The 60,948-nt window shown below is 45.4% G+C and overlaps 1 protein-coding gene across 2 annotated transcripts; it reads left to right on the forward strand.

Moving 5' to 3' along the window:
- Positions 1 to 30,690: 30,690 nt before the first annotated feature.
- On the forward strand, positions 30,691 to 58,054 carry Rest (RE1 silencing transcription factor). Of its 2 annotated transcripts, none has more exons than XM_040747267.1 (4): positions 30,691 to 30,773; positions 32,824 to 33,724; positions 39,024 to 39,107; positions 52,294 to 58,054. In XM_040747267.1, exons 2-4 carry the CDS (start codon positions 32,833 to 32,835, stop codon positions 54,654 to 54,656), a joined length of 3,339 nt encoding a protein of 1,112 aa, XP_040603201.1. In that variant the 5' UTR covers positions 30,691 to 30,773; positions 32,824 to 32,832; the 3' UTR covers positions 54,657 to 58,054. The 2 variants fall into 2 exon arrangements, with proteins under 2 accessions (XP_040603201.1, XP_040603200.1); XM_040747266.1 differs by lacking the exon at positions 30,691 to 30,773 and adding an exon at positions 31,305 to 31,398.
- Positions 58,055 to 60,948: the final 2,894 nt, after the last annotated feature.

The raw sequence follows: 60,948 nt of genomic DNA on the forward strand, positions 1-60,948 counted from the left end.
TTATGGGTCAGGCCCTGCTTGGTCATCTGAATTCTCAACTGAGGGAATATCCAGGCTCACCTGTGTCTCTGCTGTAGGTAGGCCTCAGGGCCTAGGCAGGCCAGAGATACCAGGTCTTGTCAGGAAGGCCTCTCCACAGGGCTGCTCACAGGGTAGCTGCTTGCCCCTCAGTGAAGGCTAAGAGAGACAGCCCAGTGAGTAACACAGTCTCTCCCTGTTATGACATGGCCTGAGAGGGACCTTATTGGGTGGATCCAAACCAGGGCCGGTGAGGGACAGACACACCATGCAGACAGTGCTTAAGTGGGAAGTTTTATTGGTGAAAGAGAGGCAGAGACAGAGACAGTGAAAGACAGGAAAAGATGGGCCTGCCCGCCTCTTCAAAAAAAAAAAAAAAAACCACAGCAAGAGGGAGTGGGCGGAGTTTGTCTCTTAAAGGGGCCTTTTGCAGAGCCAGGTCTCCAAGGAGCAGGGACAAGGTGTGCCTGGATGCTAACAATCTTCTTTTGGATTCTCATCTGGAAGTGATACCTCTTACTTGCCATGTTTTACTGGTTAGAAGCTAGTCACTGTGTCCAGCTGATTCCCAAGGAAAGGGAAATATAGCGTGATAGGGGGTATTGGTCAAAAGGATGGAACATTGGAAGTAAATGATCTTAGAGGCTACAAAGACCAAACCCCAGGAGGAAGAGAGTGCAGATGCTGGATGGAGAAGGGCAGAAATAATTCAAATGGGAGATAGCAGCAACTTAAGGGACTGGTGGCAGGGCTTCAGGGTCAATGGTTCTTTTTTTTTATTATTTGTTTTATTATTTATGTATTTGTTTGCTTACTTGTCTTTTGAGACCAAGCCTCACTATGTAACTGTGGCCAGTGTGAAACTCAACTCTGTAGAACAGGTTGGCTTCAAACTCACAGAGCTCCACCTGCCTCTGCCTCTGGAGTGCTGATATTTTTTTTTAATATTTTATTTATTTATTGTGTATACAGCCTTCTGCCTGCAGGCCAGCAGAGGGTACCAGATCTCATTCAAGGTGGTTGTGAGCCACCATGTGGTTGCCGGGAATTGAACTCAGGACCTCTGGAAGAACAGTCAGTGCTCTTAACCGCTGAGCCATCTCTCCAGCCCTGGAGTGCTGATATTAAAGGTGTATGCTACCACACACTATCTTATAAAACTAAACAGTCCACGTGAGGCGGTTCATACTTTTTTTTTTTTTTTTTTTTTTTTTTGGTTTTTCGAGACAGGGTTTCTCTGTGGCTTTGGAGGCTCTCCTGGAACTCTCTCTGTAGTCCAGGCTGGTCTCGAACTCGCAGAGATCCGCCTGCCTCTGCCTCCCGAGTGCTGGGATTAAAGGCATGCGCCACCAACGCCCGGCAAGGCGGTTCATACTTTTAATCCCGATAGTAGGGAGGCAAAGGCAATAGGAGCTCTGTGAGCTTGAGGTCAACCTATGGACATAGTGAGCCCTAGCCCAGCCCTAGCCCAGCCAGGGCTACAAAGTGAGACCCTGTCTCAAAAATTGGGTCATGGGAGGGGGAGATTGGGAGGTTCAGGAGGGCTAAAGAGATGACTCAGCAGTTCAGAGCATTTACTGCTGTTCTTGCTGAGAGCTCTGCTCTGGTTTCCAGCAACCCACATGGCATCTCACAACTGCCTGAAACTCCATTGCAGAGAACTTGCTATCTTCTTCTGGCTTCTTCCGGCATGAGGCGTGCAAACGGTGCACAAACATGCATGCAAGCACTCACAGACACACATGAAAAAGAAGCTAAGAAACAAAAGACTGGACGGATAGCTCACTGGTTAAGAGCCCTGGCTGCCCTTCCAGAGGATCAGAGTTCAATTCCCAGCACCCACATAGCAGCTCTCTAGGATCTATAACCAGGAGTGCACAATGTGCCCAGACACAAATGCAGGCAAAACACATAAGAGTGAAAACAAAGCCTTACCCCTTGGGCAATGCTGGAATTTCAGTTGAATTCTTGCACTTGTGAGAACCGTCGCTCCTCCCACTCAGAGCCCATGTCTGGTTTAATACTTTACTCAGTGACGTGACTGACACGACGTGCCTTTTCACCCCTGCTTTAAACAGCAGAGAACAAGGCTGAGGGAGGTTACAACAGTCCAGCCGTTTTCCAGACCCGAACCTGGCAGAGGGTCTCGATGGCCCTCTCCTGCAGGTTCTCGACTGTCCTTGAGCTAATTTTCTCTGCCCAAATTACAAGGAAAACATTATTTTCCAGTCTTTAATGTAGTACTAAAATTTGTTCTGGAATCTATCCCTTCATCTTCCGGCTTCATAGCCGTCCCATGGAGATTTAGCTGAGGGAGCCCCACCCCCCAGCTCCACCCCACCCTATGGCCACCTTCCCAGTCACAGGGTTGAGCTGATTGCTCTCAGAAAGGTGATTTCCAGAAGGTTCAGGAAGCCTTGGGAAACTAGCACTGGGATATGAAGCTAACCTGCTCTCTGGCTGGAGTCCTTGGACAGACAGGGCTAGCGGCTGGCTGAGGTGGAAAGGAAGGATCACCCCCAGTGACTTCTTAGGAAAGAGAAAGGAAAGGAATTCCAGAGCTTCTGAGTGACAGTCTCCTGTCCACATGCCAAATCCATCTGCCAGATGGACCCCAGCCTTGTTCAAGCTTTGTCTTCAAAGAGCTAGCCTGGGCTGCATACACCTACTCAGGAAAAAAAGAAGGGCTGGGGGCTGGGCACAGTACCCACAGGATTTTAAGCCCAGGACCTTCACCTAATGTGGGCAGACAACTCCTGTCAGAGGAGGACAAATGAGGACAGAAAGGCAGGGAGGGGGTGAATTTGCTTTCTTGTTGTTGTTGGACCACCATTTTCTGACGGTGGACATCAGAATTCCAGTCTTTGGCCTGACGACCCCGACTGGTATCAGTTCCATCCCTTTCCCCGGGGTTCCAGGCCTTTGCCTGTGGGTCCAGCCACCTTCCCAGCTTCTGTTGGCAGATGGTACACAGTGGGATTTCTTAGCCTCTCCAATCACGTGAGTCAGTTCTCAGGATAACCCCATCCCTATGTCTCTCTCTATGCGTGTGCGGTTCGATCCACTTCTCTAAAGGGTGCTCACAGAAGTCTGGGAGTGTAGATCTGTGGTACAGCATGCAGAGTCCCTACCACCCCACTCCCTGTCCTGTACACACACACACACACACACACACACACACACACACACACACACACACACACGCACGCACGCACGTACGCACTGAGAAAAACAAAACAAGAAACTGTGTAACACCGTCACTATACTCTTGCCTCAGCTTGGGACTTCTCAGATAGAAATAGATAGAACCAACCTCAGAACTCCTTTTTTGTTTGTTTTGTTTTTGTTTTTTGAGACAGGGTTTCTCTGTGACTTTGCAGGCTACCCTGGAACTAGCTCTCGTAAACCAGGCTGGTCTCAAACTCATCTCTTGATGGTTTTCAAGTTTTCAAGGGGTTAAAAGATTGACAGCTTCTGATATACCGAGCGCCATTTTGTCTACCTAGTATTTCTCTCTTCTGTTACTGACCACATTCTGATTTTTTTTTGTGTGTGTGTCTCCTTAATATTTTCCTTTTCACACTGGGGACTGAACTGAGGGTCTCACACACTCAAGGTAAATATCTTACTTCTCACCTGCCCCCGCCCCAGGATCTCTTCTTACTTTTCATTTTGAGATCGGGTCTCACTCCGTTGCCCATGATGGCCTTGAATTCATTCAGTCTGTGATCTAAGATGGTCCTGAACTTGCGAGCTTCTCGCCCTGGCCTCCAGAGTAGCTGGGATTATAGGCCTACACTGCAGACTTTGTGCATCCTGGTACTTGTGGGCACCTCCGGTTTGAGAAACCTGTCCTTCCCCAGCTGCCACCTTCGTGGGGCTGGGGCTCTGGTTCCATTTAGGCAATTCAGAATTGCTTCCTAGAATGTTCCCATTCAAATCTCAAGACAGGGAGCTCTCTCCTGCAGCTGAAGAGAGATACAGAGATAGAGCCCCTGCCTACTGCATGTGGCCCCTATGTTGAATTCCAGAAAAAGAGTCCTTCTCTGGAGCCTACCGAAGGCCAGATGTCTCATGGACAGAGAGAAAGAAGCAGAAATGTAGAAAACGAGATTGCTGTAGCATTATGGTCTGCGTCTACAACAGCCTTGAGACTGACTTTCACTTTTCAATTAATGTGTATGTGTGTGAATCTTTGTGAGTTTTCATGTGCAGTGCATACATGCAGGTGCCTGTGGAAGCCAGAAGAAGGCATTGGATCCCCTTGGAACTGGACTGTAGTTAGTTGTGAACCTCTTGGTGTGGATGGTAGGAACCAAAACTGGGTCTTCTGCAAGGTTAGTAAATACTAATCCTGAGCTAACCTCTGAGCCACCTTCCCAGCCCCCACCCCCACCCCTGGCACGGCTGCCTTCCTGGTTCTCCTTCCAGGTGGGCCCCGCCTTCAGGTAGCCTAAAGCTTCCCGATACTTTTATCATGGTATTTTAATTCATCAACAATTGTACTGCTACTTATAGCTCATGGGGTTTTTTTGTTTTGTTTTTTGGTTTTTCAAGACGGGGTTTCTCTGTGACTTTGGAGGCTGTCCTGGAACTAGGTCTTGTAGACCAGGCTGGTCTCTAACTCACAGAGCTCCTCCTGCTTCTGCCTTCCGCGTACTGGAATTAAAGGCGTGTGCCCCGAAGCTCAGCTCATGGGTTTTTGTGTGTGTTTTATTTTTTATTTTTTGTTTTGTTTTGTTTTAAAATCTGTCTGGCTGCCTTTCCTCTCCTTAATTAAATCAAAGTCTGTCCTTCAAAACCTGTTCAGATGTCTCCCGCCCAGCAAAAACAAACTTCCCTATTCCCTGGCAGTTGCACGATTACACTGTGCGCAAACATGTATGGAGCTCACGCTAAAATTATGCTTCTGGCTCCTGCTGTGCTAACACTAAATCCAAAGACAGAGGAGTGCACAGCGCAGGCCTCCAGGCACTGCAGCAGAGTGGAGGAGGCTGATCTGCGAGCATGCAATTACCACAGGAGATCCTAAGTGTAAGACAGAGATGTGAAGGGACCCTCAGGGGGAGCAGGCCTCCAAGATGAATGACCCTGACCCTAAATGACCCCTTCCACACTGCATCAGAGTTCATCTGCACAGCCAATAGAGCATTGTGGTGCACACCTTTAATCTCAGCACTGGGAAGGCAGAGGTAGGCGGATCTCTGTTGAGTTCAAGGCCAGCCTGGGCTACAGATCGAGTGCCAAGACAGCCTCCAAAGCTACACAGAGAAACCCTGTCTCAAAATAAATAGTTCAAGGTCCCCTACTGATGGAGTTCAAGGCTACATGAGACCCTGTCTCAGACAACAACAAAAAGGAGGCCAGCCTGGACTCCAGGCCCAGACGTTTCAAACAAACAAAAGATTGAAACAATATGCAACAATACAGATGTTCAAAAAGGAAATTAAAAATGCCCCTGTGACTGGGTCTGCTCTGACAGCCATGAAATAGCTACTGGGAGGCTGAGGCAGAGAGATCGTTACTATATTCATGGCCTTCCTGATCATCTCAGAAAGACTCTGTACCAAAAGAAACAGAAAAAAGGGAGTTACTTGGGGTAGCTCAGTGGTGGACTGTGCTTACCTAGCATGTGGGTAGTCCTGGGTTCAATCTCAGGATTGCCACTCCAACACAAACACACACAGAGATATACACATATATAGATACACACAGAGACAGACATACATACACAGACACATAGACACACACATACACACACAGATACACATATAGACACACAAAGACATACACAAACACATACAAACACACACAGATAAACACATATACAGAAACACAGAGTTACCCACACATACAAACACACACACAGATAAACACATTTACAGAAACACAGAGTTACCCACATATACAGACACACACAGAGACAGAGAGACAGAGAGAGAAAGACAGACAGAGAGACAGAGAGACCTGCCTTGAGCCAGGTCAGCCAGGACCATTAGCAAGACTCTGTTTCAAACAACAACAAAACCAAACAAAGGTCCCTATGTTTTCATTTTGTCTCATGGCTTTCAATTTCCAAAGGCAGAGACACAGGGTGCAGATTTTGTCATAGGACCCCCAGAGTTCCTGAAGCCCCTGTGACCATCACAGTAAACATTTGTGGCTATCAAGGGGAAACTCTTCAAGTTTGAAGAGCTTGTTTTGGAGGTGAGGGGGTTTGGTCTTCTGAGACAGGCTCTTGTGCAGTCCAGGCTGGCCCTCAAACTCACTATGAAACCCAGGATGGCTTTGAACTCCTTTTTCTCCTGCTTCTCTCTGCCATATACTGGTATTACAGAAATGTGCCACCATGCTGTCTCTGAAGAACTGTAACCTATTTTTTTTATAAAGCCATATACACATATACAGATGTCTTTAATGATGAGCTACACACAGAGAATAATCCAGAATTATTATTACTGTTGGTGGTGGGTCTTTTTTCTTCTGATCTCTGCTTGTGACTCTGAGCTTCATTTGTTCCACACAAGAAACAAAGGAAGAATGATGATCTGTTCCTGTGGAGACAGATCTGTAACCACATTCTTAAGACACTAACTTCAGCCCCTCCCAGCCCAGAAACTCCATGTTTCAACCACATCTGCACTCAAAGAAGGCTTGTGAGCCCAGCACAGAGCTCGTGTTCTTAGGCAAACAGTGGGAGCTAGTGAATAGATGGGGAGCATATCCCGTCACTGTGAGATTCTAAATATTTTTGTCTGTCCATGCATCCAACACATTCTTCTCGGTGTTTACAGGTTTTCAAGGCTCTTTGAGTTTCAGGAGCTCTAGATGTGGCTCAGTGGTACAACCCATACGTAGCCAAAGCAGGGGCTTAGTTCTCATCCCCATTGTGCATCCACCAGAAACAATTATCTACATTTCAATTCAAGATCTCCATATTTATTTGTTTGAGACACCATTCCCTCTGTAGTCCAAGCTGGCCTGGAACTTACTATACAGTCCACACTGACCTGGAACTCATAGTAATCCTGCTTTAAACTATTCATTACTGGATTTTTGTTTGTTTGTTTTGTTTTGTGTTTCAAGGCAGGGTTTCTCTGTGGCTTTGGAGGCTGTCCTGGAACTAGCTCTTGTAGACCAAGCTGGTCTAGAACTCACAGAGATGCCTGCCTCTGCCTCCCGAGTGCTGGGATTAAAGGCGTGCGCCACCAACGCCCGGCTCATTACTGTAATTATAAGTACGAGCCAACACACTCAGCTTTAGATGATGATTATGATGATGATGATTTTTGACAGAGATTCACTGTGTAACTCAGGCTGGTTTTAAACTAATCCTCCTGGCTCAGCCTCTGGAATGCTGGGATCACTATAGGCAGGACACTATGCCCACCTTTGAAGTATGAAGTATGACATTTTTGTGAGTTTCATCCTGCCTAGACTACTTACTGTGTAGGAACCTATTTCAAAAAAAGAAGGAGGAGGAGGAGGAGGAGGAGGAGGAAGCAAAAGCAGCAGCAGCTGGACTCTCAATTCTCTGAGACCATTTAAACATCAGGTCTACCAGATTTTGTGACCAGCTAGTGGGGAATTTGTTCTACCTGCTGTTAGTATTCCGGCACCTGTATTATCTGTCCTGGGGGGTTCTGACAGGATGTGTCCTCAGCTGCAACCACTAAGAACACCACCTGTGCACATTCACCACCATCCCTTTTGAAAAGGCCCTGCCCACCTCCCATCTTTCTCTTTTTCTCCCTCCCTCCCTCCCCTCCTCTCTCTCCCCCTCTCTTTCTCTGCCTCTCTTCTCTTCTGCTGTTTCTGTCCCCAGAGGCCAGTCTTCCCTCTCCCCTTCCCCCTTTTGTCATCCACTTTCCCCCAATAAAAACCCCTCCACCCAAACTCTGCTACATGGCATCTTTCTCTGGAGCACTGCTTTTTTAAATTACAGCACCCACCTGGAGTCAATACTGACAAATATAATTGCCTCGGTGATAATTAACTCATGAGCCCTGTCCCTGCTCACCCTCATGGCCAGATTGCTTGACGAAATGCCTTCCACACATAGGGAATAGGGAGTGTGCAATTATTTACTACAAGCAAGCAGGAAGAAACGTATGAAGTTACTATGGAATGAACAGATGTGATCACTTGGGAAATGCAATCAGACGGTGTTTGAAGTGCTGGAGTGAAGTGTGTTTGCAAACAGGAAACACTCGAGCCCAGGAAGCAGAGACTGGTGACTTCTTTAGCTGCAAACTTCGTGTTAATAGAAAGCTGTGGGGTTTCATTCTCAAATTTTTAATCTAAAGAATTCATCTCCCAAGTGACATTCTGAGTGGCTGCCTCTATTCACTCCCTGAAAGCTGGGCTTTTTGGTAATTGCCTTTGATGTCAGCTCTGCAGTGTTTCTCGGTGGCCTAACCCCTGTCGCTGTCAATTACCCGGGGAGGCTGCCCACACAATGGAGACTATTGCCTCAGTAACAGCAGTCCAGGCTGAAATTCCTCTGAGCCAGAGGGGGCAGGCCCTCCTGAACACCACACCATGAGCTAAGGGGACTTCCTCAGGTTGGCTCACACAGAAACACAAGGGTTCTGTGTGCCCACTGTCATGTGGTTTAAGGTAATATTTACATCTCAGATCCTGGTCAGGTCCCCAAGAGACCCTGGCTGCAGGCAGATGACCCTAAAACAAAGCTCCAGCAGGGGAATTCAGAGGACAGAGTGGGGAGAGGAAGAAGCTGACTGAATGATGATGCTGACTTCCCAGATGTCTCCTATAAAGCATTTTTACTTCCACACTCAAGCTTTGCTAAAGGATTAAGACATGTTAGGCAATGCCAGAGAGAAGAACCAGTACTTATTGAGGTGTTAAAAATAATACATGCAGCCGGGTGTTGGTGGCACACACCTTTAATCCCAGCACTCGGGAGGCAGAGGCAGGCAGATCACTGTGAGTTCGAGACCAGCCTGGTCTACCGAGCGAGTTCCAGGACAGCCTCCAAAGCCACAGGGAAACCCTGTCTCGAACCCCCCCCAAAAAAAAAAAAACCACATGCAGCCGGGCGTTGGTGGCACACACCTTTAATCCCAGCCCTCGGGAGGCAGAGACAGGTGGATCTCTGTGAGTTCGAGACCAGCCTGGTCTACAAAAGCTAGTTCCAGGACAGCCTCCAAAGCCACAGAAAAACCCTGCCTCAAAAAAAAAAAAAAAAAAAAAAAAAAACAACAACAAAAATAACACATGCCTTTAATCCCAGCACTTGGGAGGCAGAGACAGGCAGATCTCTGTGGGTTTGAGGCTAGCCTGGTCTATAGAGTAAGTTCCAGGACAGCCGAGGCTACACATTGAGACCCTGTCTTGAAAACACAAACACAGCAACAAAAGGCAGCGTTTCATTATGTAGTCCTCACTGCCTTGCAACTCACAGAAACTTCTATGACGCTTTCCCCTGAGTACTGAGTTTAAATAAAGTGTGTACCACAAAGCCCAGTCCAAATCATGAAATTCTTGAATGTGGACAAACAAGATGGCTCAGTGGGTGAAAGCTCTCATCTTGCAAACCTGACAAGCTGAATCCTGGATCTGATGCTGGAAGGAAAGAACCTCCACACATGCCCTGTGTTGTAGCATTTGTATACCTGCATTCACACTCCTCACACACACACCACAGGTACCCTCCTGAATAACTACTTAACTAATTAATTCTTGGAGCTGGAGAGATGACTCGGGTTAAGAGCACAGGCTGCTCCTCCAGAGGACCCAGGCTCTGTTCCCAGCACCCACATGGCACTTCACAACTGTCTATAACAGCAGTTCCAGGGATTGATCCCCACTTCTGGCTCCTCGGGTACCAGCTGTATAAGTGGTACACAAACATACATGTAGGCAAAATAGCCATGCACATTAAAACAACAGCAACAATCCCTACCCCAACCCCCAAAAACCACAGTAAGTAAATAAATAAATTCTTTTTTTTTTTTTTTCCGAGACAGGGTTTCTCTGTATTGTTTTGGAGGTTGTCCTGGAACTCACTCTGTAGACCAGGCTGGCCTCGAACTCACAGAGATCCGCCTGCCTCTGCCTCCCGAGTGCTGGGATTAAAGGCGTGGGCCACCAATGGCCGGCCAATAAATAAATTCTTGACTGTGAAAAAAACAAACAAACAAACACTGTCCTAGAGAATGCTAAGCTTTCTTTCTTTCTTTTTAAAAATAATATTTACTGGCTGAGCAGTGGTGACACACACCTTTAATCCCAGCCCTCAGGAAGGCAGAGGCAGGCCAATCTCTGAGTTCAAGGCCAGTCTGTCTACAGTTCAAGTTCCAAGACAGCCAGGGCAGCAGGGAGGTTGCACAGGGAAACCCTGTCTCAAAACAAAAAAAATTTACTTACATTTTATTATGTGTGTTGTTAAGTTTCAAGCCCAGGACAAATGACCTATGTACCATTAGCATATCAAAGTAGACCTGGCCTCCAGGTTCTCCCAACATCCCTTCAATTCCTATCCTTACAGGGTGTGGCTTGAATGCCCCACTCCCTACCACGAAATCTCCAGCCCAGGGCTGAGCTGCCCTTTCCCCAGGGGCTCTTCCATATATAACCCAGACATTTTGGTTTCCTGACTTTTTTTGTACCTTTGGCTTCCTGGCTGCTGCACCTGGTTCCCTCTCTCCCCCTCTTCCCTCCCCTTCCCCCTCCCCACATGGCCCAGATCAGTTTGGTCCTGTCCACTCTGGACTCTCCAGATGTCTCTACCTCTACCTACGTGGTCCAGATCAGTTTGGTCCTGTCCACTCTGGACTCTCCAGATGTCTCTACCTCTACCTACGCTCTCCCTTTTATCTATAATAAACTTCCTCCTCCCCTACACCTAGGAGCAGCATGTCCTTTCCTTTCCTTTTTAATTCTTTTTTTTTTTTTTTTTTGGTTTTTTGAGACAAAGTTTCTCTGTGGCTTTGGAGGTTGTCCTGGAACTCACTCCGTAGACCAGGCTGGCCTCGAACTCATAGAGATCTGCCTGCCTCTGCCTCCAGAGTCCTGGGATATTAAAGGCGTGTGCCACCACCGCCCAGCTTTTAATTCTTTTTTCATTCGTGTGTGTGTGTGTGTGTGTGTGTGTGTGAGAATATGTGCATGCATGCAGATTCCTGTGGAGACCAGAGAGTGTAGGATCTCCTAGAATTGGAGTTATGGGCAGTTGTGTACTTTCTGATGTGTACGGGAAGGTATATACTCAACCACTGAGCCATCTCCTCCCCTGGATGCTATATTTGCTACAAGCCATGTAAGGATTCTTTAGAAACCAAAGAGAGAATGGCACATTTTAAAGTAACTACAGATGCCAGGCCTGGTGGTGGTACAGATCTGTAATCTTAGCTACTAGTGAGGTTAAGTCAGATCAAACGTTCAAAGCCTGACTGAACAATCTGAATAAGTAAAACAGAAAACTCAAATTCACCCCCTAACCTATATTCTTATATTCTTGAAAGTAACTTTCTCCCAAGACTGAATCTTTTTTTTTTTAACATATTTTATTCTTTTTTATGAGTATAGGTTTTTGGTTTTTCCAGACATATTGCTTTGGAGGTTGTCCTGGCACTCCCTCTGTAGACCAGGCTAGCCTCGAAATCACAGAGATCCACCTTCCTCTGCCTCCCTAGTGCTGGGATTAAAGGCATGCGCCACCAACGCCCGGCAGAGTATAGGTGTTTTGCCTACATGTATGCCTATACACCAGAACAGAGGCCAGAAAAAGGCGCCATATCTCTTGGAACCAGTGTCGCCGACAGTTGCAAACCATCATGTGGGTGCTGGGAATTGAACCCTGGGTCCTCTCAGTGCTCTCTTAGCCACTGAGCCATCTCTCTTGTTCTCAGTTTGTATTTGGTTTTACGATCACTAAGGTTGGCCTTAAACTCCCAGTGAAGTTGAGGATGGCAGCCTGGGACACCTTACCCTCCTACCCCATCTTCCAAACGCAAAGATTGCAGACATTCACCAAGTCCAGTCTATCTCACTCAGTATCTCACTAGAGCCGGTATTACCCAGACAAGAAAAGGCGTGTGTCCTGTTTAAACTGATGACACGACCTTCCATGGTGTGGTAAAGGGGCAGGTTTTTATTGTAGATATGACAGAACAGCCAGAGGCATCTGGAACAGTCCAGAGCAGAGAGAAAGAAGTAGTAGACCGAACACAACCAGCAGACTGAACCTGGCTATGAGAGCAGAGCAGAGAGGTGAAGAGAGACTGTGCAGCTGAAATAGCAGGGCTATAAGGAAGAGGAGTAGCTGTGGGGAAGGGAAGCCTATGAGCCGGGAGAGTTGCGGGGGGGGGTAAGGAGAGCATGGACTTTCAAATGTGTAACCCCCACTTGTGATGCCGAGATGCTGAGGGAGCCTGAGGCCAGCGCGCTCTTCAGTGGATTAGTAGGCACCACCTACAGCCATTTGTTCCTCCTGCCTTTGGAATTTGGGGGAAATGGAGTGTTCGACCACGACCACCTATCTTTTTGGTCCTGTACCCCACCCTGGTTCTGTGCTCCTGTCTTTTCTGTCTTCTGTTGATCCAATTCCTGCTGTTTTCCCATGTGGGTTCAGCTTAAACTCTGCCACTTGTCTTGTCTTACCTGTGTCCTCTATCTTTTCTGGAATGACAGGTTAGGAACAGCCAGAAATCAAGCCCCTGGTAAACTGTGCCCTGAGGCTGCTTAGTTTCCGGGCAAGACAAGGCCACCTCCTGCAGCTTGCTCCACCTCCAGCTCGAAGCAGTTTCCTTTGAAGTGCAAACTCCTCCAGCCGGCTCTCCAGCTCTGCTTGTTGCGTTTCCTCTTCTGGGTTAAACCTGGGAAGGCCAAAACTTGTTTCCTACTTCCGTACCTTCTTTCTATCTGACACCACAAGCTTGCCCTAGAGAAGGAGCCCAATACATCCCTGCCAGACACAGATACACAGATAACCCTAAGAGGAAGATGTCAACCGGTCAACTCTGTGTGTGTGTGTGTGTGTGTGTGTGTGTGTGTGTGTGTGTGTGTGTGTGTGTGTGTGTGTGTGTGTGTGTGTGTGTGTGTGTGTGTGTGTGTGTGTGTGAGTCAAGGCAAGCATGGTCTACAGAGAGTTCCTGGGTAGCCAGGGCTACACTGAGAAACCCTGTCTTGAAAACCCCCAAAATAATACAAGATGAAGGTGACCCTTTGGTATTTTCTACTGGAGAGTGTCTCTGCAGGAAATACTTGGTTCTCAGGTGTGACTCCAAGAAGAGATGAGAGGATTTGAACATTTTACTAAATTCATGCAAAGAACAAAATAACCCCCACCAAGAAAAACTAGGTTATTTTTTTTGTTTGTTTGTTTTTGATTTTTGAGACAGGGTTTCTCTGTGGTTTTGGAGGTTGTCCTGGAACTAGCTCTTTTAGACTAGGCTGGTCTCGAACTCACAGAGATCTGCCTGTCTCTGCTGGGATTAAAGGCGTGCGCCACCACGCCTGGCTGAAAAACTAGTTTTATTGGCCTGTTGTCTGACTTGTTAGTCTTCTTGTTTGAGACAAGTGCTCCCTATGCAGCTTATACTGACTCTAATACCCAACCCCCTTCTCTCCCCAACTCCCCACTCCTCAGCCCCAATCCTCCTACCTCAGACTCCTGAGTGCTGGAATTACAGGCATTTGTCACAGTTCTCTGCTCAAAAAAAATTTTTTTTTGTTTTTTCCAGACAGGATTTCTCTGTGGCTTTGGAGGCTGTCCTGGAACTAGCTCTTGTAGACCAGGCTGGCCTCGAACTCACAGAGATCCTCCTGCCTCTGCCTCCTGATTGCTGGGATTAAAAGCGTGTGCCCAGTTCTAAATTAGCATATATTAATTATGTTTAATATGTTAGGTCCAGAAGAAACTCAGGACAAATGGCCTATTAATCTATCAAAGGGGATTCTGACCACCAGGCTCTCCCAGCCATTCATGCATGCAATCTCTCGGTTCTATTCTTGGTTCTTCTCTCTCTCTCGGTCCTTATCTCCTGTCTTCATCCCGCTTCTCTCGGTTTTTTCCTCTCTCTCTCCTCATCTTTTTCTCCTGCCACGGCCAGGTCTATTTTGCTGGCCATGTTCAATCTGGACTCTTGGGGATGCCTCTGACTGTTCTCTCCCTCATTGCTCCAATGAAAACCTAACCTCAGCCATACCTCGGAGCAGTCATGTCCTCAGTTTCATTCATATTGAGTTTATTCTGACTTCCCACAAATGTATATAATGTATTTTGATCCTATTCATCCTCCATTACTCTATTGCTTCCCACAGACCATGTTATTTATTTAATCTTTCTTATTCATTGACAATTTCACACTTACATACCATATATCTTTATTTTACCCACCCCAATCTCCCCCTTCTTACTGAGGACACCCCTCAACACATCCCTTTCCCACATTTATACCTGTGAGTGGGGTGTGTGTGTGTGTGTGTGTGTGTGTGTTTTATGTGTGTGAGTGTTTTGCCTGCATGTAAGTATGCAGACCAGGGCCAGGCTGTGCTGAAGCGTGCATTTAATCCCATCACTCAGGAGGCAGAGGCAGGTGGATCTCTGTGAGTTTGAGGCAGCCTGGTCTACAGAGTGAGTTCCAGGACAACCTTCAAAGCTACAGAGAAACCCTGTATTAAACAAACAAACAAACAAAATATATAGACTATATGTGTGGGAACACCAGACCGCGCAGCAGACGCGACAATATGAGTGTCTGGTGTCCTTAGAGGTCAGAAAATGGCATCGTATCCCCTAGAACTGTAATTATACATGGTTATAAGCCACCACATAGGTGCTAGGAACTGAACCTAGGGCCTTTGCAAGAGGTACATGTACTCTTAGCCAATGAACTGTCTCTTCAACCCTTAGATTGCTTTTATTTATTTATGTGTGTGTGTTTATGTGTAGGTGTGTGATGTATAGGTGTGAGTCAGAGGACATCTGGTGAACATCAGCTCTGTCCTTCCACACACCACCTGGGTCCTAGGAAATAAGACTTTAAGAGCCAGAGAGATGGCTCAGAGGTTAAGAGCACCCACTGGCCTCTCTTCCTAGAGAAGCACCCACATGGCGACTCACAACTGCCTGTAATTTCAGGTTCAAAGGATCTGGCACCTTCACACAGACGTACATGCAGGCAAAACACCAGTGCACACAGAATACATAAAGAAATTAGGCGGCTGGCGGAGGAAAACTACACATTACATAATGGTGTCAGCATGTGGGGTTGAATTTTCACGTAGAACGACAAAAGCTTTAAAGGGATTTTAGAAACAAAAGAACAGAGAGAAGCACGGCTTCTTGATAGCAGCATTTTTCTCAGGTGAGCTCTGTTTTGCTAGAGACAAGCAGAGACTCACGTGGCTCACTTCAGGGTGTCTTCCTGACTCAACATAAGCTGGGGGGGGGGGGGGGACCAACAAGGTTTTTTTTTAAGAGGCTCTGCTAACAATTGAAAGGTGTGTACATACAGCTGGAAGTGGCAGTGACCACATACATCTCCAAGCCAGCAGCATAGACTGAGACAATGAGCTGGAATCACACTTACGCCCGCCATCTTGGAAAAACTGCAGTTTAAACAGCCTCGGTTTTAACAGATAAGACAAGTGGCCAGAAAAACATAAAGATTTACAGTAAAGTCAGACTTGGATGAAGAAGAACCTCTAAAGGTTTACAGTGTGCTTAAAAATATACGTAGGATTGAGAGAGATAAAGAAACGGCATAGGGGGTAAATAAATAGAGAAGCCAGCTGTGGTGACACACGCAGGTAGGATTTGCTCCAGAGGCAGAGGCAGGCAGATCTCCAGAGAAACCCTGTCTCAGAGAAATAAATAAATAAATAAGAGTAAAAGAAATAAAGTAATAATAGATAAATAAATAAGCCACATAAAGATGGAAAATACACAGAGAGTCTGGACACTGCATGCTATTGTGTTTTTCAGTTTTTTGATTGCTCAGGAAGGAACAACTGCTAAAGTACACTTGATTATAAATGCTGCTGAATTAACTCAACTTATAGCTTTTGAAAATGCATTGACTTCAAAAATTTAAGTATAAGGATATGTTGCTTTGGAAAAGATATTTTATTTCTGTTTCCACAGAAAATGGAAATCTGTGGATTCCTTCCAGGCTTCTGTGGTTTGATGAACCAAGACCCCCGGAAGCAATGGGCTAGGTGTTCCAACGATTAAGACAGCTAAGATGATGCAGACTTACTGATGGGGGAAGTCCTATGTATATGTCAATAAGGCACTGTTGGCCAATAGGGAAGCAAGATAGGTGGGACTAGGAATCAAGGAGGACTCTGGGTAGGAGAAACACAGGGAGTCACGATGTAGCTGCCATAGGGATAAGAAGCCCGGAAATTTTTCTCCGGTAAGAGAAATACTTAGATTAACAATTATGGGGTAAATACTTTAGTCAGAGGTAGCCAGGAAGAAAAAGCAAGGCCAACAGCTTCATAATTAATACAGCATCTTGTGTGTTATTTGGGGACTACAATGCTGCCAGAGCCCAGGCGACTGGCAGGTGATAAACCGAAGCGGCTAGCAAGGAAAAGACTTCTCTTTACACCTTACAGACTAAGGACTTGCCAAGGTTTCTGAGTTTAGTCATGATCCCCATGGTATGAACAGCACCCCCATCCAGCAGGAAGCAGTTTGGAATGATCAATGTCCAAATTCCCATATTGTTTATAAATCTTAGTTTACATTTAAATGGAGTTGCTTAGAAGTGGTTAATGATCACAACCAATCTCTTTTTAATGGTAAAAAGGAAATTATAGTATGGAAACGAATACTTGGTATGGGTATGGTTTTTCATTTATTGATACAAATTCAAGGTAAGTTTTGTGATATGTATATTTCTCCTCTTGATTAAGTATTGTGATTATACTGATCTTTTAGAATGTAATACATAATTAAATACAGGTTATAGATAGTTACTTATAATAGTCAGAATTTATAGTTAGGTAAGTTAGGTTTTCTAGATAGACATGTATTTGAGATAGATAGATAATCTTCAAACCCTTTAAAGACCTTCAGAAAATGGCATTTAAAATGGTTTAGGGTTTTTCTTGACAATGAGAAATGTCTGCTCCTGAAAGCATCAATTACATCTGAGATGAAGATGGGCATTGAAGAAACTCATTATGGAGTTTGCTTTCAACATGGCAAGTTAGCCATTTGGGCAAGAAACTGCTCTTGCCTAGACTGTTTGACTGTTGCTGTATAAACTGGACATGCAGGACCCACAGGAAAGTGACTGCTGAACTCAAACAGTCCTTCAGGGTTCCTGATTCATGGAAGAGTCTGCCAGACTTTCTGCAGGACACAGAAAATGACTGACTGACTGCCAATGCAGATGGACAGTTTGAAATTTCCTGCTTTGCTGAGAAATCTTCCAGACACACTGTGGCCTATGGGCTGAAGATGGATGCCCCAACATTACAGAGGAACTTCGGGTGACTGTCCAGGTAGCAAGATGTTTCTGTCAATTCTAGTGTTTATATATTATCCTTCTGTGGTCTTTGATGGAGTTGAAGGCAGATAGTTATAATCATAGTTTTCCTTAGTTATGATAAAAGATAAGTTACATATAAGACTTTAGACTCACAAAGATAGGATAGATGATACTTTCTTTAAATCTTACTAAATGTTAATGAACAAAATATTGTAACTATGTTCTTACTTGATAACTGTTCTGTTATATATAATTTGACTATGTTAAAGTTAAAACCTTTCTTTCTATTTAGACAGAAAAGAGGAGATGATGGGGAAGACCTGTGTATATGTCAATAAAAGTACTGTTGGCCAATAAGGAAGCAAGATAGGTGGGACTAGGAGTTGAGGAGGATTCTGGGAAAGAGAGACATGGCAGAGACAATGTAGCCCGCCAAAGATGTCGGGACCCTTTCCTCCGTTAAAAGAAATACTTAGATTAAAAATTATGGGTTAGCCAGTAAGGAACAAGCAAACAGCCAACAGCTTCATAATTAATATAGCCTCCTGTGTGTTATTTGGGGACTGCAACTGTGGCAGAGTCCAAGCGGCTGGCAGGGAAAAACCAAAGCAGCTGGCAGAGGGAAACTACACATTACAGAGGCCAGCCTGGTCTACAGAGTGAGTGCCAGATCAGACTTCAAAACTACACAGAGAAGTCCTATCTTGAAAAACAAAACAAATAACAAATGATATAGAGGCAGATGGATCTCTAAGTTGGAGGCTTACTGGCCTGCCCAGTCTACATAATAAGTTCTAGGTCAGCCAGGGCTACATAGTTGAGGCCCAGTCTCTAAAATAAATTTAAAAAAGGGACTTGAGCTGGGTGTAGTAGCATACACCTCCTAATCCCAGCACTCAGAAAACAGAGGCCAGCAAGGTCTATATAGTTGGTTCCAGGACAGCCAGAGATACATAGAGAGATCCTGTCTCAAAATAAAGGGGGAAGGGCAGAGTTTAAGAAGAATGGTATGAGAGGCAGAGATAAGGTAGTTTGGGCGCGGTCTGGAGGTCTCTTCTGAGGTGGAATCAGGCTTCTTTTGGTTCCTAGTAAGAGATTTATGACAAAACTGATTGTTTTGATTTGTTTTTGTAAAGACAGTGTCTCTTGATAAGCAAACTGGCCTAGAATTCCTAGAGATTTCAAGTGTAAGTGACCGCACCCACTGTTACTATAGCTTGGGGAGGGGCTAGACACAGAGACTCAAATCAGTCAGTGATTGCCTTGGGCTAGGAGTAAAGAAACAGTACTGACACCATGGAGTGGGTTACTGAGCCCATGAGAATGTTGGGGCTGAATGATCTATATCTTAGTTCTAGTGAAAGCTACAAAACTATTTTTTTTCAAAATTACAATAAATGAACTTCTTTCAATGTTTTTGTTTCATTTTGCTGGTCATCTGGCCTTGGCATGTATTTTGTCATTGATCTGCATCCCTAGGCCAGAACTGAGCAACTTAATTTTAAATAAGTGGATCACTATGAGTTCAAGGCCAGCCTGGGCTACATAGCGCAATTCTGATTCAAAAAATATAATCATCATCATAATAAAGATAAATATGGTGTGATGGGGGAAGTCTTTCTGTGTATATGTAAATAAAGGACTGTTGGCCAATAGGGAATCAAGATAGGCGGGACTAGGAGTCTAGGAGGGTTCTGAGAAATGTAGTGAAGAGAGTTGTTGCCATGTGATCCTGGGGAAGAAAGGACGGGTCAGGATGCTGTCCTCGGGAAGACAAATCCTTATAGAAATATATATTAGTAAACCGGACGTTGGTGGTGCACGCCTTTAATCCCAGCGCTCGGGAGGTAGAGGCAGGCGGATCTCTGTAAGTTCGAGACCAGCCCGGACTACCAAGCGAGTTCCAGGACAGCCTCCAAATCCACAGAGAAACCCTGTCTCGAAAAAAACAAAAAACAAACAAACAAAAAAAAAAGAAATATATATTAGTAATTGTGGGTTAATAATTAAGTCAGAGCTAGCCATTAAGAAACCATAGAAAACGGCCAACAGCTTCATAATGAATATAGTGTCTTGTATATTATTTGGGGGCTAAAGCAGCTGGTGGGAAGACTGCATGTTACAATGGCGCTTCAGGACCATCACAGCACTCAAGAGGCTGAGGCAGAAGGATTACCATGTGATTGAAGCCAGGCTAAGCTATAGAAAAAGACTCTGGCCGGGTGTTGGTTGCATATTCCTTTAATCCCAGCACTCAAGAGGCAGAGGCAGGCAGATCTCCGTGAGTTCAAGGCCAGACAGATCTGCAGAGCAAGTGCCAGGATAGGCTCCAAAGCTACATAGGGAAACTCTGGTGGTGCATGCCTTTAACACTCACCCCCCCCCCCCAGCTCCCTGCTAACCCCGGGGAGGCAGCAGCAGGTGTGGACACACGCATAAGTCAGAGACAGATTCTACCATGTGGATCTTGAGAATTGAACACAGATTGTCAGGTTTGGCAGCAAGCACCTTTATTTTTTTTTTTTGGTTTTTTCGAGACAGGGTTTCTCTGTGGCTTTGGAGGCTGTCCTGGAACTCGCTTGGTAGTCCAGGCTGGCCTCGAACTCACAGAGATCTGCCTGCCTCTGCCTCCCGAGTGCTGGGATTAAAGGCGTGCGCCACCAACGCCCGGCCCTGCTAAGCTATTTTTACTGGCTCTTTCCTTTCTTCTGGACTGGAGACTCAGGTAGCCAAGCTTGACCTTGAGTTTTCTGCATAACCAAGGCTGACCTTGAATTCCTTGTTCTCCTGCCCCTCTAACTGCCTGGAATTATAGGCAGGCATGTGTCACCAATTCTGGCTTTTTATTATTATATTAAATATGCTTTATTTATTTTAATGTGTATCATTACTATACCTGCATTTATGTCACACGATGTGCATATTTGGTGTCGCCGGAGGCCAGAAAAGAGCAGATTCCCAGAGAATGGAGTTACATCCAGTTGTGAGCACCCCTGCATGCAGACTACATACTGACATAACAGCCATTGGATCCTGGACTGACCAGAGCACTGCCCGAATGCATTCTTCCGGGTACTAGGGGCCAGACCAGCATAAAGTCTGGATTCTTACACCGGTGGAAATTGAACCTGAATCTTCTGGAAGAATATCCAGTTCTCTAAACCTCTGAGCCATGTTTCTAACCTCCTGTTTATTTCTTACTTGTATGGGAATAGTTAAAATTTTGGGGTTTTGGACTGGAGAGATGGCTCAGAGGTTAAGAGCAGTGACCGCTGCTCTTCCAGAGGTCCTGAGTTCAATTCCCAGCAAACACATGGTGGCTCACAACCATCTATGATGGGATCTGATGCCTTCTTCTGGCATGCAGGTGAATATGCAGATAGGGCATCATATACAATAAATAAATAAAATTTTTTTTTAAATTTTGGGGTTTTGTTTTTGTTTTCTTTTAGTTTTTTGAGACAGGGTTTCTCTGTGTAGCTTTGGAATTCATCATGAAACTCACTCTGTAGTTCAAGCTGGTTTCAAACTCACAGAAATCCACCAGCCTCTGCCTCCTGAGTGCTGGGATTAAAGGCATCCACCACGACCTCCCAGCCAGTCCATGGTTTTAACTTTGGGTGGTTTGGAACAATGTCAGTCGTGTGACTGTAAATGTGTCAGGACTATCAGCAAGTCCAGCGCACGTGCGCAACACAGCTCACCTCCAGGCCCCCCTCAGTCTTGTAAGAAAGACATAAGATACTGCTGGGGATATCTCTCCTTAGAGAGCTTGCCTAGTAAGCGCAAGGCCCTAGGTGCTGTCCCCTGTACAAGAAAGAGACTGAAGGGCCTTGGGAATGGTCCAAGAGCAGACTTCTTGGCCCTTTGGGAACTCACATCACAGGTTTTGTATCTTTCTTTAGGAAGGATAAGACTACCATAAATTGTCTCTTCAGTCAAGTCTTCCTTCTTAAATTGATGATTAGCTTTGTAGGTTAAACTGTCAAATGCTGGGCTTGGCTATGGTGGTGCACACCTTTAAGGAGACAGAGGCAGGCAAATCTCTGTAAGTTTGAGGCCAGCCTGGTATACAAATTGAGTTCCAGGACAGCTAGGACAAAACCCTGTCTTGAAAAAAAAAAGGCTCTGGAGAAATGGCTCAGCAGTTAAGAGCACTGGCTGCTCTTCCAGAGGACCTGGCTTCAATTCCCAGCACCCACATGCCAGCTCACAACTGTCTATGATTCAAGTTCCAAGGAATCTGACAGCTTTACACCAATACACATAACATAAAGTTAAATAAATTATTGTATTTTGTAAATGTCAGTGCTGGGGCTGGAGAGATGGCTCAGCCATTCCAAGCACTTGCTCCACTTGCTTACAGAGGACCTGAACTCAGTTCCCAGCATCCACATGGTGCTTCACAAACATCTGTAACTCCAGGGGATCCAACACCCTCTTCTGACCTCCCCTAGCACCATGCACGGATGTGCACATACATCCATGCAGTCAAAACACTGATATACAAACAAACAAACAAACAAATAAAGCCAGTGCCGAGGACTGTGGATGTAGCTCAATGATTAGAGTACTTTATGCACCAAGTCCTAGGTTCAACAACAACAACAAAAAATTGCCAAGCTGGATATTTAGCTCAGCTTCAAGAGTGCTAGCCTAGCATGTACAAGGCCCTGGGTTCCATTGCCAACACAGGTTTGTAATCCCAGCACTTGGGAGGTGGAGACAGGAAAATGAGGAAGTTCAGTGGGTTCAAGTCCAGCCAGAGCTACAGAAAAGAAGTCTGAAAACAAATTAAGGGACAATGCTATTAGCTATTTATTCAGTGTTTTAAGCACCATGGAAAACAATATGGGTTTCCCTATCCAGCAGGTAGCTAATCTGAAAATAGGTTGAAGAGGAAACAGAGCTAAAGAAGCCTCTAACCCAAATATAGTTTGTCTTCAGTCAGTGGCCCATGAGACCCAAGGGAGAAGGAGATATTTTTGGTTGCTGGTGCAAGGGAAGAGCTGGTTGGGGGAAGAGGTCAAGAGTTCATGAAACGCAGGAGGAACTCCAGACTGGCTTTAAAGATGGAGTCCTGGAGGACTTTTCTATCATTGATTGCCTTGAGTAGGATAAACCCCGTCTGGGTGGGTGTGGTGGTTTGAAAGAAAATGGCCTCCAAAGAGGGTGGCACTATTAGGATGTGTGGCCTTGTTGGAAGACTTATGTCACTGTGGGGGGTGGGCTTTGAGGTCTCTTGCTCAAGCTTTCCTCGGTGTGACTGTCAGTTGACATCTTTTGCTGGCAAGACATAGGGCTCTCAGCTATTTCTCCAGCACCATGTCTGCCTCCATGCCTCATGATAATGGACTGAACCTCTGAAACTGTAAGCGAGCCCCCTCAATTAAATATTTTCCTTATTGGAGTTGCTGTGGTCATTGTTAGCATTTCAACAGATCCGATGGGATTGGACGGGTATTCCGGCACGTGGGAGCCACAGAATACTGAGTGTTACAGCTCGGATGGAAAGGTCAAGGAACACCACAGGTCACAGTAAGCATAGCAGCTTACAGCCTTGCTTCAGGGAAAGGTTTCCCTAGTGTATCTGCTCTGCTTCTGCAGGAGAGGATTTCCCCAGAAAAGTTGTTCCAGTCCCCCAGAGAGCAAGTATAAAAACTTCAGTTTGCCAGGGGAAGGTTTCCTCAGCAAAAAGTGTTACAGCCCTGCTCCACTCCACCCAGGGTGGTCTCTGCTCCAGAGAAAAAAGGTCTCACCCAAACCTCATTCAAGAGATTTATTGGAGCCAGGCGTTGGTGGCACATGCTTTTAATCCCAACACTTGGGAGGCAGAGGCAGGCAGATCTCTGTGAGTTCCAGGCCAGCCTGGTCTACAGAGCGAGTTCCAGGACAGCCTCCAAAACAATATAGAGAAACCCTGCCTTGAAAAAAACAAAAGAAGAGAGAGAGAAAGAGAGAGAGAGAAGAGAGAGAGAGAGAGGGGGGGATTTATTGGAAGGGAAGAATCCAGGAGAGTGGCTGCTCTCTGCCAGAGTGGCAGAGAACAGCCAGACAGCACCAACAGCCACAAGCTTAACAGACACAGGGTTTATATAGGGATTCTTATAGGGGGTGGAGTTTTTCCAGGGTGGGGATTGGTCAGATTTCAATCCCTGAGTTTAGAATGGCTAGATCTCCTGCTCACGGATTGATTGGTTTTCTCCACAGGTTTATGGTCACATTTGGCTCTGGTTTCAGGGCCAAAGTGTGTTTCTTTGGCTCTGCACAGGGTGTGTTTCTTTGGCTGGCCCTTTTCCCTTACACTCATGGTGTCTCTTCACAGTAATAAAACCTTAACTAAGACAGTAGGCTTTCCTCTTTTCATCTATAGAACACAGAGATCTGTAATACCAGTGCCTTAGTTACTTTTCTGTGAAGAGATATCATGACCAAGGTTTATTGACTACCTTTTCCTTTATGTCTAATATGCACTTATGAGTGAGTACATACAGTGTTTGTCTTTTTGTGATTGGGTTACCTCACTTGGGATGGTTTTTACTAGTTCCATCCATTTGCCTGCAAATTTCATGATGTCATTGTTTTTTACCACTAAGTAGGACTCCATTGTGTAAATATACCACATTTTCTTTATTACTTCTTCAGTTGAGGGATATCTAGGTTGATTCCAGGTTCTAGCTATTACGAATAATACTGCTATGAACATAGTTTGAGGAAATATCCTTGTGGTGTGAGTGTGCATCCTTTGGGTGTATGCCCACAAGTGGTATTGCTGGGTCCCAATTTTCTGAGAAACTGCCATACAGAGAGAGAGAGAGAGAGAGAGAGAGAGAGAGAGAGAGAGAGAGAGAGAGAGAGAGAGAGATGACGCCCATAAACCAGGAAGTGGTGGTACATGCCTTTAATCCCAGCACTCAAAGAAGCCAGAGTCAGCCCTTCATTCCTATAACGTACATACTGAATGATGGAGACAAGCAGATAGGTCCCAGGGGCTTGCTGGCCAATTGTTTAGCCCAGTCTAGCCCAGGCTCAATATGTAGACCAGGTTGGCCTTGAACTCTCTAAAATCTGCCTGCCTCTGCCTCTGCCTCAAGGTTCTGGGATTAAAGGCACACTACTCACACTCACACTCCCCTCCCCCATTCAAGTTTTCATTAAATGAGAAACAGAAACAGTTCTCGGGAATGTGGTTCAGTGGGGAGAGTACTTGCTTGCTGTGTTTGAAGTCCTGGGTCCAATCCACAGAGTGGAAAAAACACCCAGAAACTGTTTAGGATTTCAAAACTTTGGGACAGAATGTAGAATTAATATGCTATTAATGTGAGTGTGTGTGTGTGTGTGTGTGTGTGTGTGTGTGTGTGTGTGTGTGTCTGGTTAAATTGGCTCCTGCAGTAAAGGTACTTATCCCCAACCTGAGGAGCTGAGTTTAATCCCTGGAGCCCACATGGAGGGAGGAGAGGATGGTTTTGTAGGTTCACACTACCCACACGCAGAGGCAGGCTGATGCCATGCTAGCATAGCTACTTAGTGCAGTGGTTCTCAACCTGTGGGTCTTGACCCCTTTTCTATTAAAGCCAGTGGTGGGGGGGTGGCACATGCCTTTAGTCCCAGCCCTCTGGAGGCAGAGACACGGAGATCTCTGGCTTTCAAGCCAGCCTGGCCTATAGAACAAGTTCCAGGACAGTCAGGGATACACAGAGAGACCATACCGTGAAAAACCAACCAACCATGCAACAAACAAACGATTCATAACAGTAGCAAAATTACAGTTCTGAAGTAGCAATGGAATAATTTTATGGTTGGGGTCCCCACAACATGAGGAACTGTGTTAAAGGGTCGAAGCTTTTGGGAGATTGGGAACCACTGACCTGCAAGTTCCAGGTCAGTCAGGGACGGCAAAGTGGGGCACTGTCTAAAAGAAAAGAAAAGGGGGGGAACACTGGAAATGAAAACAAAGCAAAAGTTTAAAACTTTTTTATTAGCCGGGCGTTGGTGGCGCACGCCTTTAATCCCAGCACTCGGGAGGCAGAGGCAGGAGGATCTCTGTGAGTTCGAGACCAGCCTGGACTACCAAGCGAGTTCCAGGACAGCCTCCAAAGCCACAGAGAAACCCTGTCTTGAAAGAAACAAAAAAAAAAACTTTTTTATTTTATTTTATTATTTTAATTTTAGATAGCTTGTTTCACATGTCAATCTCAGTTCCCTCTCCCTCCCCTCCGCCCGCACTCCTGTCAAAGCAAAATTTAAAAAGAAAATTCAGGGGTTCTGTTTCTTGTCTCTTCCCCTGGCTCTTTACATTGGGAATTCCTTGGCGAGTAGGGTTGTTCCCTTCAGTCCTTCCCAGCCTTGTCTTCCCTTTCTTAGTGACTGCACCACCAACATCAGGAGGAAGTACTGTGCTCTCATTTCTCATCAATGTAAGCCTCGAGGCAGATAACCTTCCAAGCAGATTCTTAAACTTGAATATAACACTGATGTGGCAAATCAGTTAAACTAAGATCTTTTCTGAAGAAAAGACCAAAGGCTGGAAATGAAAAGCATATGGAAATTCAAAAACAATATTTTACCAAACTTTGAAACATATCTCAGGAGAAGAACATGATTGAGAGCATAAAATAACTAAAATAACAACAACAACAACAACAAACCCGATGGATTAAACACACAGGAAAAGACCACTTAGAAAATAAGTCACTTGACATGTGACGCAAGCCATTTAAAATTAAAGTAATAAAAAAAGTTTAAAAAAAAAAAGAAAGAAAAGAAGTCACTCACAAAACAAAGTCTTTATTTTGTAGATCTCAAATTTTGGAGACAGCAAAATAGATTTTAGTTTGTCAAAACAATTAAGAATTCAAGTTTATAGGATGAGGTCTGTCTCCCCTCCCACCCCCCCCCTCCCAGGAACTCTGTTGATTTGTGATTTGGCTTTGAATCTGACCTGTGGCCTGCATGTCACGATAATTTGGGTCACTTTGAATATCCCATCCCTTGAACAAGAGCCTCTGCAAATGTTAAATGAAAGCAGCTGCCCTGTGCCATCGCTCTATTTGCATCACAATGCGAGGGACTAAATCCACAATTAATAAACCATTTCCAGTTAGCAGTGACAATGAGGAAATGAAGGACATTCATGCAGAAGCTGTAAAAAGCAGTGTTTCGTTTGTGCCCCTTTGAACATAGAAGAAATAGTTCATGTCTTGTTCTCTTGCTATTTCCCAGACTGGGTCTCACTATGCAGCCCTGGCAGGCCTAGATCTTGCTGTGTTGACTAGGCAGGAGGATGGCCTGTGATCCTCCTGTCTCTGTTTCCTGAGGGCTATGATTATGAGAAAGTGCCACTACACCTGGCCTCCTCATTCCTGACAAATTTAGTAGAAGCTAAGCATCCAAAAAAAAAAAAAAAAAGTCATGTTTGCCTGGTTTGGTGTGTGCCTCCTAGGCAGGTAGATCAGAAGCTTATCATTAGATACTTAGGATTTGCAAGGTCATAGTGGACTACCTGAGAATGTTAAACAAACAAACACACACACACAAATAAATGCATAAATAAGAAAATCACTTAAAGCTAGGTGGTGGGTAGCCGGGCGTTGGTGGCACACGCCTTTAATCCCAGCACTCGGGAGGCAGAGGCAGGCGGATCTCCGTGAGTTCGAGGCCAGCCTGGTCTACAGAGCGAGTTCCAGGACAGCCTCCAAAGCCACAGAGAAACCCTGTCTCGGGAAAAAAAAAAAAAAAAAAAAAAAGCTAGGTGGTGGTGGTGAACACCTTAATCGAAGTACTGGGTAGGCAGAGACAGGTGGATCGCTGTTTAAGGCCATCCTGGTCTACAGAGTGAGTTCCAGGACAGCCAAGGCTACACACAGCAATCCTGTCTTGAAAAGCAAAATTAAAAAAAAAAAAAAAAGGAAGGAAGGAAGGAAGGAAGGAAGGAAGGAAGGAAGGAAGGAAGGGAGAAAACCACTTAGGAGCCATGAATGGTGGCACACACCTTTAATTCCTGCACTTCAGAGGCATGTGGATGTCTGTGAGCTAGAGGCAGCCTGGTCTATAGAGCTAGGCCTGTCACATAGAGAAACCCTGTCTTGCCTCCCTCCCCCCCCCAAAAAAAAGAAAGAGACAGAAAGAAGGAAGAAAAAGGAAGGAAGGAAGGAAAGAAGGAAACCACTTTGTACACAGAGAAACCCTGTCTTGCCCCCCCAAAAAAAAGAAAGAGAAAGAGAAAGAAAGATGGAAGGAAGAAAAAGGAAGGAAGGGAGGAAGGGAGGGAGGGAGGAAGGAAACCACTTAGGGGCTGGAGAGATAGCTCACAGGTTAATAGTATAGGCTGCTCTTCCAGAGGACTCAGGTTTAATTCCTGGCACCCACATGGTGACTCACTTTTGTTTGTAAGTCTAGTTCTGGGAGATCTGGCACCCTTACATAGACATATATATACGCAGTCAGAACAGTGCACTAAAAACTTGTTTGTTGTACAAACAGAATCATTTAGCCTCAAATTAGATTATAGTTTAAAGAAAAAGGATGGCTGGATTGGAGGTGGTCAGTTGGGAGAGTGCTTAGCTTGTAGGACTCCCTGAGTTTGATACCCAGTATTGCATAAACCTGCATAAAGCATGCCTTTAATCCCACTATTGGGGAGGTATAGGCTGAAAGATCAAAGGATCGAGGTCATTTTAGGTTGCACAGTGGGTATGAACCACTATACCTGTCACTTCCTTTTTTGAGACTGGGTCTCATGTGCTCTAAACTGGCCTCAAACTAGCTATGTGGCTGAAAATGACCTTGGACTTCCAAGTGTCTGGATTACTGGCCCAAGTCATCAATCAGGCTTCTTTTTGCCAGTTCAAAGAAAAGGAGTTATTGTTTTTGTTGTTTTCGCTTTATTTATTTATTTATTGAGATGGGGTTTCTCTGTGGGTTTGGAGGCTGTCCTGGAACTAGCTCTTGTAGACCAGGCTGGTCTGGAACTCACAGAGATCTGCCTACCTCTGCCTCCTGAGTGCTGGGATCAAAGAAGTGCGCCATCACCGACCAGCTATTTATTTATTTATTATTGTTTTTTTCAAGACAGGGTTTCTCTGTGTAGCTTTAGAGTCTGCCCTGGAACTAGTTCTGTAGACCAGGTTGGCCTCAAACTCATAGATATCTGCCTGCCTCTGCTTCCCAAGCGCTGGGATTAAAAGTGTGTGCCACAACCGCATGGCTAATTTATTTTTTCTTACTCAGTTTTATTCAATTGCGTTCTTTCCAAGTGTATAGTGTTTGCATTGAAAAGAGTTTGTTGTACAGTGGCCTACACCTGTAAGACCGACACACCAGCAGCAGAAAAACCACAATTTGGATGCTACACAAGGGAGACTGTCTCGGAAAGCAACAACAACAACAACAAGTCACTGAAATCTCTGGCGGTCAAGTTTCCTAAGGCCTTGATTCTACTTTACATCCAACGTTGTAACATATTGTCTGGTTCTTAGGAAAAATGGGTTCTATAAGAAGTGTGCTAGAAAGTGAAGTCAAGGAAATTCTGTCAAAGAGAAACATGAAGTTCTCTTGTTGCTTGCTCCTGTAAGAAGTTTCTAGATCACCTAGGGTCCATCTACAGCCCTGTAGCACCCACTTGCGCTCAGTCTGTTGCAATACTAACCACAGTTTCACACATAGGTAATGCTGGCCTTGAATAATGTCTCTAAGATTTTAAACTTCAGTTGGCAGTTCACTGCCTACAAATTAAAGGACAGATTCCGAGGCCCACATTTTACGAAGACATTAAAGGCAGGCGAAGGAGGTGTTTCAGGTGAAAAGGGACAGGGCGTGAGACTGCTTGTCCCATTATAAGATGTCAGGCATTAAGCGTGATTTGGCTTTGTCTCTCAATTCCCACAAAGACTGAGTTTCCCCTGGTTAGAGTTTGAAAGCATTTTACCTCATGAAGCTTACAATGACGATTAGCTAAGGATCTACGGGTGGAGGAGTAAAAGGCTTGTTTCTTTGGTGGAGACAGGTCTCACTATGTAGCTCTTGCTGGCCTGGTATTTGCTATGTAGGAGCACAGCAAGGTTTCGACTCTCGACAATCCTCCGGCCTCTGTCTACAGGATTCTGAGACAAATTACAGATAGGAGCAATCCCCCCAATTTACCAAGTGACAGTGGATGTCCTTGATCTCCTGGTGCTTAAGTCTTTCAATTAAGATTACAGCAATGTGTAGCCATAACCCAATTTTCCGATTTTTTAAAAAGTTTATATATTTTATTTTTTAGTTTTTTTGAGACAGGGTTTCTCTGTGGCTTTGGAGGCTGTCCTCAAACTCGCTCTGTAGACCAGGCTGGCCTTGAACTCACAGAGATCCTCCTGCCTCTGCCTCCTGAGTGCTGGGATTAAAGGCGTGCGCCACCAACGCCCAGCTCCGCTCGGCTTTTTTAAAGTTTATTTGGATTGCCGTTCTTAAGTAGCCCAGGTTGATTTTGAACTCAGGCCTTGATCCTCCAGTCTCAACAGCATCCTGAGTGCTGGGATTACCGGCAAGAGCCCACACGCCGGGCCGGATCGGTATTTTCCAGGGCTTTAGACTTGAGAGGCCACTGACAATACCTCTCAAGAGGGCGGTCAATGCCTGCACATTTTCTTGAACAACCCCTATTCTCGTGCACGCTCCGCTAAGGCTGGGGGTAACTTTTGCTATTTGTTTATAAAAGAAAGAAACCAAGGGAGCAGGTTCCGCCCCTTTAATGAGTCTAGGGCGGGAGGGGGCCCCGGGCGGGAGGGGGGCCCCGGGGAGGATTAGGTGAAGTTCCCTCCAGGCGCGCCCCCAGCCAGCCCGGGAGTCCGCACCAAGCCCCTGGGCCGAGGGGCGGGGCGCGCCTAGCGGCCACGCGCGCGGGCGGAGAGGGGGGCGTGTCCGCGGGCGCGCGCGGACGGCGAGGGGGCGTGTCCGGCGGGCGGGCGGGCGGGCGGCGGCGCGGACCGGGTGCGCGGCGCAGCGTCCTGTGCTGGAATGTGCGGCTCCCGCGAGCTCGCGGCGCAGCAGCAGACCGAGCGCCGCCGAGGCCGCGGGCCCCAGACCCGGGCGGCGGGGACCGCAGCGACAGCAGGGCGAGGGCCGGCGGTCTGATTCAGCTCCGCGATCGCATTCGGGGTCTTGCGGGCCTCGGCGCCCAACTTTTCTCCGCTCTTCCTCCCCTCCCCCGAAAGTCCAGCAACAAAGAAAAGGAGTTGGAGAGGCGGCGGCGGCGGCGGCGGGGACGCGGGGGCGGCGGTCCGTGGGCGCGCAGGCCAGCGGGTAGGACGACGCGGACTTGGGAGGGCGGCGGGGGAGGGCGGCGGGCAGGCGCGGAGCGGCGCGAGGCGCTGTCCAGGGCTGATCTGCAGATACTGTGGCTCGGTCGAGCGGCGGGCGGGCGGGCGGGGGCGGGATCGGGTTACGGAGCGAGTCACGGGCTGGGCCGGGGGGCTGGTGCGGAGCGCCGGGGGCACCGGTCCCCAGTAGAGTTCGGGGCGGCCCCCTCGGCACGGCGCTGGGAGTCGGGGCGACGGAGGCCGGAGCGCCGCTGCTGGTGGCCGCGGTCCTGAAACTTCCCCTTCGCCCTCCCCTTCGCCCGGGGCCCACCGCTCCCGGCCTCGCCGCCGTCCCAGGCCCGCCGCCCCCTCCCCCAGCCCGGGCCCGGGCCGGAAGGCGGCCGCCCCGCTTGACTCAGCCCGGGGCACGGGCGGCGCCGCCGGCGGGCTGGACAGCGATTTCTGCGGCCCGCGCTGGCTCTGCGCGGTGGGGGAGCGAAGTTCGCAAACTTCCGGGCGCGGGGGCGGCGGCGGCCCGCGTGGGGCCCCTCGGAGAGACCGGGGACCGGCAGCCTCGGGAGGGCGCCGCCGAGCCCCGGCCCAGGCCCGAGCCGGACGCCGGCGGCGAGGTAACTTTCCGCCCGGGTCCTGGGTTAGCGCGGACGGCGGGGGAGGGGGCCGCGGTCGGCGGAGAGAGGCGCCTCTAGGATGGTGGGCAGCGCTCGAGGGCGAGAGCCGAGGCACCGCCCGCGGCTTGGTGGCGGAGAGGAAGCAAGAGGGCCCAAGTTTGCAAAGAGCTGCTTTGTGTTTGGTATTTTGAGAAAATGGCCGAATGCCTATTTCAGTTAGGAATGCCGCCGCCGCCGAGGCCGGCGCTGGTGGCAGCAGCACATAGGAATTCCGTGCAACACGTTGCTGCTCTCGGGCTGTGCTAGCGCAGCCTTCCCGAGAAACGTGGAGATTGCTTTGGAGTGTGGTGGCTGAGGTTCGCGGGGAGCTTTAAAAGTGCATGTGGGGGCTCAAGCTGGGGGAATCCGTGGGGCTGTTAAACCAGGGAGAGAGCCGTGGCCCGCTGTTTCCTGTGATGGCATTCGAGTCCAACTTTTTGTTGGGGCATGTAACTGAGCGAGCTTGTGTTCAGACGCTTGGTGAAACGGACTGCTTTTTGTATTTTCGGTTTAAGTTTGTCTTTTGGTACTTTCTGCATGTCTTGCCTTTACTGATTTGGAGGAGGGACACTGAGTTCGAGACTAGCACCTTTGAGGTTGGAGGTTGAGACCATTTAAAAACTCAACTTGTTTTCAAGAAGGTGATCTGTAATGGCTTCCTCTAGGCAAGTAGGCCAAGTCAAGCACAATGCGCCAAAGTTGCTGGTTGACGTGTTGAGTTGCACGGCTGTTAGGGAGTTTCAAACAAGAAAAAAAAAACACTTTAAAACTTCCCCTTTTGTGGGAAAAGGGATCTATAATCAACCCTTTAAGTTAAGAGTCATCAAAAAAGTTGAAAGTCTGTTAACTTTTTCAGTTTATTCTTTTACAGTTGAATTCTCAGGAAGAAATTAAATTACAGACTTCCAGATTTTTTTGGTGTGTTCCTTATATGCGTAGAGTTGCTTGTGGATTTTGGGGGTTCTCATTCAGACCTGAAGTGTTGAAAAGGGAGAATAGAGAGAACAATAGAGTGTTATTAGTGCTTTTGAATTAAAAGTAATTTTAGTTAACATTGAAAATGTTAACCGCCAGAAAAAGGTTGACACACTTGCATGCCAGTGGTAGACCTAATGGATGAAAGAGTAGATTTTTTTTCCTGGGTGTAGGGGAAATAGTTATTCATTTGTGTGCTTTTGTGACTGCAATAAAGATAATTGAAAATTAACAGCAGTGCTGCCCCAACCTCCCTAGCTAGGATTACAGGCAGGCACCACCATACCCAGCAAGAAAACCATTTTAAGTTTGTTAGAAGTTAATGAAGCTCATTGAGTTTTAAAGGTTGGAAAAATGCTTGCTTTAGGGCTGGATTTACATGGTGTTTTGTTGTTGTTATATTTTATTCAGTGTGCAGTTATGGCCACCCAGGTGATGGGGCAGTCTTCTGGAGGAGGAAGTCTGTTCAATAGTGGCAACATGGGCATGGCCTTACCCGGCGACATGTATGACTTACACGACCTCTCCAAAGCTGAACTGGCTGCACCCCAGCTCATCATGTTAGCAAATGTGGCCTTGACTGGGGAAGTCAATGGCAGCTGCTGTGATTACCTGGTGGGTGAAGAAAGACAGATGGCAGAATTGATGCCCGTTCGGGACAACAACTTTTCAGATAGCGAAGGGGAAGGACTTGAAGAGTCTGCCGAACTAAAAGGTGACCCCAGTGGGCTGGTAAACATGGAACTGACAAGTTTGGAGCTAAATGCTGCCGAACCACAGCCTGTGTTCGAAACATCAGCTGCACCAGAAATGCACAACTCCAATAAGGATGTCCCTCCAGAAACGGTGGGGACAGAGGACAAGTGCAAGAATCTGAAGGCCAAGCCCTTCCGCTGTAAGCCCTGCCAGTATGAAGCCCAGTCTGAAGAGCAGTTCGTGCACCACATCCGGGTTCACAGCGCGAAGAAGTTTTTTGTGGAAGAGAGTGCAGAGAAACAGGCTAAAGCCAGGGAATCTGGCTCCTCCACGGCAGAGGAGGGGGACTTCTCCAAGGGCCCCATCCGCTGTGACCGCTGTGGCTACAATACCAACCGCTATGATCACTACACGGCTCACCTAAAGCATCACACCAGGGCCGGGGATAATGAGCGCGTCTACAAGTGTATCATCTGCACGTACACAACCGTAAGCGAGTATCACTGGAGGAAACACCTGAGAAACCATTTCCCCAGAAAAGTCTACACGTGTAGCAAGTGCAACTATTTTTCAGACAGAAAAAATAATTATGTCCAACATGTGCGAACTCATACAGGTAAGAGAAGCTAAATTTATATTTCCCAAAATGTGATTTCTTTTAAGCTCATAGATTATGTACACTGAACGAGCTCTTAAGATACACTATAGTCTTCCAGAAGAATTGAGGATTTAGGTAGACCAAAAAGCCTATTAATTAACCTTGAATAGCTTGTTGAAACAAACTTTCTTTTTTTTTTTCTTCTTTGAGACAGGGTTTCTCTGTATTGTTGTCCTGGAACTCCCTCTGTAGACCAGGCTGGCCTTGAACTCACAGAGATCCACCTGCCTCTGCCTCCCGAGTGCTGGGATTAAAGGTGGGGGGGGTCTTTTTGAAACAGACTATAGTTCTGGATATGGTCGTGGTTCTCTGCCTCCACATTGCTAGGATTAAAGGCGTTCACCACTACATCCAGTGCCACCCTTTCCATGTGAAACAGGATCTGCAGTAGTCCATACAGCCTTGAACTCTGTAGCCGAGGATATTTCTGATGTTCCCACCTTCAAGCAGTTGGATTACAGACCTGTGTCACTATGGTTGGTTTATGCAGTGGGGGATGGAACACAGGGACTTATGCATGCCAGGCAAGCATTCTCTCTACAGAGCCATATGTCGCTTCTTCCTTTTCTTGCTTTAGTTACTTTATGTGTATGAGTATTATGTATGTAAGGGCACCACTTACCTGCAGTACCTTTGGAGGCCAGAAGAGGGCATTGGATTTCCTGGAACAGGAGTGAAAGAGCGTTGTGTAGAAAACTGAACCTTGGGTCTTCTTCAAGAGCAGCCAGTGAGTGCTCTTTACCGTTGAGCCACTGTCTTGACAAGAGTAGAATCACTGCATATTGAAGCCAATTTCCTGACAGCAAGCAGACCTCTCAGACGGAACAGCATTTGTTCAACATACCCCGATGCCCACACTTTCTGGGGACCTTCTGGCCCAGAAGTCCGAACTTGTGAGAGGTTAGGAGTATAGCTCTGCAGTAAAACACGTTAGAAGGCTTCATGTTCTGTCACCAGCATCAAAAAGAAAAGTTTTAGGGGCTGGAGAAGATGGCTCAGAGGTTAGAGTACTGACTGTTCTTCCAGAGGTCCTGAGTTCAATTCCCGGCAACCACATAGTGGCTCACAACCACCTTGAATGAGATCTGGTGCCCTCTGCTGGCATGCTGGCAGAAGACCATATACACAATAAATAAATAAAATTAAAAAAAAGTTTTAAAGGGGCTCAGAGATTAAGATGGATGCTATTTAGCGGTTAAGAGCACTAGCTGTTCTTCAGAGGACCCAGGTTCAATTCCCAGGACCCACATGACAGCTCACGACTGTCTGTAACTCCAGTTCCAGTGGATCTGACTCTCTCACACAGACATACATACTGGCAAAACACCAATGCATATTAAAAAATCATTAAAAGTGAAAAGCAGAGAAAAAAGTGTAACAAACCTGCCACATCTCATTGAGAGAGGTCCAGGGCTTGCCTTGTAGCAGTTGTGGCTGTGAAGTGATCAGAGTTCTGGCCTCAGTCTCCCTGAGACCTTTTATATATACATATATATTTTTGTTGTTGTTGTTTTTTTCGAGACAGGGTTTCTCTGTGGCTTTGGAGGCTGTCCTGGAACTCGCTTGGTAGTCCAGGCTGGTCTCGAACTCACAGAGATCCACCTGCCTCTGCCTCCCGAGTGCTGGGATTAAAGGCGTGCGCCACCAACGCCCGGCTTCCCTGAAACCTTTTAAAACTGTAAAATATTGCTGTAGAGATGGCTTTGTGGTCAAGACTACTTGCTACTCTTCCAGAGGACCTGAATTTAGCTTTCAGTGTCAATGTTGGTGGCTTCAAAACTGTAATTCTAGCTCCAGGACATTCCACACCCTCCTGGCCTGCATCTACACACATGGAAATAAAAATAAAATCAGTTTTTAAAAATTATTTATTATGCATACAGTTTTTTTTATCTGTGTACATGCTGTACCCCAGGAAAAGGCATCAGACCTCATTATAGATGGTTGTGAGCCACCATGTGGTTGAGAAGGCCTCAGTGACTGAGCCTGCTTCGTTTTTTTTTTTTTTTTGTTTTTTTTTTTTTTGTTTTTGAGATCAGTCTCTGAAGCCCAGGCTAGCTCTGGGTTCCTGGCAGTTCTCCAGACTACTTGGGGATTATAGATTATAGGGGTGAGGTACTAGTGGTGTCTCTTTCAAACTTAACCTCTTTGGGGATATAATTTGTTATTATACCATTTGATTTGTTCTAAGTGTGTAGTATTTAGTCTGTTTAGAGTGATGCTGTCATTACTACAGTACCTCTAAGACAGTCCAGGGAAGAAATTGTAGCTGGTATGGTGGAACACTCCTTTAATGTCAGCATTTGGAAGACAGAGGCAGGAGGAGCTCTCCTTCAGGGCCAGTCTGGTTCACATGGTGAATTCTATGAATTTCCAATTCTACTGGGTTTGTGATAAAGAATGCACAAGGCCCAGGGTTTGACTCTAATGCCCCCTCCCAAATAAAAACAATGAAAAATCTAAGCCCAGACAAAAAAGGCAGAAAATGCCTAGCTCATACGTGAGCTACTACGACACTGGGAGAGATCAGGAGCTGAAGGTCATTTGATGCTGTTAGGGGAAGCCCCAGGGTACTCAAGCCTCTTCTCAAAAACTTATCAGTATGGCAGTGTCTTCCTGTTTTCCCTAGTTATCTGCTTCATTGTGGTGGTAGGGAGTGGACCAGAGTCAGCTGGGAAAAGCTTATCCTAGAGGTAGCAATTTTATGTATAACCTTGGCTGGCCCAACTCCCCAGGTGTCTCAGGCTGTCCCCAAACTCCAAGCCATCCTTTTGGATCCTGAGTGCATAGATTACAGGCCTGTGCCATCATGCTCAGACTTGCTTTGTGAGAAACAGGTTGTAAGTAGTGGCTGGGCCTGCCTTGTTCTGGCAGCCCTGCTTCAGGTCTACAAGTCCAGGATGAAAGGTGTAAGCCACAACACTCTGGCCAGCCTTGAACTCACTGTCCTGCCTCAGCCTTCTGGTGATCAAGACAAGCAGATGTACACACTGATGGGATGGATATAGTAGTTTTACGTGAATTACATCTTGGCTGAACTTTTGATAGTGTCGAGCATAGAGCACCTTGAGTAGTTTTCAGAGCTGATTAATTTTTACAAGAAACAACCAACACTGAGAATGTTACTTTGCATTTGTATACTTAGGGCAAAATGGCAGGAGTGTGCTGTGAGGATTGTTGGTCCCTGAAAATTCTTTTTATGTATGTATGTATTTATTTATTTATTTTTGAAGCTCAAGTCTGTGGCTGTGCATGTGATGTGCAGACCTTGAGTCCTTGCTAGTTCCAGGACAGCTGGGACTACACACAGAAACCCTGTCTGGGAGGGGGATGGATGGGAGTTGGGGCAACTGGAGACAAAACAAAACCAAGTCTGCAGTTCTTTTTATTTTATTTTATTGGTGTTTTGCCTGCATGTGTCTGTGTGAGGGTGCTGATCCTAGAATTTCAGGCAGTTGTGAGCTGCCATGTGGGTGCTAGGAATTGAACCCAGGTCCTCTTAACCTCTGAGCCGTCTCTAGCCCCATCTAGTCTGTAATTCTCTAAGAGTAAACATTCTTATCCAATCCAAGATACACTAATTTGATCCGTACATGCAATCAGAAAATACTAAAAGGTTGTGGGTTCCGTAGTGCGACTAGAAACTTTAGGTACAGTAGTGAAAACACTGTTCTTATGAGTGTTTGCCCTGTGAGCCAGGGTGTTTGAGGCAGGTTTACTGAATGCTGCACACACACAGACAGCAGTGTGCTTTGTGCTTTGAGAACTGGCACTGCCAGAGATAAGTCAGATTGCATGTCATTATTACGTAGTTGTGACTGTCCTGTAGCTATTTAAATCAGGTTGGTCTGGAAGTCAGAGGTTTACCTGCCACTGTCTTCCGGTGCTGTCATCAAAGGCTTGTGCCACTAAAGCTTGGTTTGAAGCCAGTCTGTTTTTATGTTTTTTGTTTTGTTGTTGTTGTTGCTGTTTTGAGACAGGATTTTCTTTGTGTAGCCCTAGCTGTTTTGAAATTCTATTAACTGGCCTGAAACTCAGATCTACCTGTCTCTGCCTCCCTAGAGTTGTGATTAAAAGGCCTGTGCTGCCAGGCAGTGGTGGCACACACCTTTAATCCCAGCACTCTGGAGGCAGAGGCGGGTGGATCTCTGAGTTCAAGGACAGCCTGGTCTACAGATCGAGTTTCAGGACAGCCTCCAAAGCTACAGAGAAACCCTGTCTCAACCCCCCCCCCCCAAAAAAAAATATGCCTATGCTATCATGTCCAGCTGGAGCCAACCTGGCCTTAACATACTAAGTGCCTGAGACCAGCCAGGCCTAAATGTTAAGACCTTGTCGGAAAACAATCAGTTTGGTTACTCCTAGCACTTAGTGACAGGCAGGTAGAAAGCTGTGAGTTTGATGCCATATATATTATATTGTTGCCAGTTAATTTAAAACAATTTATGAAGGGAGAGCTGCTTAGATCTTAGCCCATGATGAGGTAGGTAGATGGTGTGTGTGTGTGTATGTGTGTGTGTGTGTGTGTGAGAGTGTGTACATACATATAATATTAATGTAATTACATATATTAAACTAATTCTAGGTTAGCCATGGCTGCATAGTGAGACATGGTCTGAAACAAAAATGGTTTACAGAGCTGGGCGGTAGTGGTATCTGCCTTCCTCTGCCTCCCAAGTGTGAGATTAAAGTGTGCACCACCATTGCCCAGTCAGGATAACATCTTTTTTGTTTGTTTGTTTTTGTTTTTCCAGGTAGGGTTTCTCTTTGTAGCTTTGGAGCCTGTCCTGGAACTAGCTCTTGCTGGTCTTGAATTTATAATCCCAGCTCGTGGGATTTTAGGAGGAGGATGAGTTCAGGGCTATCCGTGCTAGCTTCGACTACATAAGACCCCACAGCAATTTAAAAATACAATAAAAGTATCCTGTCAGAAGCTTGTCTGGGCGGCATAGGTCTGTGACACCAGATAGTTGGGAGACTGAGACAGTATGGTCACAAGCTCCCACTTTAGACTGTGTCTCAAAGTAAAGAATGGAAAAAGGCTGCCAGAGACAAACCTGCACTCGTGGGAGGATTGAGTGTTTGGCTAGCCTGGACTACCTAGGAGAGCCTGTCAAAATCCAAAATAAACAAAACTTGACAGATCAGCCCCCAAAAACCTGAAATACCCAAAATGTGTGGGAGGGAATAGTTACACTGCTGAGAATTGTTCTTGGTTTATTGTTACGTCTTGAACACTGTCATTGTAATTTTGCAGGAGAACGCCCTTATAAATGTGAACTTTGTCCTTACTCGAGTTCTCAGAAGACTCACCTAACTCGACACATGCGCACTCACTCAGGTTGGTAAGAGATGGTAACTCCATCCTTCAGTAAATACTATTTTTTTCACTGTTGTCACTCTTTATAAAGACTGTGTCTTAGAACTGAAACTGAGCTGTTTATAACATGGTTTTGGAACTCTTTAAAAATTTTTTTTTCCTTAGATGTGATCTTATTATTGCTGGCCTAGAACTCGCAGAGATCCACCTGCCTCTGCCTCAGAAGTGTTAGGATTAAAAGTGAGTATCACCATGCCAGGCAGATCTGCCTTGAGAATGCAAAACTAAAATGGGAGTAGTTACCCAAGTATGGGTTCTCATAGATGAGATTCCAGAAACTGAGTGAATGTGAATTTGTTAGCAGATTCTTCTGGGGGGAGTTTCCTTTTTCTCTCTGAAGTTTTATTAATAGTATGAGTATTTCGCCTGGAAGTGCACTATGTGGGTGCAGTTCCTGTGCAGGCCAAAAGAGGGTGTCATCCCCATGTAACTGGTATTGTAGATGGTTAGGAGCTAGCACATATGGGTGCTGGGAACTAAACTTGGGTTCTCTCCAAGGGCAGAAATTGTTCTTAACTGCTGAGCCATCTCTCCAGCCAAAGACAAGGGCTCTTAGAATTTGTTAGAACTCAAATGAGTTCTAATATTCCATAAAAATTATTCACAGATCACAGGTGAGTTTATCCCCCCCCCTTTTTTTTAAATTGTGTGATAGAACGATTATCTGGTCTACATGGCAGGTTCCAGAACAACTAGGGTTCCATAGCAACACCCTGTCTCAAAAGAACCAAAGTATTATAGAGCTGGGCATGGGCACATTCTGTCATCTGCCCTGAGGCAGGTTAACCCCAGTCACAAGCAATCAGTTTTGATGTAACCCTACTTACATAATATATATGATCATGCTTTTCTCTCGCCTGCCTCCCAGATCATCTCTACATCCCTGCCTGCTCATCTGATTTAACCTATTTTTGTTATCACTTTTATTAGTGTGTATGTTGCTTGTATGTGGATGCATACAGAGGCTAAGAGTGGGTGCTGAATCCCTTGGAGCTGGAGTCTACAGGTGTTCATGAGCTGCCTAACCTGATTTGGGTGCTAGGATCTGAACTCTGATAGAGCCTTCAGCCCACATTTTACCTGTGTTTTGCCTTGGTAATATGACTTAGAAAGCTTGTATAAACTTGGTTGTATTATGGATTCTGACTCAATTTGGCTCTTGTGTGTTTAAAGTGCTGGACTCTGCTAAGCTTTAGCTTAACCACTGAGCTCACTACCAGGCTCTCAGTGTCTTGTCAGGCTTCCTACTTGGCTGTCCTGGAGCTCCCTCACTGTGCTCATGTGGATTAGGCTAGCCTAGGGGACTAGCATAGGGCTCACAGCTCCTGCTCTGCTTTCAAAGAGCTAGGACTACAGGCCGGTGCTGCCATGCCTGGCCTTGCCAGGTTTTTCCTACATGCTTGCTTTTTTTGTTTTGTTTTGTTTTTGTTTTTGTTTGTTTTTTTGAGACAGGGTTTCTCTGTGGCTTTGGAGGCTGTCCTGGAACTAGCTTTTGTAGACCAGGTTAGTCTTGAACTCAGAGACATGCCTGCCTCTGCCTCCCTGCCCTGCTTGCTTACTTTGTTGATGTACTTTGAGTGTCTTCCTAAGCTATCTAGATGTTTTCCCCATCTTTCATTGACTGGTCAGTGTTCGATGTTTTCTGTGGTGTCTTATACCCTAGTTGATAATCTCTTGTTTTTTTGTTTTGTTTTTTGGTTTTTGGTTTTTTCTGGGTAGTTTTGGTGCCTGTCGTGGAACTAGCTCTTGTAAACCAGGTTGGTCTCAACTCAAAGAGATCCGCTTGCCTCAATCTCTTGTTTTTTATTTGTGTTTGTTAAATGTCTTCTGGAGTTTTGTCTTACTGTGTTTTAAAGGTATTGTAGTTACTGGTAATTGTTATACTGTGGTAAGTATTTTTATTACTATTGGCTACTGTATGCATATAAATTACTGAAAATTGTAAACTGGGTGGTGGTGATGCTACCTTTTAATCCCAGCACTTGGGAGGCAGAGACATCCAGATCTCTGTTAGTTCCAGGCCAACCTAGTCTAGAGAGCGAGTTCCAGAACAGGTTCCACAGAGAAACCCTGTCTCTTACAAAAAGGAGAGACAGAGAAAGAAAAGAAAATTATAATCTTACTAATGTAAATGCAAAGATACCAGTCTTAGTTTATAGATGAGACATGTGCTTAGGGAGAATTAAAAAAGGATAAGGGTCTCAGATGAGAAGTTAGGATTTAATTCCCAACTTTCCCAACCTCTTACTGTATCAACCATAGTGTCGAAAGACAATTACAGTCCATGGGACTATGCATGTAGCTCAGTTGGTAGAGTACTCAGGTGTGGGTTCTTTGATCCCAGCTTGTCCTAAAACTGTTATCCCACTGCTGAGAAGCAGAAGCAGGAAGGTTAGAAGTTCAAGACCATTTTCAGCTGCATAGTGAGCTGGAGGCCAGCCTGGGTTAAAGGGCCTGTCTCAAAGGGAGTGGGGCTGTGTGGCGGCTCAGGTAAAAGTGGTGTCCCAGGAGTGGATCCTGTAAAATGTGTATGTTCCACCACCACCACCACCACACACACACACACACACACACACACACACACACACACACACACACACAGAGCGCTCACAGTAATACAGCCTTTTTTTTAAAAAGTACATTCTTTTTTTTCACCCTTAAGACAGGGTTTATTTGTGTAGCCCTGGCTGTCCTGGAACTAGCTCTGTAGACCAGGTTGGCCTTGAACTTGCAGAGATCCACCTGACTCTGCCTCCTGAGTGCTGGGATTAAAAAGCATGTGCTACCAATGCCCAGCTTTTTTTTTTTTTTCTTCAAAGTCTGTGAGTTGGAACATACATTGTGGTACTTTGGAAGCTTATATAAATAGCTTTTTATGTTTTGCTGGGGAGAAGGATGAGATTGCCACATGTTTTACTTCATTCAAGCCCCCGTTTTTGTCTATGATCTCTGCCTATGTAGTGAGTTCAAAGCCAGCCCAGGATACATGAGACTCTGTAAAGGCTACAAGACTTGATGGCCTGGTTGAGAATTGGACTTCCTTTCAATTACAGTTTTTGTGTGTGCGCGCATGTGTGGGAGGTACATAGGCCACATCAGTCATGCATGTGGGTCAGAGGACAACTTACAGGAGTTGCTTCTTCTACCATGTGGGTTCTGAGGATCTATCTCAGCCATAACTCCCTGTCCTGTTATTCCTTTCTTCAAGTTCCCTCCCCTCTTGAGTGTCCCGCGCTACCGTCTCGCCAGCAAGAACGACGCAGAACACTCGGATCCTTCTGCAGTAAAGCTTTAATGCATCTTGAGAGATAGATGATCAGCTTCTTAGAGGGAGACCCCAAGCTAAGAAACCCAGCCCCTTATATAAGCCTAGGAGCTCCGAGTGAGATGTGTAGAGCCGGGATTGGTGGTTTGCACATCACCCCAGATGACGTCACGGGAGAGGCACAGTTTAAACGGTTAACTCCAACTGACAGCGACAGTTAACTCTAACTGACAGCGACAGTTAACTCCAACTGACAGCGACAGTTAACTCTAACTGACAGCGACAGTTAACTCCAACTGACAGCGGATGTCAGCGCCATCTTCTAACGGCAATAGCGATAGCGAGGGCGGCTCCTCACATCTCCCCCTATTCATTTATTTTTGAAGCAATAGGACACCCACAACTGTGGAGTGGAGATAGAGGTCAAATCCCCATGTGCAAATTCGGAACATGTACAAAGCTCCTCTCCAGGGTCTTATCCCCAGAGGAAGTCCTGACCAGTCCGATGTCTTTTTCTGGGGGAAGGAGATCATGACATAGAACCTTCATGCAAGATGACTTATCTCCCAGGAGAAAGTCGTTATACCGCAGACCTCTCCTGTGCAGTGCTTAGCCTTGCAACTCCTTGGGCTGCTGAAGCCTACCCACTCTATCCCGTGCAATGAGACTAGCCTCGTGGGGTGCAAGAGCTGGGAGGCCAGCGACCTATTGCTTTAACATGGTTAACCAAATGTCAGGGGATGCTCCGTGTTCTAAGGCAGCAAGTGCTTGTGCCACCACCACTTTCTCCTTTTGTTTGGGCTCTGAGCGTACACACCATCCAAAGCATCAACACTATTCCACAGCAGAGAACTAGGCTAAATGATCCTACCCCCACCCATTCCTTAAAATAAGAAAATGCAGATGAAATCCAGGGGGAGAGGTCTTCCATCAGAGAAAGATCCAGATGCGTCGAATTCACTTGCAGGATCGCCATTCTCAACTCACGGAGTGTCTGCTCAAACTCAAAAGTCCAATTCTGTAATAAATGTTGAGACAGAGCTTTTGACAGGTTAGCTGCTCTTGTAAAATTCTCATATTGTACTAAGTGACACAAAGGCCAGGCAACTTTGTTCACATCCCAATTTGGCCATCTGCCACAATATATCCAATTGTTCCTGAACCAAATTAATCTGTTGGTTTACCAACATCAGGCCTCCTTGTATCTGAGAATTGGCAGTGGCCTGTTTATCTAGGACCATGGTCACAGTGGCCTATAGTTCATTAATGGTTTGAGTTGTCTGCACAGTGGCAGAAAGTGCAAGGGCCGAGGCGGTAACCGAAGCAGTAACCGCGGCGGTGGCTATCAGGCCCACAATAATAGCAGAGATCCCAAAATCTCGCTTTTCCCTAAACAAACTCAAATTACTTGGCGCCTCAACAGGAGCTGGAATAAATCGAGGCATGCGCATTACCAAAGCAAAAGGGTGCTTAATAGCATCCCAGCATAATGCATAAAAACAATTCTAAGCAGAACAATTTATTTCTTTCTGATTCTTACCTAAGGTATCATTACTCACAACCCAAATAAAGGGCAGCTGAATAATTAGTTCTCTTAAAAGGGGTATACTTAACATTGGAGGAGGACCAATCAGATGATCCAGAGCTCTGTCCCTCACTCAGACTGTTGCCTAATGCCCCTTTCCAATCAAAAGTAATCTGTCCCTTCTCACTATCATAGGAGAAAGATCAGTACAGCTTCCATTAATTCAAAAGGATTAGCATTAGATCTTTCTGGATCCATATGAATAAAATTATCCTTTAATGAAGAAATCACAGTAAAGCACAAGCTTCCTACTAATGACAAGGTTCTCTCATCCTGAAAACTCTGTATCTGAGGATCTAAAGGCAAAAAGGCAAGCCCCAACTCTCTATTATTTGTGAAAAATCTAGGGAACACCTGGGCATTCTGCATCACTGGCATCGGTAGGGGGAAGGTAGACATGATGGCCCACCGTAACTCTCCCATCATACTAGGAACCATCATCCCGAGTAGGAGAGTCTTCATCACCCACTTGGCCTCCATCCTTCTTATTCTGGAGTTGTGAAGGAGCTCTTCGAGTGAGTCTTTCAGGGATCCACAGGGGGTTTTCTTCCTCCTGTGGAAAAACACACACAGCTCCCCTGGATCTTATAAGAATAGGATCCGGGCCTTTCCAGAGATCAGTCAAGACATCTTTCCATTTTACCATTTCTTTTGGCCTATCAGGCTCTAAACTGTGGCGATCAGCCGCAGTGTGGCCTTGGGCATCACAGTTCAAGAAATTAAGGGTAAAAAGTGCCATGGATACAGCAACTCTTGGTACCGAGGGTAGAACATCCTCAATACTCCCCTTTTGTTTAATCAGATATGATTTGAGTGTACGATGGGCACGTTCCACAATGCCCTGTCCTTGAGGGTTATAAGGTAGGCCAGTTAGATGGGTAACATCCATTTGCCGACAAAACTGTCGGAATTTTTGAGAGGTATATGCTGGTCCATTGTCTGTTTTTAAAATTCTGGGTTTTCCCCAAGCACTCCAGGCCTCAAGGCAATGTTGAATCACATATGAGGCCTTTTCCCCTGTTAGGGGTGTGGCAAACATTACGCCAGAACAGGTGTCAACAGAAACATGAACATATTGAAGCCTTCCAAAAGAGGGAATATGAGTAACATCCATCTGCCACATCTGCAATGGTCTAATGCCACGTGGGTTTATTCCCATGTGGGGAGTAGGTAAGAATTCGCAGCAATTCTGGCATTGAGTAACAATTTCCCTAGCCTCTTTCCTGGATAGAGCAAAACGACGGCGCAAGGTCTCAGCCGTCACATGAAAGCGCTTATGGAATTCTTTTGCTGCTTGTGCATGGGTAGACAAGGCAGCTTGTATCTTCTGAAAGATGTTAGCAACTCTGCTGGAGGATCTTATTATTCCAGCTATCTCAAGGAGATTAACTGCATTAACCACATAAGAGGAATCTGATACAATATTGAGGGGTCCTGGAAAAGCCTCAAGAACCTCCAGTACTATCAGACATTCTACAACTTGAGGTGAAGTTTCATTATATTGTTTAGATATAACCCTATCCTTGACCACATAAGCTCCCATACCAGTTTTTGATCCATCAGTGTACACCACAGTCCCATCTGGGAGTGGGTCTTTAGCTGTCACTTGTGGAAACACTATAGCCTGGTTTAGGGCAAACTGTAAAATTGGATGCTTTGGAAAATGATTATCAATTTGTCCTGAAAAGGAAGTAACTAAAACTGCCCAATCACTAGATGTGGCTGCCAAGGTCTGAACTTGTGCAGCAGTATAAGGCACAATCAAGGAATCAGGATCCCTGCCAAAATGTGTAACAGCTGCTTTTATTCCGCGAAGCGCGAGCTGTGCAACAGCATCAGGGTACCAGTCAATAATCTTAGCAGGGGAAGCATTTGGATGAATCCAAAGTAATGGTCCATGTTGCCACAGGACTGCAGTTGGCAATTGAGCTGTCTTAAAAACACACAGATTAAAAGGTAGTGACTCCTCAATTCGTTGTAATTGTGCTTCCTGTAAGGCCTCTTCCACCATCTGTAAGGCTCGGTGGGCGGCAGGGGTAAATTTTCTGGGTGAGGAGATATGAGGCTCACCCTCCAGGAGATCGAAGAGGGGTTTTAGATCAGCAGATGGAATTTTTAAAAAGGGCCTCAACCAATTTATATCTCCCAGAAGTTTCTGAAAATCATTTAATGTTTGTAAGTGGTCTTTGCGAATTTCTATTTTCTGAGGAACTATATTTTTGGGAGTAATCTTTGAGCCCAAAAAGAGGCCTGTATCTGCAATTTGAACCTTTTCTGAGGCAATCTCTAATCCCCACTGTTTTAATTCAGCCACCAGCATGGGAAAAGCCTTTTGTAAAACATCTAACTCTTTGTGACAAATAAGAATATCGTCCATATAATGGATAACGATTAAAGATGTAAATTGCTTCCTAATTGGCTCCAAAGCCTCCTGCACATATAGCTGACATATTGTTGGGCTATTGGCCATGCCTTGCGGCAGTACCTTCCACTGAAATCTCTTGTCTGGTTCCATATGATTAAGAGAAGGGATAGTGAAGGCAAACCTTGGTCTATCCCGTGGGTAAAGTGGAATAGAGAAGAAACAATCCTTAATATCTATAATAATAAGCTTCCAATCTTGAGGAAGTGCAGAAAGCAAAGGAAGGCCTCTTTGAACAGGGCCAAAAAGATGCATCTGATTGTTAATGGCTCGCAGGTCGTGGAGTAATCTCCACTTCCCAGATTTCTTCTTAATAACAAAAATTGGTGTATTCCATGGGGAGGTAGAAGGCTCTAGATGCCCCAGCCGTTCCTGTTCTTGCACTAATCTTGTGACAGCCTCTAATTTTTCAGAGGATAGAGGCCATTGAGAGACCCATAACGGCTCCTCTGTTTTCCATGGTATGGGTCGTGAAGCCTCAACGGCCCCTAAATAAAACCCAGTCCTTTTCTACCCCGATTTCCGTGTTGTGTAATGGGTTTTATTCTGCCTTGTTCTTGCCTACCCAAGCCTCTACCATTTGTATACCCCATCTTTGCCATAATGGCTGATGCCTGGGGGAGTATTCATTAGTTAGGGTCATGCCCATGGCTTGTAACACATCTCGTCCCCATAAATTTACAGGGAGTGGCAACACATAGGGGGTAAAACATCCCTGTTTGCCTTCAGCATCCCGCCAGGTTAAGGCTGAGGCACTGATGGCAGGAGAGGACTGGTATCCAAGACCTTGTAGAGAATGAGATGAAACAACAGTGGGCCAAGACTTCGGCCACCAATGGAGTGAAATAATGCTTTTGTCTGCTCCCGAATCCATTATCCCTTCAAATTCTTTTCCATTAATTAACAATTTTATTGTAGGTCTCTCATTTAGGGGTATAGCCAGATAGGCTGAATCACTTCCAGAAGATCCCATAGCCCTTTTTTGTAAAGTGTAGGTTTCTCCATCCCCGAGGGAGGGCAGCAACACCAGTTGTGCAATTCTATCTCCCTGCTTTATAGAAAATACACCCCGAGGGCTAGAACAGAGAACTTGAATCTCCTCTTTATGATATGGGTCAACAATCCCAGGATATATAATGAGTCCCTGTAAAGTTAAGGAGCCACGGCCCAGAATAAGCCCAATGGTGGCAGGGGGCAAAGGTCCAGGGGAATGGACTGGGACCGGTTGAACATTCATTTGGGGCATGAGTAAGAAGTCGGAGGCGGCACGCAAGTCCATTCCGGAGGTTCCTCGGAAACCTCTACTTCCTCTTGATTGCTTTTCTGAAATTGGTTCCCATATTTCTGAGGGCCCTGGGACCATGGGCCCCGTGACCCGTTTTTTGATTGGGGTACCTTGGATTCTTCAATAGGGGGCAGAAGCCTCCTTTTACATCCCGGACTGACCTGCATTCGCTAGCCCTATGATAACCTTTACCACAACGATAGCAAAGCTTCGATTCTCTTGTTCTTTCAGGGGCTTGACAATCTTTCTTAAGGTGCCCCATTCTCCCACAATTAAAACAAGCTTTTCGATTAGATAAATCTCTATACCTGTGCGTTTGTAAAATGGCGGCAGCTAGTCCTGCATTGGTTAGGGGTCCCCCAGCTCCCTGCACACTCTGAGCCAATCTTGTAAACCTTTGCTTTTGCGAGGGGCGATAGCCGCTCGACATTCCTGGGTTGCTTGTTCATAGACAAGTTGCTCAATCAGGGGCATAGCTTGTTCTGAATCACCAAAGATGCGACTGGCGGCCTCTGTCATTCTGGCCACAAAGTCTGAAAATGGCTCTTGGGGTCCTTGGACAATCTTTGTAAGGTGTCCACTGGACTCTCCCCTTTTGTGAGGGCCTTCCATGCTTTAATAGCGGCGGCCGACACCTGACCATAGACGCCCCAGATGTAGTTGGTTTGATTAAGGGCATGTTGACCCTGACCTGTCAGCATTTCAAATGTCCACTGCCTCTGATTCTCATCTTCAGCCGTGGCATTAACTCTAGCTTGTGCCTGGGCTGCATCATACCAGAGAGCCTTCCATTCCATGTATTGTCCCATGTTGGGAAGCACTGCTTTCACTGTCGTTTGCCAGTCAGTGGGAGTCATGGCAAAATTAGCAAGCCTTTCCACCTGTAATGTGGTAAAGTTAGCATTGACCCCATAATTACGAACGGATTCGGCCAATTCTTTAATTTGATTGTAATCTACGGGGGTATGTACTCTTCCGCCTTCCACATTCTCGAATACTGGAAAAGCCATTTGTATTTTTCTCCGTTCCTCTAAAGGTAAAAAGGAGTCAGTACCAGTATTCAGCCGAAGCTCATATGGCGGAGGCGCTGAGGGGCGTGAGCCCGCCGGATTTATAGGCGGTGGCCTCACATTCATTTTTGTTTTCAGTGGCCGGTGTCTATCAGGGTGATATCTTTTTTCCTCATACCGTGCCACCTCCTCCTCTAGACCACCTTCTTCGCTAGAATCCAGAGTGTCAGAATCAGAATTATCTAGCTCCAAGGCTTCTAGCTCTACTGCAGGGTATAGACTAGATTCTGGCTTTTTCTTTTTCTTAGATTTGTTAAGGGGTGAATGATAACTCCCTTCTTTCTCTCCCCTTTCTTAACTTCCTGGGAGGGCCTTTTTTCTTAGACATGTCTTTTCTTTTGCGAGCTCCCATTCTCTCACTCCGTTCAGTTTCTGACATGCTATCCTGAACTTCCTCTAAGGTTCCCTGACTTTCTATTATAGCAGGGTGACAGGCCTCATCCTCCAAGCAGTTTTTAACTAGCTTCCAAATGGCTTTGGTACCTAAGCAGAGATCTCCTTCTGCATGCTTCCTGTCTAGTTCTTTACCTAGCTTGTTCCATGAGGCCACAGTGAGGGACCCGGAACAAGCATACCATGGTGCCACTCTATCTACCTCCTTCACAAAATTTTGAAGTGTTCGTGGTGCAATTTTAAGATCTCTTTGTTTTAGCACAGTCTGTAAGGCTGTAACCACTGACTGTGACGACCCCATCGCGCTGACAGCTTATCTAAAAACGCGCTCAACTCCGTTACCAGACTGACAGCACCAGACTGACAGCACCAGACTGACAGCACCAGACTGACAGCGCCAGATGGACAGCGCCAGATGGACAGCGCCAGATGGACAGCGCCAGACGGACAGCGCCAGACGGACAGCGCCGTTCTGTCAGCACCAGCCACGATGAAGGAGAAGGACAAACAGGACTAGCACCAAAGCCTCCACTGACCCGTCCCACGGTGATGACAAACTAAGGCCAAAGTCGAGAAAAGGGTTGTTCAGGATAAAGCATACCTCTCTGAACCTACGTCCCTGCAGTTCTGAATCCGCCCCGTTTTCCGAGGGGTCTCCCGCGGCGCCGGCGATGTTGAAGAGTTCCCGGGTTTCGGCACCAGATGTCCCGCGCTACCGTCTCGCCAGCAAGAACGACGCAGAACACTCGGATCCTTCTGCAGTAAAGCTTTAATGCATCTTGAGAGATAGATGATCAGCTTCTTAGAGGGAGACCCCAAGCTAAGAAACCCAGCCCCTTATATAAGCCTAGGAGCTCCGAGTGAGATGTGTAGAGCCGGGATTGGTGGTTTGCACATCACCCCAGATGACGTCACGGGAGAGGCACAGTTTAAACGGTTAACTCCAACTGACAGCGACAGTTAACTCTAACTGACAGCGACAGTTAACTCCAACTGACAGCGACAGTTAACTCTAACTGACAGCGACAGTTAACTCCAACTGACAGCGGATGTCAGCGCCATCTTCTAACGGCAATAGCGATAGCGAGGGCGGCTCCTCACACTTGAGCCATTGAGTTTAATTAGGATTGCTTTAGTAAGCATGGCTAGGAAGTTATTGCTTGAATAAGGGCAACTTAGCTGGGCTGTACTACTGGGGGATATGACTTGACATCCCTAGCTACCCATTAACTACTCAGGAAAGAGTGGAGCCTTCTGTGCCTCTCCTGCATCCATCTGGGATGTTGATGAGTTCCATCTAAGATGTGCAGGTAGCCACGGCTACAATGAGTTTATAAATGCAGTTGTCTTTCTGGGCCCAGATGTTTCTGCTGTACAGCCTCCACCCCTCTGGCTCTTAGATTCTGTCTTTCCCCTCTTCTGTGGTCTTCCCTGAGCTTTGGATAGTGTAACTTAGACGCCTTACTTAGGTCACAAGTCTCTGAACTAACCTCCTTTGGTAGCAGAAAGAATCTTCTTTAACTCTGGATATAGAAGCCGGGCGTTGATGGCACAGCACGTCTTTAATCTCAGCACTCGAGAGGCAGAGGCAGGTGGACTTCTGAGTTCGAGACCAGCCTGATCTACAAGGGCTAGTTCCAGGACAGCCTCCAAAGACGCAGAGAAACCCCGTCTCGAAAAACAAAACAAAACAAACCAACAAACAAAAAACGTGGATATAGAAAGCAATTTGATGACATGCCGCTTGTAAAACACATGTAGTAAGTTCACACCTAGGGCCTGTGACCACCCCATACTGTTTGTGATCAGGGTTACAGCACCAATTTTTTGTTGTTGTTTAGGACAGCATTTCTTAGTAGTCCTGAAACTGCAGTACCAATTCTTAAAATCACAGTAATTGTTTAATAACAATTAAACTACCATGCCTGGCTGAAATCTTGAATTTTAACGTAGAAAGAGTTGCCATTTACCTACATCCCTAATTTGATATTCCTGGGTAGGTTTTTGGGAAGATTTAGGATTCTGTTAGCAGACATTTCTAATGATGTAATCTTTACTATTGTCATAGTTAAGCTTCATGTCTTAATTTTGCTTGTGGAAAACTTGGATGTTTGAAAGATTAATTTTCATAAATGTCAATTTCCATTTCTCTACTATGCATTCCATTGGACCGGTGGGGTATGGATACCAATTGGTAATATTTACTAGAGTGTGATCTAGTTGGGTATGTATTAAGGTAGAATGTTTTTTGCTTTTAATTTTGGGGTGGGTGGGCTGTGTGATATGACTGTGTTGTTTATATACCGTATCTATTTGTATGCCAGCCCTCATTTAGTTAGTTTCTTTGCCCCTTTTATAGAGAAGTTGAGATAGAAAAAAAAATCACTAGGTTTTCTAGTTGACTTCAGCCTTATTTATGCTTTAAAACAGTTACTCTGGTATTAGAAAAACTTGCTGAATGTGGCTTTACTCATCTTGTGGTGAGTAAAGGGTTAAATTTACTCCCTTAGGCCAAAACAGAACCTTAAAATTTAGGCACAAAGTTTGGGATTGTAGCCCAAAGGTTTTATTTTTAGATTTATTTATTTATTACATATACAGTGTTCTGCTTACATGCCAGAAGAGTGCACCAGATTGAATTGTAGATGGTTGTGAGCCACCATGTGGTTGCTGGGAATTGAACTCAGGACCTCTGGAAGAGCAGTCAGTGCTCTTAACCTCTGAGCCATCTCTCCAGCTTCATGTAGCCCAAAATTAAAGATTCCACTCCAGGTTTGCCTTACAAATGTATTTTTATATTGTGTTGCATTATATTTTAGCTTAAAAGAATTCTGGAGGGTGAGGAGCAGAAAATTAAAAACATTTTTCTCTTGGAGTGGCTTTGACCCAGAGCTGGCATCCCGGGTGGAAGAGATAACTTCATAAACTTCCTCCGGTTTATGTTGAGAATAAAGCCTCCATCCCAGATAGAGAAAAGCTATACAAATAAATATGGAAAATAGAAGTTGCATGACCAACTCTTTCCAATAAATGGTCTTTATGCTTGTTTTACATGTACAACTCCTAAAGATATTTCAGTGTTGGATTTGTGTCTTTATCTCTAGTAACATCTCTTTTCTACCTTTAGGTGAGAAGCCATTTAAATGTGATCAGTGCAGTTATGTGGCTTCAAATCAGCACGAAGTGACCCGACATGCGAGACAGGTTCACAACGGGCCTAAACCTCTTAACTGCCCTCACTGTGACTACAAGACAGCGGATAGAAGCAACTTCAAGAAGCACGTTGAGCTGCATGTTAACCCAAGGCAGTTCAACTGCCCCGTGTGTGACTATGCAGCTTCCAAGAAGTGCAATCTACAGTATCATTTCAAATCCAAGCATCCTACCTGCCCTAATAAAACGATGGATGTCTCAAAAGTGAAACTAAAGAAAACCAAAAAGAGGGAGGCTGACGTGCATAGTAATGCCACCAGTGAAAAAACAGAGACAGAGCAAGCGAAAACAAAGGGGGATATGTCTGGAAAGAAAAATGAGAAATCCCTAAAAGTAGAGAAAAAAGATGTTTCAAAAGAGAGGAAATCTGGCAGCGTCTCAGTGGTCCAGGTAACTACCAGAACTCGGAAATCAGCGACAGAGACTAAAGCAGCAGAGATGAAACACATAGCTGTCCATACAGGAAATAATCCGGAAAAATTCGGTAAAGTCAAGAAAAACAAAAGAAAGATGGATTCTGAAGCCCATTCCTCAGGTGATCCCATGAATGAGGAACCAGTGACAAAAAAAAAAAAGGTAGAAAGCAAATCCAAAAACAGTACCGAGGTGCCAAAGGGTGACAGCAGGATGGAGGAGAATAAGGGGGACACTAAAAAGCAAAACACTTCCACTAAAAAAGGTGCAAAGAAGAAAACTCCAAGAAGTAAATCAAATAAGAAGGGCAGCAGACCAGCTCAGGAGACAGAGCCTTCTACAGATCTGGTGCATGGGGAGGACTCTCCAGTTCCTGCGCTCACTCAGGTGGTGGGCGCTCTGGCAGGCTCTGCTAAGACAGGACTTCCTTCTCCCATGGATATTGCTCAGACAGGGTCTGGTCAGATAGAGGTTTCCCAGACAGGGGGTCCTCTGAGGGAGCCGCCTCCTTCCATGGAGCCTGCTCAGAGGGAGTCGCCTCTTCACACTCAGCTTCAGCTTCCCCAGGTGGAGCTGCCTCTTCCTATGGAGCCTCCTCAAGTGGAGCCGCCTCCTCCCATGGAGCCTGCTCAGAGGGAGTTGCCTCTTCAGCCTCTTCACAGGGAGCCTCCCCAGGTAGAGCCTCCCCAGGTGGAGCCTCCCCCTCCCATAGAGCCTCCTCTGGTAGAGCCGCCTCCTCCCATGGAACCTCCTCAGGTGGAGCCACCTCCTCCCATAGAGCCTCCTCTGGTAGAGCCACCTCATCCCATGGAACCTCCTCAGGTGGAGCCTCCCCAGGTGGAGCCGCCTCCTCCCATGGAGCCTGCTCAGGTGGGACATTGTCAGAAAGAGCTGCCTTCTCCTTTGGACCATGCTCAGATGGAGGTTGTTCAGACAGAGCCTCTTCGCACGGAATGTGTTCAGAAAGAGCCTCCTCCTGTCATGGAGCCACCTCTTCAAGTCAAGCCAATTACCAAAAGGTCATCTCCCCGGAAAGATAGGAGAAGTTCAAAGGAGAGGTTGAACACGCGGAGTGAGATGGTGCGGCAGGAGCAAGTCCTTCTTGAAGTTGGCTTAGTGCCTGTTAGAGACAGCCAGCTTCTAAAAGAAAGCAAGAGTGCACAGGGTCTTCCAGCCCTGTCCTCACCATCGCCAAAGGGAAACTCGAGGAAAGGCGAGACGCCCATGGACCAAAAGATTGTCTCTGATGCGGTAGGAAATAAAATAGCCCCTCTCAAGAAAGTAGGAGCAGAGGAAGCCGGTGAGAGTCTAGCTGAGCTTGCTGCTCCCAAGGAATCTGCCAATGTCTTACCCTTGGAACAGAACTCAAGTGTGCCAGATGGTGAGATATTACATGCTAAGTGTCAGACTGGTTCAGCTGGGGTTTGTGAAATGGAAGTGAACCCCGAGCAGAACACAGCAAACAGTGTTCCTGTGAAAGATGCAACAGTTGAATCGGTGTCACCACTGCCTCTTATCCCATCAGTTGAACGTGAAGCAGTGTCGCCAACTGTTACTTTGGCTGAAAACGAATCTCAGGAAATTGATGAAGATGAAGGCATCCATAGCCATGATGGAAGTGACCTGAGTGATAATATGTCAGAGGGTAGTGATGATTCTGGGCTGCATGGGGCCCGGCCGGTGTCACAAGAAGCTAGTTCAAAAAATGGAAAGGAAGGGTTGACAGTTAAAGTAACCGAGGGGGATTTTGTTTGTATTTTCTGTGATCGCTCTTTTAGAAAGGAAAAAGATTACAGCAAACACCTCAATAGACATTTGGTTAATGTGTACTTCCTTGAAAAAGCAGCAGAGGGGCAGGAGTAGTTAGTTCCATGGAAGTGCATTTCGTAGTTTCTAAACATCCTCTACTTTTAGTTTGTTAGAAACACAAGCTTGCTTTAGTGTCAAGTGCTGATTTGTAAATGACATTCTTTTTCTTAGGACTATGCTTATCTAGTGACTCTTGCATGAATCTGAACAGATCCTAGGGAGTTGATGTTAAGAAGATTTTGCAATCAGGTGAAAAGAGAAAGACAAGATGGTAGAACACGCTCTCTTGTGTTGTCTACCTACAACCTTACCAGTTTTTTTCCTCCTTTTCACTTGTTTCTACTTTCAGTTCCTAGTTTAGACTGATAAAAATTGGCGTAGCAAATTACTTGAAGAATTTGCCTGCTTTATATAAGTAAAGTTAGCACTTTAAAGTTTCTTTAGAGTTGAGAAAAGACGTTTAAATTGAAGAAAAACTCTTTCAACAGTGGACATTGTATTTGTCCAAATGCTTCTTGACATATGGTCAATATTTTGTGTTTGTATGTTAATCATTATAAAAAGTGATTTTTTTTGGTGTTTTATTTTGGTGCTTTACTGGCTTAAGATGTTGCACATGGTTTTTGATTTTGTTTTTTTAACCTATGCAGTTAATCTTCCCTCCTAGAAATAGCATTGTGTTTAATAGTAACACTTTATACATATGCATGTGTTTTTTTTTTTTCTTTTGGGAGGGTGCTTTTAGGCTTATTTGCAAAAGCACCATTTTCCTTTGCTGCAATTGTCTTTCTTTGCAGCACATTAGTGTGCAAGTTTATGAGCAATGGAACATGCAGGTTCAATCCATTGTTTTGTTCTTTTTATTTTAATTTTCACCTTTATCTATGCCAGACTCAGTTTCATATAAGTTATTTTGAATGGTGAGCATATGTGTAATTCCACAGCTCTCCAGTCTGATTTGTGCAGTAAGCCATTAGAATCCCACATTGAACAAAATTTAATCTCAAAAATATCAGCCATTAGAATTTTCTATTTTGCTGTTTCTAGCTTATTTCTTACAGAGTAGTAAATCATTCTTCAGAGTTTATTTTTTCAATAGATGTTGACGTTGGGTTGGCTACTTAACTGAACAAAGAATTCCAAGTGATCCTTGGAGACAGCAAACCTGGAGCCAAGCATAATTATCCTTCCTAGAATATCACTTGTGAGAAAGCCATCATGACCTCGTGGCTGATCTAGAATGGAGTGCTGAGTTCTGGTAAACAGCTGCATCTTCCTTCCAGTGAGTACCTGAACAGGGCTGATGTTAATTAAGTACAGTCCAGATTTGAAGAGTCATACTTTCTCAGGGATCTCCACAAAATAGCGGGTGTCCTCAGTGCCCCTGTGAGACAGCCTCTGTAGAGGAGAGGCCACAGGTGAATTGTAGCTCTCCTGGTGTCCTTCTGGGGACACTGGTATGAGAAACCGCATGCTCCACAACGTGTTCTCTGTGTTCTTTGGCCAATGCCAGAGTGTGACATAGTCCAACATGGGATTTTTTTTTACTGGTAGTAGTAAACAAAGTATGGTCCCAACCGGGAATTGTAACATTGTGATGGTCATGTTCTGTTTTGAAATAACCTGTATTTCATTTATTTTCTTTTACCTGGCGATCTCTGAGCAGGCTTCAGATTTTGACAGTTGATGAAAGATAGCGACAAGCATTAATGTGTGGGTGAAAAGCATGGTGAGATTCTGAGTGAAGTTTTAGTTAAAGTTGGTTGAACGTGGAATTGACTGGGAGGCCAAAGATTTTAAAAAGTGGAAGATTCTCTCAAGACACAAGTTGTGTGATAATAGTGTGTTCTGTGTGTGTGAATGAGAGTTTATAAATGTTGAATTCTAGGCTCCGACAATCATTGTCAGTGCAGATCAAGCTGCAATATTTATGTTTGAAACTTAAATTATAAAGCTAGTGAAGTCTTTCTAACAACGAGTTCTATTATTCATGAGCACATTTACCTACATTACCTTTTCAAGATGTTGAGAAAGACCATCGCAAGCACAGGTTGGAGGCTCTCATAGCAGAGGAAAACAATGCCTTCTGGGAATTGAACAGTGATTTGATCTAGTCTTTAAGATTAGAAGTAAAAAAAATAAAGAAAGAAAATTAAAACCTCATTAAAGCGATCTTTGAGGCCTTTCTTCCAGAAAACAAGGATTTGGTTGTCAGGCCTATATTAGGCCTGAACCTTGGTGCCATGTATATTGTTTCAATGGAAAGTATCTTAGTGATAGGAACTTCTAGTACAGTTTGGAGTTCTTCCATTTTGAAAACTGTGATATTTGCATGGGATTGTTTGAATCTTGTTTTCTAGTCTCTCCCTCCCCATCACCACCCTCAGAGTCTGAGGGAGATTTTTCTCTTGATAAAGGAACAAAAAAAGTGAACATCTTATTTGTAAATTGATAACTAGTAACTAGTGGTAAACTTGAAATGGTAGACTTTAAAGCCTAATCCTAGGTAGCCTTAGGAAAATGTATCTCTTTTGAACCTGTATTCACTTTTTTTTCAAGATATCTTAAGTTATATTTTCTTTTTCAGAGCTGCTTCTTATTTGGGGCTACTTTTTTTAAATTGAGGCGTAATTCATAAAAGGGTACATTGTTTTCATGAGACTTTCTACAGCTGTGGCCCAGTGTCTTCCAGTAGTCTTCCAAGGAGGGCCATTTTACTTTAGAGTTACTTTAGAGTCCTGAGGCCAATCAGCTTGGACTACTTTACATGTAAGTGCTAGTGCAAATTAAAACCCAAGTTGACCTCAAGCAGTTCACTTTATGAATGTTGACAACAGAAAGAACACTTTGCCTGTTTGCATACTGTTACTTGTGGACTGAAATGTTGAAGAAACTCCCTTTTTTGTTTTTTTGCAAAAATCAAGGTGTATTCTAGGGTTTCCTGGTTGACCTCAACAGATGAAGTGAGCTGATAGTCTTAGTTCAGAAATGATCTGAATGTGTAGATTTACAGTCTACATGTACGGCTGGCTAAGTGAGATAGCTTTTACAGTTCTACATTTATCCCATAGGCTCCCCATTAGTTACTGAACTCTTAAAACTGCTATTGTAACATTACAACAATGTTTTGCGCCAATTTTATAAACCTTTACAGTGCAATATGTGTTACTTTTCTGAGGCAAACCAAAGGTATATTTCTCAAGGTTCTGCTGCCTTCAGCAGCACTTGATGGAGGATCTTTTATACATTTGTAATAGATAGAAATAAACCAGATTGCAGTTTCTGTTTTTCTGTTGTTTTTTCTTTTTTTTTTTTTTTTTTTCTTGTAAACCATGTACCAAGTTTCTGGTCAAGATTGTGTAGGATAAGTTAAACATAATTGCATTCTATTAACCAATATGAGTGTATTTCTTATGCATATAGTCACATTGAAATAAAGTTCTAAAAAAGCACTGGCCTTTGTTTATTATTGGTGTATCAAAGAAGCCAAGATCATTTTTTCCCCTGTAACTACAGGTAAGTGATACTTTGGTTTTCTTTGTTTTTCGGTACTGAGGATCAAACCCAGATCTTGTACATTGTATAGACAAGGGCTCTGCAGTACAGTGTATTTAAAATGTCTAAGGTTGGCTGTGAAAGTGGTAGTGATAGTAGATAGTGGATAGCAAGTAGGGTTCTGGTGGTTTTGGAGTTGGGAGTGACGTTGAGGTTTTAGTATTAGGTATTATGCCTTCACAGGGAGGAAGACACTCGTAAGGAGTGGCTCCCAACCCTGAACAGATTAGTTTGTTTGAGCTATATATAACATTGCAGTTCCACATTTGCTTTTCATCTGTAGATCTCTTAGGTCCCAGACACTTTGAGCAATTAAATATGTACAGAGTCAGAAACTGGGAGTTTGGTTGTTTTTTGTTAAATGGAGGAATTTACAGCACATATGTATTGTGACAGTGAATCTGGAGACAGACCAGGGCTGTTTTTTCTGTGTAGCCTAGGGTCATCCTGCCTGTGGGGCAGAAGTATCTGCTGATTAGACACACAGGGCTTAGCCAGTGACTGTCAGTCAGCTTAGTATCCTAAACTGCCTGGCAGAGTCATTCTCTTAACGGAGCCTGACGGGCACTTGCAAGCAAGCGGCAGGTCACCTCCTTTGAATTGCCTCAGAAGCAGTGCTGCTTCAGCTGAATGCTAGCTACTTCTGTGTAACTTAATATTTTCTAAGGAAGCATAATATTATCTTCATAATATTAGTTCATTTCATTTTCTCCTTCACCAAGGATGGCAGTTAGTGGGTAGCTTCAAGGGAGGAGGTTGGGGAGAGACTGAACAATTCAGTTGTACTCAGTAGTTTCTTCCTACACAATTTAATAGCCTAAAGTGTACATGTCCCTTTCTAGTAGCCTTTAAGAAAAGGTGTGATGACTGGCCTGTGGTGGCTAACACCCTCAGTCCCAACAGTAGGAAGGCAGAGGCAGGTGAATCTCTGTGAGTCCAGCTTGGTCTACAGAGTGTCCAGGACAGCCAAGGTTGTTACACAGAGAAACCCTGTCTCAAAAAACAGCAAAATCCAACAAACAAGCTAAATAATATTGTTCTGCTTCTGAGGTTACTTTAATTCTAAGTAAACGACTCATAAACACAGATGCAAGGTGGTGCATGCCTGTAACCCAAACAGTTAGGAGGCTGCAGGGCTCAGTACCAATCGGACCTGCTCCTGGCTCTCTAGTGGTATTTGAATTTTTGTGTTTCCCATTTCTTGTGTATCTGATTTGATCAGGATCTCAGCTTCCCTGTGCTCTGTCCGTGGTACTTGGCAAACTCTAGCAATAAGGAAGCTATCCAGCAAGCCAGGAAAGAAAACACAAGCAATTTGTAAAGTTATCTGAGGTCGCACTGGGACACTTTAGATTTTGGGCTACTTTGCTGAAAACTGGGAGGGATCTGTACACCCAGGGTGGATTTGTATGAGATGGCAGTTGAAACACTGGGAAGAAAATTAAGCTGTAGTAGCAGAATTTCTAAAGGCCCCTGCCACCAAGCAGGACCAACCTAAGTTAGACTCACAATGGCAAGAACTGTATGCAGTGAATTGTACCCAGAATGCCACAGGTGCACTGTGGTGCACATGCACACACAAAGTGGAAAATGATGGAGGATATTTGGCATCAACCTCTGACCTTTAGATATGTGCATTCACACGCATAGACCATAGACAAACATTAAGAAAGGGAAGGGTACTGGAGAGATGGCTCAGCAGTTAAAGATCACTTGCTCTTACAGGGGAACCAGGTTCAGCCCCTAGTGCCCATGTGGTAGCTTATAACTAGTTTAACACTTTCTTCAGTTCACTTTACCAACCTGAAATGGCAATCTCTCCACAAATCTGCATAGGCAAAAGGGAGTTCCTGTCTCCTGCCTTATATTCCTCAGCCCAGCTGTGTCACGCCTGGCTCCACTTACCTAGTGCTGGGATCAAAGGTGTGAGCGCTGTTACTCTTAACTTTTGTGTAGGCCAAGGTGGCCTTGCACTCAGATCCATCTGCCTGTTTGCTGAGTCCTGGGATTAAGGGTGTGTGTCACCTTTGCCTGGCTCTAAGGCTTGCTAGTATGGCTGCTGGGAGTAAAGGTGTGTATCACCACTGCCTGACCTCTACGGCTTGTGGCTAGCTTTGCTTTCTGAACCTCCAGGCAAGCTTTAATAAATCATAAATAATATATCACCACAAAGAGGAATTTGACATTCTCTTAGGAACTCCCAGACACGTGGTGCATCCACAGGCAAAACATACTTGGTTTGTACTCTGCCTGCCTTTACCTCCCTAGTTTTAGGATTAAACATGTGCCACCATAAAGATGGAGATGGAGACCAGGCTCAGCTGTAGAATACCTGCTACTCTTCCAGAACACCATCTTTGGTTCTCAGCATCTTAGTTGGGTAACTCAACATTCAGAACTCCAACATCAAGGGGTCTGCTACTTCTGTCCTGCACTGGTGCTATATCATACATGTGACATTCATGTGTGTTAAAAATACCCTTAATGGATACTGAGCTCCATGATTTTGCTGAGCGATCCTGGCAAATTCCTTTTCCCCTGTTTCTCTTTTAAAACTTAACTTTATTACTGTATATATAGAAGTTTTGCCTGCATGTACATTTGTGCACGACCAATATGCCCGTGCTCTCAGAAGCCATCATTGGAAAGTGTAGTTAAACGGCCATGTGCCACATGTGGGTACTGGGAATTGAAACTGAGTCTTCTGCAAGAGTAGCAAGTATTCATAACCGCTGAGCCATTTCTCTAGGGCCTCCTACCCCCCAAGCCCATGTATCTTTCATTTTGTTTT

Source organism: Mesocricetus auratus, unplaced genomic scaffold (genome assembly GCF_017639785.1).
Source record: "Mesocricetus auratus isolate SY011 unplaced genomic scaffold, BCM_Maur_2.0 Super-Scaffold_100006, whole genome shotgun sequence".
Classification (NCBI taxonomy): domain Eukaryota; kingdom Metazoa; phylum Chordata; class Mammalia; order Rodentia; family Cricetidae; genus Mesocricetus; species Mesocricetus auratus.

Bases quoted from the DNA above. Each gene is read 5' to 3' on its own strand.
- Rest (XM_040747267.1), top strand. From the start codon at position 32,833: ATGGCCACCCAGGTGATGGGGCAGTCTTCTGGAGGAGGAAGTCTGTTC. The intron at 33,725-39,023 runs GTAAGAGAAGCT...GTAATTTTGCAG, and splicing joins ACATGTGCGAACTCATACAG to GAGAACGCCCTTATAAATGT. The intron at 39,108-52,293 runs GTTGGTAAGAGA...TTCTACCTTTAG, and splicing joins ACACATGCGCACTCACTCAG to GTGAGAAGCCATTTAAATGT.